The sequence below is a fragment of the Narcine bancroftii genome (genome assembly GCF_036971445.1).
Source record: "Narcine bancroftii isolate sNarBan1 chromosome 5 unlocalized genomic scaffold, sNarBan1.hap1 SUPER_5_unloc_1, whole genome shotgun sequence".
Classification (NCBI taxonomy): Eukaryota; Metazoa; Chordata; class Chondrichthyes; order Torpediniformes; family Narcinidae; genus Narcine; species Narcine bancroftii.
The window spans coordinates 539,631-611,719 of record NW_027211801.1 but is presented as its reverse complement, the minus strand read 5'-3'; the positions used below and the strand labels follow the sequence as shown (position 1 = coordinate 611,719).

The 72,089-nt window shown below is 41.0% G+C and overlaps 1 protein-coding gene across 5 annotated transcripts; it reads right to left on the bottom strand.

The window, feature by feature from the left end:
• Nucleotides 1-17,449: 17,449 nt before the first annotated feature.
• LOC138750106 (glycogen synthase kinase-3 alpha-like) lies at nt 17,450-36,522 on the bottom strand. 5 transcript variants are annotated; one of them, XM_069912242.1, is made up of 6 exons: nt 36,341-36,522; nt 36,129-36,214; nt 34,502-34,567; nt 34,082-34,212; nt 25,992-26,124; nt 17,450-17,661 (listed from the first exon to the last, which is right to left on the bottom strand). In XM_069912242.1, the coding sequence occupies exons 1-5, from the start codon at nt 36,342-36,344 to the stop codon at nt 25,998-26,000; spliced, it is 414 nt and encodes a 137-aa protein (XP_069768343.1). In that variant the 5' UTR covers nt 36,345-36,522; the 3' UTR covers nt 17,450-17,661; nt 25,992-25,997. The 5 variants fall into 5 exon arrangements, with proteins under 5 accessions (XP_069768343.1, XP_069768342.1, XP_069768345.1 ...); XM_069912241.1 differs by lacking the exon at nt 36,129-36,214; XM_069912244.1 differs by lacking the exons at nt 25,992-26,124; nt 36,129-36,214.
• Between the last annotated feature and the right edge of the window lie 35,567 nt (nt 36,523-72,089).

Here is a 72,089-nt window from a genome sequence, read left to right as displayed (position 1 = left end):
GCAGAAGCGGAACCCGCCACCACGGCGGGAATTAACGCAATGGGATTACACTTGCCTCCTTTCTGGATCTATCTACCTCGGGTACGGCTTATTCAGGTTGCAACCCAGTTTCGTCTTCGAGGCATAACAGCAGAGGACATGAAATTCTGGCAAGTCGTATGTGCGTTGGACACTGCTACCGCATCTCGAGTAAGCAAATTTATTGCCAATCCCCCGGCAGAAAACCAGTACACCAGGATCCCCCAGTTTCTACTGGATACACTGGAAATGACAAGACAGGAGCGTGGCATGCAGCCTTTGAATATGGAAGGCCTGGGTGAGAGGAATCCATCGTACCTAAGGATGAAATGCTCATATTTGTGGATGGTCATTGTCATTGCCTGCTTTTTGAAACACTATTCCTATCCAAGTTCCCAGCTCGTGTCACCATACCCATCGGTAACATTGATTTCCACCGACCCCATGACATAGCGCGGGAGGTTGACAGGCTCTATCATACCCCAACACAACTGTCGACTCAAATATGGCCCGTTTTGGCAGCAGATACATCTCTAGTGTCCTTCAAGCCTTCTGTACCTGCAATTCAATCAAAAAAGGAGGAACGTACTGACGGGCGTTATGAATGGAGTTTTTACCATTGCCGTTGGGGATAAAATACCCATGAATGTATTCAGCCATGAACCTATTACAGGAAAAAGGTAGGGAAACAAAAGAGCCGGCTGCCAGTAATGGTCTTGGAAGCTGGTGCTAATTGAATCTTCAAGACGACGCTGGTAAGTGCAGGTTCCTTGCAGACATGGGTGCTGAGGTCAGTTACCCATAAATAACACGTGGTTCTTCAAGCGTCAAATGGGAGTATTATGCCCTGCTTTGGCACGCGACAGATCACAATTGGAATAGGAGGGACCACATACCATTGGAAATGCGTCTTAACTTCTGTTGCTCAGCACATTTTGGATGCAGACTTTTTACGATCCCATGACTTACTGGTGGATGTGAAACGAAGGAAATTGGTTGATTCCGCCACTTTTCAGACATACCCGCTGGCATGCAGCAAAGGGAGAGTTTCCCAGCTCGGGGTACACATGCTGTACAAAGATGTCTTTGCTGCCCTGCTCAAAGAATTGCCCCGCATTCTCACTCCTAATTCAAATGCCTCAATAACAGGCCATGGTGTGTCTCATTACATAGACACTGAGGCCCACCGATTCAAGTCGGGGCTCATCGTCTTCCACCTGATAAACTGCTGCAGGCAATGGCAGAATTTAAGACAATGGAGGGGTTGGGTATCATTTGGAACTCAACAAAACAGGTGGATGGTGACCCTGAGGTGATTACCGTAGGCTCAATGATGTTACTACCCCCGACAGGTACCCAATTCCTCATATACAGAATTTCGCTGCCTTTCCACACAATTGTCGCATTTTTTCCAAAGTTGATGTGGTTAAGCGATGTCATCAAATGCCAGTCCATCAGGATGACATTCCTAAAATAGCAATCATTACTGCCTTGGGCTTTTTGAATTTCTTAGAATAACATTTGGATGGAAAAACACCGCTCAAATCTTCCATCAGCTTATGGAGGCATTAGGGAGGGATTTGGAGTTAATAAACATTTACTTGGATGACATCCTCATTGCCAGTTAAACTGAGTAGCATCACCACCTGTATTTGTGCCGCCTTTTCCAACAGCTGGAGGAATTCGGTCTTATCATCAACCCTGGCAAATGTCAATTTGGCAGATTCCCCATCGACTTCCTAGGACACAAGATCACAGCCGAAGATATATTCCCCTTATCCAGCAAGGTAGACGCTCTCTGTGTTTTTTTCCAAACCTCCCACGGTGAAGGGACTGCAAAAAATTTTGGGCCTGATAAACTTTTATCACTGGTTTATTCCTGCAGCTGTTGACATTCTTCGACCACAGTTTCAGATCCTCTCCACCAAGCTCAGGGAGATTACCTGGACATCAGAGGTGGAGGCTGGATTTAAGACTTCCAAAGAGGCATTGACCAAAGCAATAATGCTCACTCATCCTAACCCTGAGGCTACCTTGGGGTTAGCACAGACGTCTCAAGTACGGCCATGGGTGCGGTTCTTGACCAGTACGTCAATGGACATTATCAACCCCTCGCTTTCTTCAGCCAACATTTAAGGCCAGCGGAAGTGAAATACAGTACGCTTGATTGGAATCTCTTGGAATTTTATCAAGCCACACAGCACTTCCGATATGTTTAGGAAGGTCGACATTTCACTGTGATTACAGATTGAAAGCCATTAATTTTTGCCTTCAGGAAAATAACAGATCCATGGTCGTCAATAAAGTAGCGTCACTTATCGTAAGTTTCAGAATTCACAATGGCCGTGTGCCATGTTTCTGAAAAAGACAATCTCATCACAGATATGCTGTCCAGGCTGACAGTATATCATATTCAGAGTGGAATCAATATTTCTGAATTGACTATTGTACAGGCCATAGTCCCTGATGTTCAGGCATGCAGTACGGCCATTACTAACCTGGACATACAATGGGTGGCACCACAACTGGGGTGGACCAACCCTACATTGTGACATGTCTTTAGGCTACCCTAGACATTGATTCTGGCATCATTGAGGCGACGCCTTTTCAACCAGATACACGGCTTCTCTCATCTGTCCAATTGAACATTAGTCAAGCTTATGTCACATAAATACATATGGCCTGGACTAAAAAAAGACATTGCTCAATGGGCACATACATGCACCTCCTGCCAGGTGGCTAAAATGCAGCGGCCCACCAAGACTCCTCTTCAGTCCTTTCCAGTGGTACGCAGGAGATTTGAACACGTGCACGTGAACCTTGTCCGGTCATTCCCAGTATCTCAAAACATGAGATGCGTTATAACAGAGGTGGACCGTTTCATGTGCGGGCCAGAGGCCATTCAGTTGCCATCCAGTGACACTGAAACATGAGCTAGGGGATTCATCGTCAATTAGATCGCTAGATTTAGTGTCCCAACGCACATAACTTCAGACCGTGGAGCAGAATTCTTTGCGTGCTTTTATGTCACACATCTGAAGCACACGATGGCCTACCATCCTCAGTCCAACGGCCTTGTGGAATGTTTCCACTGGCAACTTAATTCTGCACTCAAGACCCAACTCACTGGTTCCAATTGAGTTGATGAGTTGCCATGGGTTCTCCTGGGAGTGCGCACGACCCCAAAGGAGGATTTGTCTGCATCATCTGCGGAGATGGTTGATGGTACAGTCCTTACAGTTCTATTTCGCAACCAACTCTGACCTGGATGACCTTCAGTCGCTTTGATGTGGTATCACCAGCAGCAAACCTGTTCCTACCAACTGGTATGGATCCCCTAAACAACATGTGCCCCCACCGCTCCTGGACACTGATTTTGTTTTTGCACGCAGACAGGCCCCAGGAGCTCCATTACAATGACCATATGAAAGCCCTTACCGCGTGATTACAGGGGACTGGGTTGTGTTTACTTTGGACATTGGGGGGCATTTGCAGCTGTTTAGTGGAGAAAGACTCAAGCCTGCCCTAATGGATCCTACTTCACCCATTCAATGCCCCCAACCCAGACAGCATGGACGTTCATCTTAGGCACACGCAACTAGTGTTTTAGTTTACGGTGATGATTCTGAGGGGGGAGGAGGGTGGCAGAAGTTGTGGGCGTGTAGTGGGCCGAAGAAGCGTGCAGCACGGTGTGGCGAACCATGACCGGCATGATTCTGCGGGTGTGTGGAAATATAATAACGACAGCTGAATACTCACCTAATGAATCGAGTCTCTTGCCGGAATTCACGGAGCATTCATAAGGCTTAATTTCAACCTGCCTGTTTAAATTAAAATATATCGGTTGATTCAATATCATTTTTACATCAATTATATTTGACTCCACAAAAATTAAATAGACTAATTCCTGCCATATCAGATATATGTGTTTGGTGTATTTCTGAGATTGCATCTTTTTTACATTTAACTTGGCAATGTCCTAAATTTGGACAATTTAGGTTATGGGCAGGTCATATTTGGAATGAATTCCAGGGGTGAAATACATTCGGGATCCATTGTTATTTTGCAGTGGAAATATCAATGCTGGGTTCAATTCCTCCATTGACTCATGGTCTGTGGTGGACGAATTGTGGGGATACTCAAGGTGAGCGTTGATTGTAGAGCGGCCAGGGTGTGAGTGGATCAGGGGAGGAGAAGGAATTTGATGCTTTCGCCCACAAACCTCCGGCGAGGCGGCGCTGGGGCGGTGCAAGGAATGCTTTTGGACTGGTTATATAAAGCTCATCTATTCAGAGGTCATGAATAAAGTAGGCCTGCCATACCAAGTGATTTGTTAAACCTGCATGGTGTGTGAGCAGTTGGATTGCTTTGTGGATACGAATGACCACATCAGAAGGAAGTGGTTGCTTCTGGAAGAATTCAAGAATAACATTAATGAACTTTTATCCACGCTTCACAAACTGGGCAATTTGACTCAAGAGGCTGTTCCAGATATTTGAATAGCTGTCTCAAATTCGGCCAGGGATCGTGGAGAAGACTTGGAGTCGGCTAGTGAGGCAGGTAGTGTGATGCAAGGGACGGAGCTGGAGGAGGGTTGGGCCTTAAACATGACTCACATCACTGTGATTCATTCCTTTTGTGTGGATAGGAGTGGTCGGGGCAGGAAGGATAAGCGGCCAATGTGGACACTGTGATTCGGGGAGCCATTCAAGGGGGGAGGGGGGAATAGAAAGAGAGATGTAGTTGTAATTGTGTATAATGCAATAGGGCAATCTCAAGCAGCACTCTGTGGCAGGGAGAGAGCGTTCGGAAGGCAGCATTGCCTCAATGGTGCCCTGGTTCGGGACATCTGATCTAACGCACTGAGGAATTTTCAGTTGAAGTGCAAAGATCCAATGACTGTGAACCATGGGGTCATCAACGACGGAGGCACAACCAGGGAATGTGAGAAGATGGGATACAAACTGAAAAGAAGGAACAGAAAGATGATAGTATTTTAGAGAGAAGATCACTTCAGGCAGGCGGAGGGGGGAGATGGCAGATTCTGGCCGGTCAGGTCTCTGCTTCAGAAAGAGCCAAAATCTTGGAAACATTCTGTATGGGCCAAAAACAGTGAGGAACCATCGTGAAGTTGAGCCAGTCAATGAGACAGGTCTATTTCGCGATTGTAAAGTTTGGAATTGTCTTTTGGGAAGATTGATGAAATTGTGAAAGTGTTTTCCATACAAATGCATGGGACAAAGTTAGGACTGAAACCACTGTGGACACCGAAAGAAAGACCTTCTACCGGGGATGAGGGATGTTTTGGCCAGGCTGCACTGATAAGGGAGGCGACATGGAACGAACATGGTGGAACAGTGGAGGATTTGCAACGTGCTTCTCATTAAGTGTGTTTTCAGGCAAAATGCAAGGACAGTAAGTGTGAGAACAGGTCGCCATAGATAACCAGTGAAATAAAGGATGGCATCAAACCAAATCACACAAAGTTGCTAAGAGTCGGAAACCAGAAAATGGGACATCTTTAAGAAGCAACAAATATCCCCGAAACATGCCTGAAGGGGAAGGAAGGCAGAAACTCAACTTTAGGCCCCTCCTTGTTCTTCCCTAAAACTACCCAAAAGTAACAGAGTTATGATCACTAGACCAAATTTGTTCTCCAACATTAATGTCCGATACCTGACCTAGCTCGTTCCCTTACAGGAGATCCAGTATTACACCGTCCCGAGTTGGTTCTTCTACTAATTGATTTAGAAAACAATCTTGAACACATTTAACGAACTCTAGCCAATCCAACCCACTTACTGTATGGGTATCCCAATCAATGTGAGGGAAGTTAAAATTTCCCATGATCACTACCTTATCTTTCTTTGGCTTGGCTTCGCGGATGAAGATTTATGGAGGGGTAATGTCTACGTCAGCTGCAGGCTTGTTTGTGGCTGACAAGTCCAATGCGGGACAGGCAGACACAGATGCAGCGGTTGCAGGGGAAAATTGTTTGGTTGGGGTTGGGTGTTGGGTTTTTCCTCCTTTGTCTTTTGTCAGTGAGATGAGTTCTGCGGTCTTCTTCAAAGGAGGTTTCTGCCCGCCAAACTGTGAGGCGCCAAGATGCACGGTTTGAGGTGATATCAGCCCACTGGCGGTGGTCAATGTGGCAGGAACCAAGAGATTTCTTTAGGCAGTGCTTGTACCTCTTCTTTGGTGCACCTCTGTCATGGTGGCCAGTGGAGAGCTTGCCATATAACACGATCTTGGGAAGGCGATGGACCTCCATTCTGGAGATGTGACCTGCCCAGAGCAGTTGGATCTTCAGCAGCGTGGATTCGATGCTGTCGGCCTTTGCCATCTCGAGTACTTCGATGTTAGGGATGAAGTCGCTCCAATGAATGTTGAGGATGGAGCGGAGACAACGCTGGTGGAAGCGTTCTAGGAGCTGTAGGTGATGCCGGTAGAGGACCCATGATTCGGAGCTGAACAGGAGTGTGGGTATGACAATGGTTCTGTATACGCTAATCTTTGTTCCCATGATTACTACCTTATGATTCTCACACATATACCTTATCTCCCTACAAATTTGTTCCTCAAATTTTCTTGACCCCTTTGGTGGTTTGTGATACACCCCTTCTAGCACTCTCATGCATCCTTCACCCCTCAATTCCACCCAAACTGCCTCACTGGACTATCCCTCCATACCATCCTGCCACCTCACGGCAGTAATGTCCTCCTTATCAATCAGAGCAATTCCTCTCACATTTTTATCCCCTGATCTATCACATCTAAAACAAATGTATCCTGGAATATTAAGTTGCCAGTCCGGCCCCTCCTGTAGGTAGGTCTCACTAATTGCCACAATATCATGACCCCAAGTATCTGTCCATGCTCTAAGCTCATCTACCTTGTTCACTATGCTTCTTGCATTAAAATATATGCATTTCAGTGAATGACCCTCACATATATTCTCTTTTCTACCTTTTACCCTAATCTCCATCCTACCTTTGTTATCGTTACTATTCCTATTTAGGTGGCCATGCTCCCTTGACACTGCTCTCACACTCTGTTCCCCACCCCCCTGCCAAACTAGTTTAAACCTTCCCCCACAGCTCTAGCAAATCTGCTTGCCAGCAGTGTTAAGAAAATTACAAAGAAAATTAGTGGGCAGAAAAATCAAAAGAAAAGGTTATAGAAGTCACTAGATATTAAAAGGACAAAAAACATAAGGGCACTGAATGCCTGCAGTATTAGAAACAAGGTTAGTGAACTTGAGGCGCAAATCGGTACCCATGCCTATGATTTGGTAGCCATCACAGAAACATGGTTACAAGGTGACCCTAAATGGGAATTAAACTTTCAAGGGTATCAGGAGTTGCAAAGACATAGATAGGATGGTAAGGGAGGTGGAGTTGCACTCTTAATCAAAGATGAGCTCCAGGCAGTAGTGAGGGATGATATAAGATCTAAAGAGAATAATGTTGAGTCCATTTGGGTAGAGATAAAGAATAACAAAGCGAAAAAATTATAGGTGGGTGTTATCTATCGCCCACCAAATAATAATAGTTTAGTGGCACAGGAAACAAATAGAGAGATAAGTGAGGCATGTAATAATGATAAGGTAGTAATCATGGGGGACTTTAACTTCCACATAGATTGGGAAAATCAAGTTGGTCGTGGAGTCTGGAACAGGACTTCATAGAATGCATCCGCGATAGCTTTCTTGAGCAGCATGTTAAGGAACCAACAAGAGAAAATGCTCTCCTGGATCTAGTGTTGTGCAATGAGATAGGTAGAGTAAATGATGTAATAGTCAGAGACCATCTGGGAAATAGCGATCATAGTATGATTGAATTTCTCATTCAGATGGATGGAGAAATAGTTAGATCTAAAACTAATATATTATGCTTAAACAGGAGTGACTACCATAGGATGAGGGAGGAATTGGGCAGAGTGGACTGGGAGCACAGGCTAATTGATGAAACAGTTGAGGAACAGTGGAAGAGTTTCAAATAAATATTTTGTAATGCTCAACAAAAACATATTCTGGTCACGAAAAAGGGCAGCAAGGGAGGGAAAAATCAACCGTGGTTAACAAAGGAAATAAAGGAGAGTATAAAATTGAAGGCGCAGGTGTACAAAGCTGCAAAGTGTAGTGGGAAACTGGAAGATTGGAAAAACTTTAAGAGACAACAAGGGGTTACAAAGCGGGTAATAAGAAATGGGAAAAAGGATTATGAAATTAAATTGGCACAAAATATAAAAACAGAAAGCAAAAAATTTTATAAATATATAAAACAGAAGAGCATGGGCAGAGTTAACATAGGACCCTGGGAGGATGAGAAAGGAAAACTGGTAGCAAAAAATGAGGAAATGGCTGAGGCATTAAACAAATATTTTGTGTCAGTCTTCACGGTGGAAAACACATCCAGCATTCCCAAGTGCTAAGGATATGAATGTTGGGGAGGGCCTTGATAAAATAGTTGTTACAAAGGAAGTACTGATGGAGAAACTAATGGGACTAAAGCCAGACAAATCACCTGGCCCTGATGATATGCATACAAGGGTTCTGAAGGAAATGGCAAAATTTATAGTTGATGCATTGGTGGTCATATACCAAAATTCCTTGGATTCTGGGCAGGTCCCAGCAGACTGGAAGACAGCAAATGTCATGCCACTTTTTAAGAAGGGATATAGGCAGAAGACTGGAAAATATCGGCCAATTAGCTTGACGTCTGTAGTTGGAAAAATTCTTGAAGCCATCATTAAAGATGAAATTGTCAAACTTTTGGAATGTAAGGGTTCAATCAGGCAGATGCAGCATGGTTTTAGAAAGGGAAGATCTTGTTTGACAAACTTGTTAGGATTCTTTGAGGATAGAGGGGAACAGGTTGATGTTGTACATTTGGATTTCCAGAAAGTGTTTGATAAGGTGCCGCACAAGAGACTTATCAGTAAGTTACAGGAAAGTGGAGTCCGGGGAAATATATTGGCCTGGATTGAAAATTGGTTGTCTGACAGGAGTCAGAGTGTCGGGAAGTATGGGAGTTTTTCAGGTTGGTGGGGGTCAGTCTTTGGCCCACAACTGTTCATCATTGACATTGATGACTTGGAGGAGGGGACAAAATGTGGTGTAGCCAAGTTTGCGGATGACACCAAATGGAGTGGAAGAGCAAATTGTAATGAGGATGTGGAGAGTCTGCAGAGGGATATAGTTAAGCTGGATGAGTGGGCAAAGGTCTGGCAGATAGAGTACAATGTTAGTAAGTGTGAGGTTATCCACTTTAGTAAGAAAAATAAAAGAGCTGAACATTATTTAAAGGGTGAAAAATTACAGCATGCTGTTGTGCAGAGGGACTTGGGAGTGCTTGTGGATGAATCGCAAAAAGTTAGGTTGCAGGTGCAGCAGGTTATTAAGAAGGCAAATGGAATGTTGGCCTTCATCGCTAGAGGAATTAAATTCAGAAGTACGGAGGTAATGTTGCAACTGTATAAGGTACTGGTGAGACCGCACCTGGAGTACTGTGTCCAGTTCTGGTCTCCATATTTGAGGAAGGATATAATGGCTTTGGAGATGGTTCAGAGGAGGTTTACTAGGTTGATCCCTGTGATGAAGGGGTTGACTTATGATGAAAGATTAAATCGTCTAGGATTGTATTCGCTCGAGTTCAGAAGAATGAGAGGAGATCTTATAGAAACATATAGGATTATGAAGGGTATGGATAGGATAGATATACGAAGGTATTTTGAGCTGGGTGGAGAAACTAAAATGAGAGGACACAGTCTCAAGATTCGAGGGAGTAGATTTAGGACAGAGATGAGGAAAAATAGTTTTTCCCAGAGAGTAGTGAATGTTTGGAATTCTCTAACCAGGGAAGTGGTTGAGGCTGCTTCATTAAACCTATTTGAAATTTGGTTAGATAAATTTTTACATGATAGAGGAAGTAGGGGATATGGGGAGAAGGCAGGTAGGTGGAGTTAGGTCATAAATTAGATCAGCCATGATCGTATTGAATGGCGGAGCAGGCTCGATGGGCCATTTTTGGCCTACTCCTGTTTCGACTTCCTTTGTTCCTAAATCCTCCTTTGGGGACATGTCCATTCCCAGTAGACCCATTCCAACTCATTGACCCAATTGACGGGCCTTAAGTGCGGACTTTGGTTGCTGGTGGGATCATTCCACAAGGCCATTGGACTGTGGATAGTATGCCGTGGTTTGACCCTCAGTATCTCTCGCGTGCGGTCCATTAGGTGAATATTCAGCTCTCCATATTATGGATCACCATGCCGGCGATGGTTCGCGATACAATGATTCACGGTAGCTCGGTCCACGACATGGCTGCTACGTCAGCCCCCCCCCCCCCCCCCACACAACCAGAATGGTCATGGGAATCTAAAACACCAGTTGTGTGTGCCTTAGGTGGACACCCACACCGTCTGGGCTGGGGACATTGAATAGGTGAAGTTGGATCCACATATGCAGGCTTGAGTCTATCTACACAAAACAGCTGCGACTGCCCCCCATGTCCAAAGTAAACACAACCTAGTCCCCCTTAATCACGAAGAAAATGGTCCAATTGGGACCGCTGAGACTTAAGTGCAGACTTTAGTTGCTGATGGGATCATTCCACAAGGGGGTTGAATCGTGGATGGTATGCCGTGGTGCTGTGCAGGTGTGTGCCACAAAAGCACACAAACGCAATGCATAATGCAGAGGTGAATTGTACTCCGCGGTCTGAAGTCTTGTGTGTTGGGACACCAAATCTAGCCATCCAATTGACGATGAATGCCTTAGCACATGTTTCAGTGTCACTGGATGGCAACAGGATGGCATCTGACTAGCGTGTGAAAAGGTCCACCACTCTTAGAATGTATCTCATGTTTTGAGATACTGGGAATGACCCGACAAGTTCCACGTGCACGTGTTCAAACCTCCTGCGTACTGCTGGAAAAGACTAAAGAGATATATTGGTGTGCCACTGAATTTTTGCCGTCTGGCAGGAGGTGCAGGTACGTGCCCATTGAGCAATGTCTTTTTTTTAGTCCAGCTTGACTGATATACTGATGGATGGATGAGACAAGCCATGTATCTGGTCAAAAAGGTGTCCACTTAATGATGCCAGAACCAATGGTTTAATGAAGCCCAAGGACATGTCACAAAGTGGGGTTGGCCCACCCCAGTTTTGGTGCCACCCGTTCTATGTCCAGGTTAGTAATGGCCGTACTGTATGCCTAAACATTGGGGTCTATGCCCGGTGCATTGGTTAATTCAGCAATATCGATTCCACCTTGAATATGATATACAGTCAGTCTGAACAGCATATCTATGACGAGATTGTCTTTTCCTGAAACATGATGCACGTCCGTCATGAATTCTGAAACTTACGATAAGTGACGCTGCTGTCTTGCCGACCATGGATCCGTTATTTTGCTGAAGGCAAAAATTAGTGGTTTATGATCTGTAAACACGGTGAAATGTCGAACTTCCTAAACATATTGGAAGTGTCGTGTGTCTAGATACAATGACAACGGCTCCCAAAGAAACAAAGTATATTTCACTTCCGCTGGCCTTAAATGTCGGCTGAAGAAAGAGAGGGGTTGATAATGGCCATTGACGTATTGATCAAGAACCCCACCCACGGCCGTACTCGAGACATCTGTGCTAACCCCAAGGTAGTGTCAGGTTTAGGATGGGCGAGCATTGGTGCTTTGGCAGTCGTAAGTGCACCCTCCACCTCTGATGTCCAGGTAATGTCCTTGTGCTTGGTGGAGAGGATCTGAAACAATAGTCAAAGAATGTCAGTAGCTGCGGGAATAAACCCGTAATAAAAGATTTTCAGGCCCAAAAATTTCTGCAATCCCTGAACCGTGGTAGATTTGGAAAAAGCACGGACTGCGTCTATCTTGCTGGATAAGGGGAATATACTGTCGGTTGTGATCTTGTGTCCTAGGAAGTCAATGGGGGATCTGCAAAATTGACATTTGCCAGGGCTGATGATAAGACCGAATTCCTCCAGCTGTTAGAATAGTCAGTGCAAATGAAGAAAGACACCCTGCTCAGTTTGACTGCCTATGAGGATGTCATCCAAGTTAATGTTTATAAACTTCAAATTCCTGCCTAAAGTGTCCAACAGCCGCTGGAAGGTTTGAGGGGCGTTTTTCAATCCAAACAGTAATCTAAGAAATTCAAAAAGCCCGAAAGGGGTAATGATTGTTGTTTTAACATCACTATTAATTGCCGCAGGGTCTCCATCCAGCTGGGTGTAATGATGTAATGGTGTAATGGTGATGCCCAAGGACTGCTGGAGTGTCAAATGATACCTAACTCCTCCATTGACATAAACTCTGCCTTTGCTTGCAGCTGTTTATCATCTGGAGGATGAAGAGCCCTGGCATAAATCGTTGGCCTGAAGTGTCTATGTATTCAGACACACCATGGGCTGTTTTAGAGTCATTAAAATTAGGAGTGAGTTTAAGGGGGAAATTCGTTGAGCAGGGCAGCACAGGAATCTTTGTACAGCATATGCACCCGAGCTGGAAAACTCTCCCTTTGCTGCATGCCAGCGGGTATGTCTGAAAAGTGGTGGCATGAAGCAATTTCTTCTATTTTACGTTCTACAATAAGTCATGGGATCGTAAAAAGTCCACACCCAAAATGGGCTGAGCAACAGAAGCTAAGACGTAATTCCAATGGAATGTGCTCCCTCATATTCGAGTTGTGATCTGTCGTGTGCCAAAGCTGGGAATGGTAGTTCCATTTGCCGCTTGAAGAGCCAGTGCTGTTCTTTATGCATTCTTTTAAAATAGGTCGGCAGGGTGGGGGGGGTGGGCGGGTGCATGGCGGGATGGCATAGGAAGAGGACGTTCAGTTCCACCTCTCCCCAGTTGAACTAATTAATACCCGAGTTTAAAAGTTTTGAAAGTTACATAAAATAGTTTTTAAGGGTGTCTGAAAGGTGAAGAATGAAAATGACTGCAAATGTGAAGAAAGCTAAGGCTCAACTACAGAAGGAATTACCTCATAAAAGTGTTGAAGAATTGAGGCCTACTCAGCAGGTTGAAACCAAGGAGTCGACAGTATTAATACCCAAGGCTCAGCGTACTCCTGGTCGGTTAAATATAATGCCGGCGCCTAGCTTGCAGTTGCAAGATGGTGCCGTCATTGTTTTGAGCTCAGCTGACTCTGGTACGTACGCCCGTGAAGCCAGGCATGCAGGTGAGTTGGATGAATGATGTTTGTTGCGCAGGTGCGACGCTAATCCAGGACTTATTAGAAAAGGTGTGGGCTGCGGGGAGACCCAGACTGCAGCAGGCTGACGAAGTCGACTCACTTTTGACGGGGATGCAGTTCTGCAATCGCACTGGTCGTCTTTTTACAAGTGCAGATGAAGAGGTAGAAGGAAGTTCTGCCTTGTTGGAATTAAGACAGGAAGAATCTCACCTGAGAGCGATGGTTGAAGAAGGTTGGTCCCAAGGGGAAGTAGGGGAGCCTGGATTTGAATCTGTGTTCACTATTTTAGAAGGGGTTGCTCGTCAGATGGATAATTTGTCGCTGCAGATGCCTACACAGTTAAATCAAGGATTTATGGAAATGAAGGTTAAAATGAATAATATTTGTGAAGAAATGTCATTTGTAAAGAATGATAAGGATATGGTCAAAGTTGATGTCAATAGATATCTGAAAGTGGTGGATAATTTTTTTGCAAATTTAAGAGGCTTTTCATGATTTCATGATCAAGTTGTACGGAAAAGTGAAAAAATGGAAAAAGTGGAAGATTATTTTGTGGGATGGGAGATCTAGAAGAGAGAATTGTTGAAGAAGATTGATTCTTTGGAAAATCAAGGCCTAAGAAATAATATCAAAATAGTAGGTTTTCCGGAAGACATTGAGGGTTCAGACCCAGTGAAATTTTTTGAGAGAATGGATTCCTGATGTGCTGAGAAGTGATTTTTTTCTGGATGGTTTAGAAATGGATCGAGAGCATAGGGTGTTGAGGAAGAAGCCTTTTCCGGGCCAACCACCACGAGCAGTTTTGATAAGGTGTTTGAGATATCAGAAGAGGGAGATGATATTACGGATTGGTGTTCAAAAGGCTCAATAGAATCAAACTCCAATAATAGTTCAGGGCAATAGAGTGTTTTTTTTAATGCTGATTTGAGTCAGGAAATTATTAAGAGACGTAGAGAATTTAATTCAGCTAAATAAGGGCTGTGGAAAAAGGGTTAGAACTAATTCAGTACGTAGTAATTTTATTTTATGGGATGCTTTGAAAACATATTTACGTGGTGAAATTATTAGTTATTTTACAAAAGTTAAAAAATGGTATTCAGTGGGAAGTTTAGCTTTGGAGAAACAAATAACTGAGTTGGAAATATAATTTCAGAAGAAGGTCACAGAAGATAGGGAAGCAGCATTTGCTAAGTTGAAATTGCATTATAATTCTTTACAAACGTATGAGCACCTAATTCAAAGATCTACCCAACGTTATTATGCGTTATTAACGCTGTTAAAAATAATTCAATAGTTACTTCAAACGTCAGGAAATGAATGACCAATTTTATTCATTTTATCAGAAGTAACATCCTTCTGAGGGAATTCAGGATGATGGTTCTATTGAATCCTTTTTATCTCAATTGCATTTATCGGATTTAGTAGAGGAAGAAGTGAAAGAATTGGAATCTCCAATTACACGTTTTGAGATTAAGGAATCAATACAGGAGATGCCAAATGGAAAGTCACCAGGTGATGATGGATTTTCAGTAGAGTTTTACAAGGTGTTTTCTGTAGATTTGACTCCTACATTTATGGATATGCTTCAGCAAATAAGAGATGAACAGTCATTACCAGAATCTTGTTCGAGTGCGATAATTAGAATGATTCCAAAGAAAGATAGAGATGCATTGAATGTAGCTTCGTATCGACCAATTTCTTTATTAAATGTGGATTGTAAAATAATAGCTCAGGTATTGGTAAATAGACTTGCTAAATATTTACCTCAGTTAGTGCATGTTGATCAAGCCATGTTTATTAAGAACAGATGCGCATGCGATAATATTCTTAGATTGATAACGTTGATCGAGACAGCATCCCAACCAACCAATGGTGGTTACGCTTGATGTGGAAAACGCATTTGACTGGGTTGAGTGGAATTTTTTATTTCAGGTGTTGGAGAAGTTAAATTTCGATCCTCATTTTACTGCTTGGGTTAAAGCATTCTATAAAAATCTGATTGCTTGGGTGGTGACGAATGGCCAAACTTTGCCATTTAAATTAACACGATCAACATGTCAAGGTTATCCATTGTCACCAGCCTTGATTGAGTTGGTCATTGAACCATTAGCTCAGGCAATTCAACAGAATGATAATGTCAATGGGATAAAAATTGCAGATGATAAATATAAGATTAATTTATTTGCTGATGTTGTATTGATTTATTTGACACGTCCAGAACAATCTTTGAAGTATTTACAAGAATGTTTAGTTCAATTTGGTGTGTTATCTGGGTACAAGGCAAACTGGGATAAGAATGAAATACTACCAGTATTGGAGTGGAATTATAAAGCATGTAAACACATTATAAAATTAAGATGGTCTGATAAAATCTTTTTAAAGTTATCTTGTACAGTGTCCACTGATTTTATTCATCTACTAGCATCGCCTTTAACTGCATTAATATCTTACTTCATACAAGTCATTTCTTCACATATAGTAGTCATTTTACTTTCCACTTCCATAAATCCTTCAGTCATTTGTGTAGACATCTGTATTGACAAATATTCCATTTGATGAGCAATCCCTTCCAAAATTGTGAACACAGAATCCAGTCCAGGTTCCATCACCTCCCTTCGAGACCTACTTTCTTTGGTGTCAGTCCCCACTTCTTCCTGTAACGTTTATCTTTCTTCCTCCTCTAACATCATAGGTCATCTTCAGTGCAGCTGCGGGTTAGGAAGCCCGTTTACAGCATGCTGAATGCATCAGCCCGCTGCTGTTTGGGCTCCCCCACAGCCCACACCTTGTTCAGTAATTCCTGGACCTGTGACGCTCCGCGCATGCCCAGCAAAGTCACCGACTGCACACATGCGTCTTCCGACGCTACACTGCGCACTCCCGAACTGCCAGGCAGTGTATTAGAAAATCAGAGTCGAAGAAATAATGTAAAATAGTAGGTCTTCCAGAAGATATAGAAGGTTCTGATCCGACAAAGTTTTTAAGACAATGATTCCTGAGGTGATGGGCAAGGAATTTTTTCTGGATGGTCTGGAATTAGATCGAGCACATAGAGCACTAAGGAAGAAACCATTTCCAGGCCAACCACCACAAGCAATTTTGATTCGTTGTTTGAAATATCAGGACAGAGAAATGATGTTGGGAATGGCGGTGTAGAAAGAACGGCAGAATCAGGTTGGAATAATGGTCCAGAACAATAGGGTGTTTTTTTAATGCAGATTTGAGTTCAGAAATTATTAGAAGGCATCGAGAATATAACTCAGCTAAAGAAGTATTGTGGTGAGAGGGATATAAATTTGCCTTTCGTTATCCATCCGTGCTGAAAGTTTTTTATGGGAACGTTCGATCTCAATTCTTTGAAAATGATCATGATGCATTAATTTTTGCCAATTCATTGCCAGATTTATGAGGAAATGGACGATCGTCATCATTTTCACCTAAGAGGAGGGTAAAGAGTCATGGAAATGGGAAGAATGGGAAACATGGAAAAAATGGGAAGAAAACTGAATTGACACAAAGTCGTCTTGATATCGAAGCTCCAGAAAAACCATTGGGACTGGAATCATTGGGTTGATTATTTTTGTTTCAGTACTTTCTGAAAGTCTGACTGGGGGGGGGGCAGTTGTGGATGACACTGAGACCTTTAGTCATCTGCCACTAGTAGGTTTCACCACACCCAGATTTTTAGGGGGCTACTTCTTTTTTAGTAGTTTGTTTGAGGATTGTTTTTTTTTCTTTTTTTGGAATTTTTATATAGGGGAGTTAGAATATTAAGGGAATTAGAAGGGGAGCATAATCTTATAGTACTGGAATATATTATTAGATTAAGAAATGTCTAATTTGAATTTTGCAACTTTTAATGTTCAGTCTTTGAATAATCCAATTAAGCGAAAACGAGTTGATATTGCTTTTTTGCAAGAAACACACTTGAGTAAAAAACAACATTTGAAATTAAAGAGAGAGTGGGTTGGCCATGTATTTTCTTCTTCCTTTAATTCTAAAGTGAAGGGTGCTGCGATTTTAATTTATAAGAAATTACCGTTTGAATTGAAATCCTTTGAATGAAATGCTGGGAGGATTTTAATGGTTAATTGCAAATTTTTGGCAGAATCATGGACTTTGTTAAATATTTATGCACCTAATGTAGATGATGAATGGTTTATGTCGGAGGCTTTTTTATTGCTTAATCCGGCTCGTAATAATCTTTGGTCGGGGGAGATTTTAATTGTGTTTTGGATCCTTTATTGGACAGATCTCTGAAAAGTATAATGAAATCAAAAGTGGCCATTCAAATAGGAGCTCTGATGAAGGATTTGGAATTGGTTGATGTGTGGAGGAGAGTAAATCCTACAGAGAAGGACTTTTCTTTTTATTCTTCTGGACATGATTTCTTTTCGAGAATAGATTTTCTTCTGGTTTCGGCACATCTGCAAGGCAGAATATTAAAGGTTGAGTATAAAAGTCAGATTATATCAGATCATTCTATGTTATATTTTCTCTGTGTAGTTTCAGAATCATCTTATAGATGGAAATTCAATACAATGTTATTGATGAAACTGGACTTTATTACTTTTGTTAAGGAGCAGATTACTTTGTTTTTGGCTGAGAATATCAATTCAGTATGTAGTAATTTTGTATTGTGGGATCCTTTGAAAGCATATTTATGAGGGCAAATTATTAGTTACACTACGAAAATTGAAAAGCAATATATGGTGGAAAGCTCATCAATTGAGAAACAAATTGCTGAATTGGAAAAGGAATTCCAGAAAGATACTATAGAAGATTAAAAAACAGCTGCTTTAATGAAGTTGAAATTACATTTCATACTTTACAGACTTATCAGTCTAAGCAACGTTATTATGAATTGGGTGAGTGAGCTCATAAGGAATTAGCATTGCAATTCAATACAGAGCAGACATCACAAACCATTAATGCTGTGAAAATAACTCAACACTTACCTATAAACCTCAGAAAATTAATGATCAGTTTTATTCATTTTATCAAAAATTATATATTCTGAGGGAAAGCAGGATGCTGGTTCTATCAAATTCTATTTATTTAAATTAAACTTACTGTTTTAGGGGAGGACGAGTTTAAAGAAATGGATGAACCATTTATGGACTTTGAGATTAAAGAGGCTCTACAAGAAATGCCAAATGTAAAGTCGTCATGAGATGATGGATTTTCTGTTAAATTTTATAAAGTATTTGATGAAGATTTATATTGTATATTTGGAGATGTGCTGCAACAAGTAACAGAGGAGCAGTTGTTACCAGAATCTTGTTCAAGTGCTATAATTACTGTGATTCCTAAGAAAGATAGGGATCCATTGAAGGTGTCTTTGTATAGACCTATATCTTTATAAAATATAGATTATAAAACGATAGCGAAGGAGTTAGCGAATAGACTTGCCAAATATTTACCTCAGTTGATACATATAGATCAAACAGGTTTTATTAAAAATAGAAATGCATGTGATAATGTTCTTAGATTGATAACATTAGTCAAAGTGTTTAGACAGCAACCAAACCAGGATTGCACTGGATGTGGAAAAGCTTTTTATAGGGTCGAGTGGAATTTTTTGTTTAAGGTGTTAGAGAAGTTTAATTTTGGTCCTTATTTTATAGGCAGGGTTAAAGCTTTATATAGAAACCCATCTGATAGGGTGGTGACAAATGGTCAAATTTCCTTACCATTTAACATAACGTGTTTGTTTTGAAAAGGTTGTCCAATGTTACCAGCCTTATTTGCATTGGCTATTGAACCATTGGCTCAGACAATATGACAAAATGATAAGATTAAAGGAATGAAAGTTGTGGAGGATGAATATAAGATTCATTTATTTACAGTTGACAGGACCGGAACAGTCTTTGAAATATTTAAAAGATTGTTTGTTAAAATTTGGGGAGTTATAAATTAATTGGTTAAAAGTGAAATATTGTCAGTTGGGAATGGAGATGATTCAGAATATAAATGTATTATGAAATTTAAGTGGTCAGATAGAATCAAATATATGGGAATGGTAGTCAACACATTCTACCAGTCTTTATATAAATTGAATTATGTCCCTTTATTAAAAAGGATTAAAATGGATTTGTTTCAGTCTATACCATGTTTACTTTCAAAGGGTTTTTTCAGGACTTGAATAAGGTATTGTGGGAGTTTTTATGGAAGGAAAATTAGCCCGAGTAGTTTTACATAAACTTACGTGGAAATATTCTTGAAATTGATTGCAGTTATCTCACTTTCAAAATTATTATGATGCAGCTCAGTTGAATTTTTTTTTAGTAGATTTATGGATGTGGATCAACCTCTGAGTTGGCAAAGGTTGAAATAGCTTACATATGTGAAGTTGAGATACATCAGTTTATATTTAAAAGGAATGTGGATTTATTGCGGGAATGTAATGTGCAATTATGCAATGTAATTAAAACATTTGTTTAGGATTTGGTTTAAAAGAAAGAGGGTTTTAGGTCAAAGGGTAAATTACCAATCCAAACACTGTTATTTCATTATCAGCTTATTTATTTTTAAATGTTTAATAATCAAAAGGGTATTAAGAGAGTTCAGGACTGTTTCAAAGAAGACCAGTGTCGTGAATGTCTTGCTGTCCTAACATTGGCTGTGCATTATCTCTACTGTTAAGGACACTTCCCTTGGATATAACTGTATTGTATTGTACCAAGAGTTTCTGCTAATAAAAGCTATGATTATTGTTTGACCACATCGTCTTTGTCTACTTCATTAACTTTCACTTCAATTTTATTAGCAGAAATGGATGCAGCACTCAAGCCAGAGCGGCTGATAATCGACCAGTCTGCCCCAAGGACCAGATAAATTTTCAACCACTGGATTGCTTGTATCAATTAATACATGACTCAAAACAACATGATCAATGAGGCGATAGAGTGGGGCCACCGATACTCTTTGCTGGGTGAAGTCCCTTTTGCCCTAATGCAAGGAGCTACTGCTGCTTAGTATGCAGCACCACAGAATATAGTGCTTTCTTGACACCAGTTGCTGACTAGACGCCAGAAACCCGGGGAAAGTGATGCTGCCTATGCACTGGCCCTCGGCTCACTGGCAAACGAATGTGATGTCAGGGCAGTCAATGTGTAACAATACCACAAAGCCTTGAAGCTGGATGCTTTTGTCAATGGGATTGACTCCAATTACATCCGACAGAGGCTTCTGGATATGGAGCCCTTAACCTACGACCGGGCAGTCAATTTAACTAAAGCATTGAGAAGTGCCATGCGGTCCAGTGAAATGCGAGAAACCGAAAAAGAAACATCCAGAAGTGCTGGAACCCCAAAGGAATGAAAAGGACAAACTCCTGAAAAATGCTGTTTCTGTGATAGGAGCTGGCACTGCAGTCAGAAGTGCCCAGCTTGATTTGCTACCTGCAGCTGTTGTTGAAAACAAAGCCATTTTGCTAAAGCATGTAAGTCGAAAAGTACTCTCACTGATAAGAAGAAGAGAAGCACCAAGAAAATGTGTCCTGGAGCTGCAGGAATAGAAGACAACTGTGAAAAGGGGGAATCTTCAGAGCAGCAGGCTAAATCGACTTCAAGTGATGGCAAGGAGAGACTCCCTGTGGTAGCTCAATTGACTGCAAAGCTTGGGGGATGTCAACTATGAAGGGGGAGGTGAATGGTGAGACACTTGATTGTCTCATAGACTCAGGGAGTACTGACAGCTACATCCACGAGAGAGTTGCCAGAGCCTTCAATTTGTGGAGATATCCAGCAAACCAAAAGATATCGATGGTTTGCAGTGAATTTACAAAAACTGTACGGGACAAGTGTAAAGTTACTTTAAATTTGCAGGGACATTGCCTGGCTGATGGGTGGCTCTTTATTATGCCAGAGCTCTGCGCCCCTGTGTTGCTGGGGCTAGATATTCAATCTCAGTAGTGTTAAATTTTGTTGGGCCACTACCCACACTTACCATCTCCCATGCTAGTAACTGCGGTCTGTCTGCATTAAAGATCAAAGCTTCTTCCCTTTTCAGTGATTTATCCCCTGAGTGCCAGCCAATTGCCACTAAGAGCCGTTTTTACAGCAAAGAGGATTGTGAGTTTATCAAAGCTGAGACCCAGAGACTGCTTAAAGAGGGAGTAATTGAACCTAGTTAGAGTCAGTGGCAGGCCCAAGTGGTAGTCGTGAAAAATCACACTAAGAGACAATTGGAAATTGACTACAGCCAGACAATCCACCATTACACTAACTTAGATGCCTACCCCCTGCCACGCATCAATGAAATGATTAGAGAGATAGCACAATACAAAGTGTACTCCACTATCGACCTCAAAGCAGCTTATCATCAAATCCCCATTAAGAAAAGGGAACAGCCCCATACGGCTTTTGAGGCTGATGGTGGGGTGGTGGGATGGTTATACCGGTTTAAAAGGGTACATTTTAGGGTCACTAATGGTGTGTCCATGTTTCAGAGGGAAATAGAAAAGATTGTTAGGATGTTTTAGTTACAGGGTACATTTCCCTATCTGGATAATGTCACCATCTGTGGGAAAACACAAGTTGAGAACGACAACAATGTAAAGAAATTTTGAGCAACAGCTAAAGAATTCAACCTTACATTTATCGAGGGCAAATGTGTGTTCAATGCTACCGATTCTGGGCTACCCATTCTGGGCTACCCATTCTACCTCGACCCGGTAAGAACCCCCAAACTCAGCAAAAGCCCTTAAAAGGTGTATGGGATTCTTTTCCTACTACTGCAAATGGGTTGGGACTAAGCCATGGAGGCACGCCCTCTGTTTGACACAAAATCATTTCCTCTCTCTCCAATAGCCTTGAAGGCTTTCGAGAGAATTAAATCTGACATTGCCAAAGCTTCACTCTCCTCCATTGACGAGGATGTCCCTTCCAGGTGGAAACTCATGCCTCAGATTGTGCCTTGGCAGGAACCCTTAAAAGGGCAGACCTGTGGCGTTCTTCTCCCGCACTTTACGCGGACCTGAACTTAAACATCCTGCCATTGAAAAAAAAGCCCAGACTATTATTGAAGCTGTTCGCTACTGCAGACACTTTTTAGTCGGCAGAAAATTTACACTTGTTACTGATCAGAAATCTGTCGCCTACATGTTCAGTACTAAACACAAAAGTATGGTCAAGAACGATAAGATGGCAGACTGGCGAATAGAACTCTCGACTTATAATTATGAGATTCAGTACAGACAGGGCAGGTTAAGTGATCCCTCTGACACATTGTCATGATCTGCTGCTGGTGCTCATCTGGAGGGGGTAAAAGAGATCCATAGCAGACTGTGACACCCAGGAGTCCATGAGATTCTTCCACTACATAAAGGCTAACAACCTTCCTTACTCTCTGGAACACGTCAAGAAACTGTCTAAAAGCTGCCCTGTTTGCGCAGAATGCAAACCGCAATACTTCAAAGCTCCGGAGGCCATTCTCATCAAGGCAACCCAACCTTTTGAGAGGATTTCAAAGGACCGTTACCTTCCAACAACAAAAATGTATATTTCCTGAATGTAATTGACCAATATTCCAGGTTTCCTTTTGCAATACCCTGCCCTGACGTCTCGTCAGCTTCTGTCATTAAGTCACTTGACAGAATTTTCAGCATTTTTGGTTTTCCCAATCACATTCATACCAATAGGGGCTCAGCATTCATGAGCGCTGAACTGCGGCGAGCCCTGCTACGAAAGGAGATTGCCACCAGCCATACCATGAGCAACAACCCAAAGGGTAATGGGCAGGTTGAAAGGGTTAGTGCTACTGTCTGGAAGACTGCAATGCTTTAAAAACATGTAGTTACCCTGTAACCTGGTGGCAGGAGGAGCTGCCAGAGGCACTACATTAAATTCAGTCTTTATTGTGTACTGCAACAAATCAAACACCTCATGAACGTATGTTTGCCTTTCCTAGGAAATCAGGAACTGTGATGGAGTGGCCAGCCTGTTAATCTGAGCCTGGAACCGTGCTGCTGAAGAGCCATGTTCAGGTGTGTAAAGCAGCCCCCTTAGTCCAACCAGTTCAGCTACTGCATACTAACCCCAACTACACTCATGTTAAATTCTCAGATGGGAGTACTAGCACTGTACCCTAAGAGATCTGGCCTCACCTGGTTTTCCCCTTCCTCGCACCCCTATCAGAGGGAGCCTGAGAATTTCGACTCACCCCATACCACCCCAGCCTTGACCCCTAGTAAGCTTTCAGATGGCCATGCTGAGGCTCCACTGCCTCACGTTGGCGATTCTGGAGCGGGTCCAGAAGCCAGTCCTACTCATACAACAGACCCAGGACCTATATCGGTTCCCAACGTTGCAAAGGAGCCACCTGTTTTGAGACGAAGCAACAGAATTCATAAATAACCTGATAGGCTGACATATTCATAAAACATCTCATTATATTTCGATTGCTTGCTAGGTACTGGCGTATTTTGGCTGTTAAGGTATCTAAACACCAAACATGGTATCCATGTATCGCTTGCTTCAGTCTTTCCTAGCAGCTGTCATTTTGATTTTAACCCTTCTTCTGCTGGGGGGAGACTGTGGTGAATGTCTGCCAAGCTGCCTGTCTCTCCTCTGGCGAGCCTTGCTGTACTAACATTGGTTGTGCATTATCTCTACTGTTAAGGACACTTCCCTTGGATAAATTTGTATATGCACCCATTGTCTTTCATTATTGTACCATGAGTTTCTGCTCATGAAAGACATGATTATTGTTTGACCACATCGTCTTTGTCTACTTCATCAACTGGCACTTCAGAAATTATACATTCCTCCTTTATAAATGGATCCAGATAGTCTTATTTTTGTGTTAAAATGAAAAACATTCTATTTCCTTCCACAGCCCAAAGGAATCCCAAGGTTTAAATTGTAAATGATAAAACTGGAATTATTGGATATTTCAATAAAAACAGGAAAGGCTGTAAACTCCCAACCTGTCCAACTGTCCAACCTGCTGACTATTTCCAACATTTCTTGTTGTTATTATTTTTAATATTTGTTCTGCGAACAATTGGTTGTCAAAAGCAGAAATTATATTCTCTTTATTGTTTCGGGATTGGGAGAGTTTAGTGCCTTTTGTCGGAAGGAATATATGGGTTGGCACCACATGAGGGCTGAGGGGCCTGTACTGTACTGGAGTGTTTCTGCTGTGGTGATTTAAGACTAAATATTAACCAAGGACCCCCAGAAGAACGTGCCCTTTACTTTGGTTTATGCCTGGGATCTTTCTCATCTAAATGAGATGAAAGATGGGAGTCCTGGTTTTGTGGCTGAATCCAAATCAATCATGTTCTTCGTAAAGATGCACCAAGAGTCCGTGGTTTACCTTTCATCAAATAGACAACAGACTCGCAAATAGCGCCTTTGGAAGACTACACAAAAGAGTCTGGAAAAACAACCAACTGAAAAACCTCACAAAGATAAGCGTATACAGAGCCGTTGTCATACCCACACTCCTGTTCGGCTCCGAATCATGGGTCCTCTACCGACACCACCTACGGCTCCTAGAACGCTTCCACCAGCGTTGTCTCCGCTCCATCCTCAACATCCATTGGAGCGCTCACACCCCTAACGTCGAGGTACTCGAGATGGCAGAGGTCGACAGCATCGAGTCCACGCTGCTGAAGATCCAGCTGCGCTGGATGGGTCACGTCTCCAGAATGGAGGACCATCGCCTTCCCAAGATCGGATTATATGGCGAGCTCTCCACTGGCCACCGTGACAGAGGTGCACCAAAGAAAAGGTACAAGGACTGCCTAAAGAAATCTCTTGGTGCCTGCCACATTGACCACCGCCAGTGGGCTGATAACGCCTCAAACCGTGCATCTTGGCGCCTCACAGTTTGGCGGGCAGCAGCCTCCTTTGAAGAAGACCGCAGAGCCCACCTCACTGACAAAAGGCAAAGGAGGAAAAACCCAACACCCAACCCCAACCAACCAATTTTCCCTTGCAACCGCTGCAATCGTGTCTGCCTGTCCCGCATCGGACTGGTCAGCCACAAACGAGCCTGCAGCTGACGTGGACTTTTTACCCCCTCCATAAATCTTCGTCCGCGAAGCCAAGCCAAAGAAAAAAAATACAAGTCAGAAGCCTCAGCCTTGAGTGTATTGTCTATAGGTGTGAGATCTGATTGTCTCTGGGGATTGACCCTGTGCCTTGTGTTCAGTTGCAATGCCTTCAGCAACCCTCGAACCAATGTTCATTGGGCCAATCCTGTAAGGTGTTTTGCTTTGCTTTTTCCAGATACTTTTGTTCTGCTAACTGCTGTGGTTCACATGATGAAGATAATGCTTTGCCGTGGATTCGAAAATAGTCATTAAGTGTTAACGGTGATTTTTACCTGCAAGACCACATGCTCGTTCTTTGTAAAATACTTTTATTGAGTTAAACATATAAGCATGCATACAGAAATCTGAAAACCACGTAGCAATTCATTCATTTCCGAGTCAGGACACATGAAAAGAAAACAAAGTAAATGAAACTACATTGAAGATGACTTGTTAACCTCCAAAACAATTACACTCCAACTCCAATGATCCAAAATCAGATTCTCTGAAATCCTCATTTATCCAAAATTTAAAGAAAATTCAGGTAAATGAGGATATCCAAAACAAATCAGGAATCCTCATTTATCTGAAATATTTTTCAGAGACAAACTGACCTCACAGGTTGAAAAAAAATTCATTCCACATGAAATTAGAACATCGATTGTTCTCGTTTCAGGTAACTCCCTCCCCTCTCTTTTTCCATTTCTTCTTTACCTTCCTCTATTGACTTTTCTCTTCAACTCTCCCATCAAACTGCGCACCACTGACTCCCTGCAAGTGGTTGGAAGAATCCCTTGTCATGCCGTCATCCAGGAGAGCGGTCTCTCGGCAGCAGCCAGTCACAGCCCTTTCAGATAATCAGAGTTGTATTGTAATAAGAAATAATCTATATAGTAAACCCATTTATTGAAATAAATAGTACAAAAGAAAAAGAGAAAAAGCACAAAACTCTAAAAATTAAATCTAAAAAAGACATCTAATCTAACCCCTCTCTCTGATCAAGGTTACCTTGTAGACAGAGTGGAATGGGGATTTTTGTTTAAGGATTTGCGAAAATTTAAATTTGGGCCACTCTTTATTGGTTGGGTGAAGGCCTTATATAAAAATCCATTGGCAAGAGTGGGGACGAATGGACAAGTATCTTCTTTCTTTATATTATCTAGATCAGCTAGACAGGGGTGTCCTTTGACTTTCTTGGTTGTGTCCAGAACGACAGCTTTTTAAAATGAATGTTTCCTCTATATTCAGTATTTTATTCAATTGATTCCATGTAGGATTTCTAGAAAGTTATTTAAGGATTTAAATGCGCGTGTAAGATCATTTTTATGGAAAGGTAAATTGGCAAGAGTGTCTCCACAAAAATTGACTTGGAGTTTTATAATTCCCACATATTCAGAATTATTATGAAGCGGAACATTTAAAGTTTATTAATAGAATGTTTGAATCACAACAATCTTTAAGTTGAGCTAAAATTCAAAGGGCTCAGATTTATGAACAAAGAATGAAGCAGTTTATTTATCAATAGAATCCTCAACTTTTCCAAATTATAATTTATTAGTTTAAAACATTTGATGGAATTATGGTAAAAGACAAATGTTGCTATTGGTACTGAAGGTAGAATTTCAGCCCTCTTTCTTTTTCAATAAATAATGTATTCCTGAAAATTTGGGGAAAGAAATGTATTATATTGGTCAAAGATTGTTATGATGAGTTGTTATATTTTGTTTCATTTCAAAGATTGTTGGACAAATATGGAATGCCTTCAAATACATTGTTTACTTACTATCATGTCCATGCTTTGTTACTGGATAATTTTGGACACCGTTTGAGATTACCTAGAAGGACTAGAGTTGAATGTTTAATTATTGAAGGGAGGGAAACAAATTAATTACAGAAATGTATGCTTTATTACAAAATAAGATGCCCAGGTCGGGTATTTATAAAGCGAGAAGGAAGAGGGAGGCGGATTTGTCTGTTTCAATTTCTCAGGATGGTTGGATGACAATATGTGAGGACAGTAAGATATAGATACGTTGATTATAATTTTATTCATCAACTTTACTTAACTCCTGAGAAGTTGAAGAGATATGGATTTATCTCTTTGGATATGTCTTTTCAATGTGGGGAAGAGATAGGGTCTGTTTTACATTCACTCTGGTTATGTGAGAAGGTGAAACGCTTTTGGAATGGGACTAGTGTATTTTTGCAGCAGTTGTTTAAATTTAAGCTTTCATTAGACCCGTTAGTATTTTATTCGGTCATATTAAAAAAATGGAGTTTGAAAATACATTTCAAATTGCATTTATTCGGTTGGCATCGTCAGTCGTGAGAAAATGTAAAGCTATAACCTGAAAGGATGAAATTGAATTAAGTATTCAGAGATGGCATATGATTGGAATCCTGTATTCCATTGGAAAATATAATTTACAATTTATTTCATCTGTATACCTTTTTTTGTGAATGTGCAGGGATTATGAAATGTATGGGTCTAAATATGTAATGGTTGATTGGTGACATCGAACATGGCTATGGTGGTTTGTTTTTTTTTTGTTTGGGTTTGTAGAAGATGGAAGGGAACTAAGGGAGGGGGTATATACGGGGGGAAAAATTTGTATGTTAATATTATGTATTTTTTTGTGGATTTAGATTTTAAATAAAATATACAAACAAAGGTGACTTTGTAGATCATGTGCTAATAGTCCTTGTCATTGTCGTTCAATAACAACTGATTTTTTCCTGCTTCTAAAATGTATTTCTGTGAAATCTCCATGCAGCGGCTTCTCTGTGTATTTGTGGCACAACCTGATCCAATGCATTAATTCATAATGTGGTGTCTGTAATGTATCTTAAGGCTGAGATGACCACAAATTGCTTGAGATTGTTGTTTACTTTCAAGCAGATTTTTGAAAGTTGGCTCGGCCAAGGGTTGTTCTCAGATATATGAATGTGCAGTGTTTACAGAGTTTTCGAGGCGGCTTGGGAGGAATTACTACAGCAGCTTGCACACACATATTTTAAAACCCAGAATTTTAGCAGGAATTTTGCATCGTGTTTTTTGAAGAGGAGCGACAAAGTATCGAGATACAGCTTGTCAAGGAGAGCATGTGACTTTTGCAGACAGAGTCAGAACAGCTTTGCTCTCAGAAAGGGAGGGAGTGAGAGAGAAGGAGTCATAGAAATCAGTTCCAGAGGGACAAGCTGCCAAACTTCGGAAGGCTGCCTGGTTAAAGGAGAAGACCAGCAGTCTGAAAGGTGTCTTGAAAGAAAGAAGATCACCTGGAGAACCCTGAAAGGGGCAAGTTTTATCAGCAAGACTAATTGAGAAAGAATCAATTGCAGATGTCCTGGAAAAGGAATCTCTCTCTGAAAACCAGCAAGAACTCTCCTGAGTGGTAACCATTTGCCTGTTAAGCACCAAAGCCTGGTGAACTTTGTTATTGCTAACTTCAGCGCACAGTACAAGAATTGCCTGCAACCAGTGGGATTGGATTGTGATCCAAAGAACTTTTCTCATCTTAAATACACATTATACACACCTGCCCATAGTAATAGAAGGGGGATTAAGTGGGTTAGATAGATGAAGTAAATAGTTAAATTTCAATTCTGTTTTCGTGTTCAAATATAATTATAAACTACTTTTGTGGAAATAACCCTGTGTTGTGGTGCATTTCTCTTGCTGCTAGTTTTGGGGGTCCTCTGGAATCCGTAAAATTTTATGGAGGCTCATCCTTTAGGATTTGAACATTACAGTTTTATGACCAGGAGAACCCTAATTTTGAGTTGCAGGGACAACAATATGAGGCAGTCCAAGCTGAAAAGCAAAGAGAAGAGGCTAAAAAACAGAGGAAATATGAGGAAATTGCAAGGAACAGACAGTTTCAATTAGAGAAGTTCAAAATGGGGATGGAGGAAAGTAAGGGGATTGAGGCTGTATCTCCTGGGGAGAGGTTTTTGGTGAGTAGAGAGGTAAATCTAGTGCCTCCTTTTGATGAGAGAGATATAGATACATATTTTCAGCTTTTTGCAAAGGTCGCTGAGATCAAGATGGCTGAAAGAAAAGTGGCCTCCAATGCTTCAAGATGAATTGAAGGGAAAAGCACAAATTGCATCCTGTAACTTGACTGCAGAGCAAGTGGCAGATTCTTCTTCTTTGGCTTGACTTCACGGACGGAGATTTTTGGAGGGGTAATGTCCACGTCAGCTGCAGGCTCGTTTGTGGCTCACAAGTCCGATGCAGGACAGGCAGACATAGTTGCAGTGGTTGCAGTGGAAAATTGGTTGGTTGGCGTTGAGTGTTGGGTTTTTACTCCTTTGTCTTTTGTCAGTGAGGTGGGCTCTGCGGTTGCTGCCCGCTGAACTGTGAGGCGCCAAGATGCACGGTTTGAGGTGATATCAGCCCACTGGCGGTGGTCAATGTGGCAGGCACCAAGAGATTTCTTTAGGCAGTCCTTGTACCTCTTCTTTGGTGCACCTCTGTCATGGTGGCCAGTGGAGAGCTTGCCATATAACACGATCTTGGGAAGGCGATGGACCTCCATTCTGGAGTCGAGACCTACCCAGCGCAGTTGGATCTTCAGCAGCGTGGATTCGATGCTGTCGGCCTCTGCCATCTCGAGTACTTCGATGTTAGGGATGAAGTCGCTCCAATGAATGTTGAGGATGGAGCGGAGACACCGCTGGTGGAAGCGTTCTAGGAGCCATAGGTGATGCTGGTAGAGGACCCATGATTATCATTATGATTATGATACTGTTAAACAAGCAGTACTGAAAGCTTATGAGTTGGTCACGGAAGCTTATGGACAAAAGTTTAAGAGTTTGGTGAAAACATGGAATCAACTTTATCTGGATTTTGCTCTGAAGAAATCTGTATATTTTGACCGTTGGTGCACCTCAGAAGAAATAAACAATGATTTTGTCAGAGTGGGAGAATTAATATTAATAGAGGAAATGAAAAGGTGTGTCCCAGAGGTGATTAAATTACACCTGGTTGAGAGAGAGGTGGGTACGTGGCAACAGGTGGCTCGATTCACAGGTGAATTTGCTCTGATTCACAAAAATACATTAAAGAATAACAGGCATTTTCAGAGAGCTAATGTGGAACAGATTAATAAACCTGTTCATAAGGTTAGTATGGAGCAGGATAGTCGGCCTGGAATAAAGTCTGGAGAAAATGTTAAGAAAAAAGATGAAGGGAAGGTAGGAAAGGACAGAACTTCTGCATTTGTATGCTATTTTTGTAAGAAAGGTGGTCATATGATTGCGAATTGACTAATCTTGAAAAAGTAAAGAGGAAAACAGTTTACTGACAATAACCACAACAGCAGTGCGAATATAAGACAGCTTTAATAAACTAATATGTGCACTAAGAGGTCTTGACTCTCTGCGACAAACGTGGAAGGCTAGACTGTAGCTCTGAACTGCTTGACCCCTAGTGACCGACTGGTGTAATTACATATCACCACAAACAGGTTTTACCAGAAGCATGTATTCAAACAGTGGAATTTAAGGAGAGCAGAGGTGCCAAATCTGGAAAGGAGGTCATGGATGTTTTCAAGCCTTTTGTGTCAGAGGGCTTTGTCTCAATAAAGGAGGGAGAACCACAGGTTCCAGTTCAAATTATTTGAGATTCTGGGGCAGCTCAGTCATTGTTGTTAGAAAGTGTTTTTTAACGATGGATCAAAGGACAGCCACAGGGGAGACAACTTTGATTAAACATGTTGGAGGTGAGGTAGAGCCAATACCACTTTACAAGGTTGTGCTAAATTCAGAATTAGTCAAAGGACCTGTGGTAGTCGGAGTAATTCCAAATTTACCCATGGATGGTGTCTGGTTTTGGTGGGTTGTGATTTGTCAGAGGAGAAAGTTGGATCAGTTTTAAGATTGACAAATTGGCCTAGTAAGGATGTGGTGAGAGAGGATGGTGAGATATATCCTGCATGTGCAGTAACTAGATCTGTGACGAAGAAAATGATGACAGCTGAAGAAGATCCAGTTAATAGAGATTTGCCCAATACTTCTGAAGTATTTTTGAAAGAGCAGGGTCATTGTGAGAGTAAAAATTTCTCTTTGTCAAGGAAAGAATTAATTCAACAAACAGAAAATAGATGCAGATCTTGTTAGCTTAAGAGAGAAAGCAGTAACTGAACAGGAAAATAAGAAATGGCTTGTGGATATTACTTCAATGGTGGTGTTGATGAGAAAATGAAGACCTCTTGATATTCCTGCTAATGAGGAGTGGAGAGTGATTCGTCAGGTTTTTGTTCCTAGAAATTACCGCAAGAAAATATTAGATCTAGCCCACAGTACAACTTTGGGTGGTTTTAAAAATACATGAATAAAATTTTGAAACAATTTTTCTGGCCTGGTTTGTGGAAGGATGTTGTAAATTGGTGCTGGACATGTCATGTTTGTCAAGTTGTGGGGAAACCTATCCAGGTTCCTCCAGTGGCTCCATTACAACCTATTCCGGTTGTTGGAGAACCTTTTACCAAGGTTATTGTGGATTTTGTAGGTTCTCAGTTGAAATCAGTACTCAATAACAATTATGTTTGTAGCGTTGAGATTTCCAGAGGCTATACCACTGAGAATTATTAAAGGCAAAATGGTGGTAAAGGCTCTGGAAAGATTTTTCACAGTGTTTGGACGACCGAAAGAGATCCAGAGTGATCAAGGACTTTATGTCTGGGTTGTTTCAACAGTTAGTTGATGAGTTGGTAATAAAACAGATCACTTCATCTGTGTATCATCCTGAAACTCAGGGAGCTTTGGAAAGATTTCATTCTACTCTTAAAGATATGATGAGAGTTTACTGTACGGAGAATGGCAAAGACTGGGATGAAGGTATTCATTTATTGTTGTTTGCGGCAAGGGAGGCTGTGCAGGAGTCATTAGGATTCAGCCCTTTTGAAATTGTGTTTGGACCTTTAATCTTGATAGAAGGACAGTGGGTTAATGAGGATGTACAGTTGAATTTGCTAGATTATGTTTCTAAATTTAAGGATTGGTAACAAAAATGTGGACGTTGGCTCAAGAGAATTTAGAAATGGCTCAGGGCAAAATTAAATCAAAACTGAATGATGTTAACAATGTTGTTAACACTCCAGGCAGAAGGAATAAAACTCAGGTTTGTCACATCAATATGTTGAAACCTGATTACGAGACTAAGGGTTGTGGAGAACAATCTGTGTCAGAGGTCTTGGCTGTTGACAGAGTGGAGGAAGTGGTAGATCATAAGATTATGGAAACAGGATCTGGTGAGGGTAACCTTAAAGAAACCATGGCTCCTCTGCAGCTGTCTGACTCAGCCATTTTGGAAAATTTGGAAGACAAGTTAGGCCATCTTAAGTTCCAAGAGCAGATGCAGTTGAAAGAATGACTTTTGAATGACACAAATTTGTTCCCTGATGTTTCAAAAAAGACATCAGTGATTCACCATGATGTAGATGTAGGAGAAGCAAATCCCATCAAACAGCCCCCATCTAGAATAAACAGTCAGAAGAGTAAATCATGGATCAGGAGGGGGAATATATGATGATGGATGACTTTATTAGACCTTCACACTCAGACTGGAGTTGTCCTTATATTCTGGTACCAAATCCAGATGGAACTGTTAGGTCCTGTACAGATTATAGGAAGGTTAATTCAGTAACTAAAACAGATACTTATCCTATTCCCAGAATGAATGACTGTATTGATAAAATTGGCAAAGCTAAATTCCTTACTAAGTTGCATTTGTTGAAAAGTTACTGGTGTGTGCCTTTAACTGAGAGAGGAAAGAATATTTCAGCTTTTGTAACTCCAATGGTTTATACGAATATAATGTGTTACCTTTTGGGAAGAAAAAGGCCCATGCAACATTCCAGAGGATGATTAATTCTGTATCCAAGGGTTAACATATACAGATGCTTATATTGATGACTTGGTCACAAAAAGTGACACATGAGAGGAACATTTAAGTGAATTGGACAAATTGTTTGCAAGATTATCCAAAGCAAACTTAACTGTTAATTTAGCAAAGAGTCAATTAGCAAATGCCACGGTAACATACTTGGGTTATGTCGTTGGCCGTGGCAATGTTGCACCTATTCAAGCTAAGGTGAATGCAATTTCTTAGTTTCTGACTTCCAATGGCAAGAAAGCAGTGAGAAGGATTAGAGGAGTGACAGGATGTTAATGGCAGAGTTAACCCAGCAGGTTTGTGTATTGCCCCTGGCCCCAGCATCTGCAGATTTCCTAGCCAACCCCTCCGCTATCCCTTCCCAGAGCTTCTGCATCCATTGCAGACAAGTACAGGCCCTTTGTCCCACGATCCTGTTGCAACCTTTATGAACATTCTTCACAACAAACTAACCCTTACCCGCACCACCCCCATACCCTTCTGTTCTCTTACATCCACAGGCCTGTCTAAGAGTCTTTTAAATGTCCCTATTGTACCAGCCTCCACCACTTCCCCCGGCCACACCTTCCAAGCCCCCTTCACTCTTTGTGTACAATAACATCTCCCCTCACCTTAACCAGATCCCCTCTGGGATTTGCTACTGTCACTTTCAGAAAAGGTGCTGGTGTCTATCGTATCAAAGCCCCCAGAATATTATTTAGAACAAGTTATTAAGCTGGGGAAGGGGCAAGTTGGAGGAGGGAGGAGAGGAGAGAACTGGTGGGGGAGGGGAGAGAGCCGGGGGAGGGAAAAGTGGAGAGGGTGGGGGTTGAGGGGAGAGATCCGGGGTGTGGGGGAAGGAGTGTTATATGGAGAGGGGTCAGGGACCGCGTTGAGTTGGTGAATGGGCAGACACAGACGGACCTACCTGCCGAAGTCATGGAGCTTTAAGACGGTCACCTCGGGATCCACCACCATATTCTGGGGCTTGATGTCTCGAAGGCAAACCTCCCGAGCATGGATGTAGGGCAGACACTGGAACAGCTGGTACATGTACACCTGTCAACACAGCAGTGCATCATTTCCCACCCAGCCCAGTGCCTCCACATTGGCTGGGCCTAGTTCCAGGGGTGGGGAGAGGGAGGTGTGGGCCATTCCCTGCCACTCCACATCCATCCTCATCACTCCCCCGACCCCTCCCCCACACCTTCCCTTCCCTTCTCATCAATACCCAATGAGACTTCATGCGCACCTCATCCAAATGTTCCCAGCGACCTCCTGCATATCCTCCAACCCTGCCCCACAAGCTTGCCCTAGCGGACAATCTGACGTGCAGACCTACACCCACCTTGATGTAGATCATGGGAATGGGCTGGTTGGCTTTGGTGGTGTGCCAGGCCATGCAGTAAACCATCTAGGGAACATAATCCAGAATCAGATTCAAATAAACCTCGTCTTTCTGTTGGATACAAAATAAAAATGTTGGCAGGATTGACCACCAAAACCCAGCGCCTCTCCCAACAGGAGTGCCCCCCGTCCCTCCTCTCTTTTAACCACCAACACCCAGCACCTCTCCCAACAGGAGTGCCTCCCCCCACACCCTCCTCTCTGAGTGTCTGGTGCCCCCAATGGTGAACAGAACATGCCAAAATCCAATGGCTCAGCTAGTGGAGCATTGACAGGCCATAGTGGACCTGTTGGCTCCCTCATCAACCGGCATCTGGTGAGACTGCACAAAGTCTACATCTCCAACCACCCTCCCTCGTGAGGCAAGGGTTCACCAAAAGAGAAAAGCATTTTGAGTGGAGGAGAAATGTTTTCAGCTGGGTGGTGGGTGGGGCCGAACGTGTGGAGGCTGAGTTGTTGGGATGATTCGGAGCAGCTGTTGATTCGTGAGGGCACCAAAAGGTTCGGGAGAATGGGGTTATGGTGAAAAATCCATTCATGATATGAATGGGGAAAACAGACTCGAGGGGATGAGTGGCCTAATTTGGCTCCCTTGTCTTGTGGTCTTGGCTGCTGTTGTTTGGAGCTGAAATGGCGAGAGTTCATAATTTAATGGGTGTGGAGCTGTACATTCGAGTCAGCAGGGCAGCCAGCATCCAGGGGTAGGCACTGGTCGGAGGGGCAGGTCGGAGTAAACAGAGAAACTACGGCGAGATGGATAGATTCAGGGTATCGGGAAAGGAGGAACAAATGAAATACAGCAAGTAGGGATGGGGGGGTGGGGCACGTGGGATGTATCTCATTACCGGAGGTGTAGAAGAACTCGAGGACTGTGATGATGTTGGTGTGATCCAACTTCCACATGATCTGCAGTTTGTGGTTCTGCAGTTAGGAAGGAACATCTGTAAATATCGGGGATGGTCGGGTCCCAGAGGGGTGACTTGTCCAGGTTGGGGGTAGACATGAGGGAGACTCGTCAGGACGTCAGAGGTGGGAGACTCATTAGAAAGCTGGACGGGGGTGGGGGGAACTCAACAGGAGGCCAAAGGGGGAGATTTAATGGGAGGCAGGGGTGGGGGGCCCGATGGGGGGGTTCAAATAACCATTTCAGTTTTCATGGTTGTTTACCCAGCTTCCACTGAACAATGAATTTGGAGACAAACAATCTCCAATATATCTCAGTTGCATGCAATTGTGTGTGTGTGTGTGTGTGTGTGTGTGTGTGTGTGTGTGTGTGTGTGTGTGTGTGTGTGTGTGTGTGTGTGTGTGTGTGTGTGTGTGTGTGTGGGTGTGAGTGTGTGTGTGTGTCCCTCGATCTCTCCTCTAACCCAGTCACTTCACACACTGCTCTGCCCCGATTCCTCCACCCCTCTCTCATCCCCCACCCAACACCATCACCTCTGGTTACGCCAGTGCCTTCCATTCCCTCCCACCCATCCCCCCAGCTGAACACTACATCCCATAGCTCTGACCAATCTCCCTCAGACTGTAGTGGACCCACCTTCCCTTAATCCCCCCCTCCACTTTACCTCCACTCCATAGACTCCATCCCTGTATCCTCTCCCATGACACTGCTCTCCCCTCCCCAGTCCACTCCAGTTCCTCAGTAAGTGCTCTGCATTCAGGATGGAGAGAGGGGGTTAAATGTGGACTCCATTCTCTCCGCCCACACTGGGTGAAGGATGATACCAGAGGAGTCCATTTCCCAGTAGGAGAGCATGTGACACTCTCTTTATCTCACCCATTGATGCTGGAGGCTTCCAAACACAACCTCATTAATCAGAGGGTCCCTGGGATGAGACCTCCTCCTACTTCCACACGTGCTGGAATCCCCTTCCTGGAGAGGCATCCCCTTCTCGTGCTGCTGTTCCACGGCACGGCTCAGCTATGGCAACACAGCAGCAAGTGCCCTGTGCTCTGACATCATCACCCCCCTGTGACATCATCACCCCCTCTGTGACACCACTAGTGTCAAGGGCAGGCACATCCATCCATTTAAATCCTCCTCAATTTTCTCAAGGAGGAAGTGGTTGGCAGGTGGGGGGAGTAATTCAAATTGTATAAGTTACTCCAGTTATTATCCATTCTAACTCCTAGATATTTGATCCCATTTTGCAGCCACTTTAGTTGACTATTTTCTTGACATTGACTATAATCCCCCTTCCTAAGTGCATGAATTTGCATTTAACCCAGTTGATCTCATACCCAGAGATCTCCCCACACACCTCCAGACTGGAGCGCAGCTCGGGCAGTGCAGGTGCCGTGTCTTTCAGATAGATCAGAACATCGTTGGCAAATAAATTGATTTTGTGCTCTTCCTGGCCTGTTCTGAAACCTTTCATGTCTGGATCCTGGCAAATGGCCTCAGCTAATGGCTCCAAGGCTATTACGAACTCAATCACTCAGCTTGTCTATATCCTCCTGAAGCCCCTTCCCATCCTCATTATATTTTCATGAATGCCACACATTTACAGCAACAACGATCAGGACGGGGGTTCGAATCTAATACAGTCTGTAAGTTGTTTGTACGTTCTCCCCATATCTGTATGGATTTTCCCAGAGACTCCGGTATTATTCCACTGATCAAAATGATCTGGGGGTTGTAGATTAATTGTGTGTAATTGAGTGGCACGGTTTCGTGGACAAAAGTGATCTGTTACCAAGCTGTATGTCCTCTCAGTCAATATAGATTATGAATAGATGGGTCTCAAACATAGATCACTGGATGAATGTTTTATAATGATGTAAAATGCAAGAGGGTATCTAAATTGAAGGTTGGGCTCTGGTAAGATGAGATTTGATATTGGATATTGAGGAAATGGCTGAGGCTTTGAATGACTATGTTGTGTCGGTATTCCAATGGAGGACACATCGACCATGCCAAGGACAGATGTTATGGATGTGATGGGAGCTGAGGACCTGGATGTATTAGCGATCACTATAGAGCCATACTCAGATAAAATGAGGTTCTAAAGGTAGATAAATCCCCTGGTGCTGATGAATTGCTTCACAGGGTATTGAAAGAAATGGAAAAAGTTATAACTGAGGCCGAGATGAGAATTTGCGAAAATTCTCTGGGCTCTGGGCAAATCCCAGTGGATTGGAAGATGGCAAATGTCATGCCACTATTCATGAAAGGATGCAGGCAAAAGCCAGGGAACTATAGGCTGGTTAGTTTCACATCTGTAGAGTGAAAATACAAAGCTACCATTAAATAAGAAATAGTGAGGCATCTGGAGCAAAACACATCTATCAGGCAGATGCACCATGGATTCAGCCTCGATTGCAGAGATATAACCATATAACCATTTACAGCACAGAAACAGGCCTTTTTGGACCAACTAGTCCATGCCGAACATCATCGCCCACTCAGTTCCACTGACCCGCATTTGCCCCATAACCCTCAACACCTCTCCTATCCAAACATTCCTTAAATATTAACATCGATCTCGCGTCTACCAACACAGCTGGAAGTTCATTCCATACCATCACCCCACCCTGTGCATGAAGAAATTTCCCCTTATGTTCCCTTTAATCTTTTCCCCTTTTCCTCTCAATCCAGGTCCTCTTTTTGAATCTCCTCTACTCTCAGTGGGTAACTCCTCTCCACTTTGACTCTATCTGTCCTCCTTATCACTTTGAAAACACTGATGGAATATATGGAAATGTTTTTGGGAATTAAATTGGTAAAATTAGAGTAGGTTACATACGTACACACACTTTAAAACAGATATTTTTTGAAATACTGCAGAATTCATATTCAGTGACGTTTCAGAAACTATGGAGAACGTTATGCACATTTCACAAGTTGGTGCTAATTGAAATGATGTCATGAAATGAATGGACTAGATTCAGGTCGTCTGTGTTGGATATTTTTGCAAGGCTTTTGACCTCTCTGCAATGTGCTCACTCAAAGTTCATTGAGAGGTTTGTTTACCTAAAACAACAGATGGGAGCAGAAGACTAACTAACTCCTATTGATTGCAGGAGAAGTTGCGGGGGGTGGCTTGCAAGTGAGAGAGAGAAAAGGACATGTGGCTGGCACTTGGAATCTGAGAGAGAGAGTGAGAAAGAGAGAGAGAGAGAGAGAGAGACAGAGAGAGAGAGAGAGAGAGAGAGAGAGAGAGAGAGAGAGAGAGAGAGAAAGAGAGAGCTGAAACAAGCCAGGAGAATCTTGTTGAAACTGAAACAGAAGCTCCAGAGTGGTGGATGGCTAGAAGTGCTATCTGTCCTCTTGGAATAAGTGCAACCGAAAGGAACTCTGTAGTAGCCTGAAAGAAAGAGATTATCATGTGGAGAACCCTGATGGGGAAAGTTTCATCAGCAGGAAATTGAGGTGATTAATGGTGGTACCTCAGTTGTGGAAATCCTGGAACAGTACATCTATCTTTGCAAACCTACAAGAACTTTCCTGTGCAGTAAATATTTACCTTTCAAGCACCAAAGCCTGGTGAACTTTATACATGTTAAATTCTGTGCACGGTATAAAAATTGCCTGCAACCATTAAATGTGGAAGAATGAGAGGTGAGATCGAAATGTGAACCAAAGAACTTTTCTTAAATTTACACACGAATTACAATTGGTGAGAAGAGGATGGATCAGTTTCTTTTTGATGAAATTCTACGTTATGAAATAATTACCTATTTTGAAACATTTAATGCAACTATGGTATAAAATAAATGAAGTTCTAGTTATTCAAGGGAAATTTTCAGGTAAAAGTCCTTTGTATCAAAATAAGATTATTCCCTTTACACATAATAATCAATTTTTGAAGTTGGGATCAAAAGTATATTAAATTTGTACAAGATTATTATGAAGCAGGTTATTTTACTTCTTTCCAAAGAATGAAAGAGAAATATAGTATTCCTTCAAACACGCTTTTTTTCTTATTATCAATTTAAACAGTTATTGTTGGATAATTTTGGACATACTTTATGGTTACCTGGTTGATTGAAGTTTGAAATTTTACTTACAGAGTGAGGTTAGAAAGGATTTAGATCTGCGATGTATTCTTTATTACAAAATAAATTGTCTAAATTGGATTTGCATAAATCTGGGTTAAAAGGGAAAAAAGATTTAGGAATAATTATTCAACAAAATGATTGGATGAATTTAGTATGACTAAAATTATAAATGTCAGGTATCTGCTACTTCATTATAATTTCATTCATCAATTATTTTTAACTCTGGAAAAACTAAGAGGATGTAATTTAATTTTTTCAGTTTTGGGTTTCAGATGTCAGAAGGAAGTAGGTTCTTTTTTAAATATTCTACATGGTGATGGTAAAACCTCTTTGGAATAGACTTAAGGAATTTTTAGAAGTAATTTTGAAAGTGAAATTTTCATTAGGTCCTTTAGTATTTTTGTTGGGAAACATTAACAGGTTGGGATTAGAATTAGGATTAAATACATGCAAAATTGCATTTTTGAGATTAGCATTAGCTGTAGTTAGAAAATGTTTAGCAATTACTTGGAAAAATGAGACTGATTTGAGTGTTCAGAGATGGCAGATGGAATTGCCCTCTACAGCCTGACAACAACTTTCCCCTCGCATAGTACCCAGTACTGAACCCAATACTTCAAATAGGGCTTCCCCAATGTTTTACACAATGGTGACATAATCTCCCAACTCTGGGACAACAGTCTGACCACTGAAGGCCAATGTGTCAATGGCCTTATTTAACAACATATTTACCTGTGATGCTACTTCCAAGGTCCAAACTAGATGCACTCCGTGCCCCTCTGCTGTACATCACTCTGGCATTGAAGTACCTGTCTAGATGCCCCTTGAGTGTTGTCCCTGATCCTGCCTCTATCATCTCCTCTGGCAGGTTATTCCAGATACCAACCACACTGTGTGTGGAAATATTTACCACTCTGAACCCAAATAAACCATTGGCCTGTCATCTTGAACCTGGGTTATTTAGTTTTAGACACCACCCCCCACCATAAAAAAGAGATTTGCTCTCTCCCTTATCGAACACTACAGCACAGAATAGACCCGTCGACCCTCATTGTGTGGCTGACCGATATATACCAACCATCAAAAAACGAAATCCTCACAACTTCATATCCCTCAATTTTTCTTTCATCCATGTGCCTGTCTAGGAGTATCAGAAATGCCCCTTATGTTCCAGCCTCCACCCCCAACCGTAGGAATGCATTCCAGGAACCCACAACTCTCAGTGTAAAAATAATGACTCCTTGTCTCCCTTAAACTTTTCTCCCTTCACTTAGCACAGATGTCCCCTGGTGTTTGCTATTTCTGCCCTGGGAAAAAAAAAGGCTCTGGCTATACACCTTAACTATGCCTCTCAGAACATTAGACCACAGAACATTAAAGAATATCAAGAGGATTTTTGGCCCTTCTAGTCTGTGCTGAGCTATTATTCTGCCTAGACCCATTGACCTGCACTCAGTCCATAGCCCTCTGTACCCGTCCCATCCATGTTCCTATCCAAATTCTTCTTCAATGTTAAAATTGAGCCCATATTCACCAGTTGAGCTGACAGCTCGTTCCACATGTCCACCACTCACTTTGTGAAGGAGTTCCCCCTCATGTTGCCCCTAAACCTATCCCTTTGCACCCTTAAACCATGTCCTCTGGTTTGTATGTTGCTTATCCTCAGTTGGAAAAGCTGACCTACATTTTCTCTGTCTGTACCTCTCATAATTTTAAATACCTCAATCAAATCTCCCCCTCTCCCCCATTATCCTATGCTCCAGTGAATAAAGTCCTAACCTGTTTAACCTTTCCCTGTAACTCCATTCCTGAGGTCCAGTCAACATCCTACTAAATCATCTCTGCACTCTTTCAATCCTGTAGTTCATGACGAAAACTCCACAAAATACTCCAGATTTGTCCTCACTAATGTTTTGCACTAATTTACCATAACACCCCAACTCCTGTACTCAATATTTTGACTTCTGAAGGCCATAGTGCCATACGTTAATGTCGGTGGAATATTTTATTCAGAGTTGGTGTCAGTGCTGGGACCTCATCACCTAATGATGCCTCCCTTCTGCTCTCCCACACAGGTAGCTAATCTCGAAAACCCTCGTTTCAACTGCTCTCTCCCTCCCAGGATGGGACCGAATCAGGCTCGGCCACCCTGTCTTGCCTGGTGAGTGGCTTTAAGCCAGGCTTTGCGTTGCTGTGGTGGAGTGTGGATGAGGTCGAGACAGAGACTGGGGTGATGACAGCTGTTGAATCCCCGGACACCGACCAGTCACGCAAGCAGAGCAGTTACATGCCTGACTCTGCCGCTGCCTGGAACAAAGGATTCAACTATACCTGCATCATGAGCCACAGCTCACTGAGCTCACCTCTGCGCGTCCATCTCGCCGTTCTTCTGCACGTAATGAGGCCACGTCAGTCAGCGGAACATGCGCATTCTCAGATAGTGTCTTGAATTTCAAAGCTCAATGAAGGGCTCAAGCCCAAAATGTTGATTATGTATCTTTACCTTTGCTATATAAAGGAGTCTGGAAAAACAACCAACTGAAAAACCTCACAAAGATAAGCGTATACAGAGCCATTGTCATACACACACTCCTGTTCGGCTCCGAATCATGGGTCCTCTACCGGCATCACCTACGGCTCCTAGAACGCTTCCACCAGCGTTGTCTCCGCTCCATCCTCAACATTCATTGGAGTGCTTTCATCCCTAACGTCAAAGTACTTGAGATGGCAGAGGTCGACAGCATCGAGTCCACGCTGCTGAAGATCCAGCTGCGCTGGGTGGGTCACGTCTCCAGAATGGAGGACCATCGCCTTCCCAAGATCGTGTTATATGGCGAGCTCTCCACTGGCCACCATGACAGAGGTGCACCAAAGATGATGTACAAGGACTGCCTAAAGAAATCTCTTGGTGCCTGCCACATTGACCACCGCCAGTGGGCTGTTATCGCCTCAAACCGTGCATCTTGGCGCCTCACAGTTTGGTGGGCAGCAACCTCCTTTGAAGAAGACCGCAGAGCCCACCTCACTGACAAAAGGCAAAGGAGGAAAAACCCAACACCCAACCCCAACCAACCAATTTTCCCCTGCAGCCGCTGCAACCGTGTCTGCCTGTCCCGCATCGGACATGTCAGCCACAAACGAGCCTGCAGCTGACGTGGACTTTTTACCCCCTCCATAAATCTTCATCCGCGAAGCCAAGCCAAAGAAGATAAAGGACACTGTTTTACTTGCTGAGTTTCTCCAGTGTTGTGTATTTACTCCCACCAGAGTGTCTGGTTCTCTGCCCATGTTTTATAGCCTCTCTGGCATCTGTGTCTGACTTATGCGGCGTAATCGTGCAGAAATGTTCATTTTTATGGTCCAACACAATGCTTGATCATCTCCAAAGTCAGATTTACCTGCGTTTGTGACATGGTATTCTCTGTAGAATTGTCCTTACAGCCGCACGTTTCAACTCCTGTTGTGCGTAGAATGTGGAGAGGTGACCCTCTAGACAGCGAACTTGGTGCCATCAGATTCTGTGCAAAGCAGCTCTCAATGAAGTGGAGAAGAGGCGAATTTGTGATGGTCGTCATTGTTCAGCTCCTCGCCGTACATTCAAGGGATGGGCAGCGAGTAAGGTTGCGCTTGGGAGCCAAGCTCTGGAGAATTCTCAGGGTTCACCGCAGAGACTCAGTGATTGCTCTCTCCCTCTAGGCCCAGCGCTGCTACGGCCTCCTTACTTTCCCTCCTCCAATTCGAAGGGACAAGGCACCGAATGGGACATCGGTTCGCTGAGCACCTTCGCTCCATCCGCACCAGTGACAGGGATCTCCCAGTGGCCACCCACTTCAAGTCCACACCCCTCTCCCACACCGATATGTTTGTCCGTGCTATCATGCCCTGCCCAAGCAAGACCAACTGTAAATGGGAGGAACAACACCTAATATTCCACCGGGGCCCTCTCTGATATTTTTGGAATATTTTATTTATTCTGCATATATAATGTCAAAAATTAAGAATGTTATAGCATTAGTATAAAATAAAACATCAACAAACAGATGATGAAACTATTGATAAAAACTAAAATACTAAAATCTTAAAACTAAAAAAACTACAAAATACAAAAAAAACCCTATTGACCCACCTGCCCCCAAAATAATCTAACTCCAAAACTAAAATAAAGAATATTTCATTATAAAACACTTACAAGTCATTCATTTGGATTCTGTCAGTTGTCACTCAAAGACGTCAAACACATTATAAATTTGTTATATTTTTAGGGAAAACTTCACTGATCAAGAAAGAATTTAATAAATCATAATTTCATTATCATTATTTTAGCATATGGACCCCAAATTTGCAAAAATAAAGAACATTTATCCCTTAATTTATCCGTAAGTTTTCCTAATGGAATACAGCTTTGAATCTCAGCGCGCCATCTCTCTAATGTTAATGAAACATCAGATTTCCATGTTACAGTGACACATTTCCTTGCTTTTACTAAAACTAACTTAACGAGCTTTAGTTGACAATCTGACAACAATAATTTAGGAGTAACACTTTCAAAATGTCCTAACCAAAGTCATTCATGATTAAAGGAAAATTTACTCCCATTATCCTTTGTAAAAATTGACTGATAGAAACCCAAAATGGGTTGACCTTTGATCAAGAACATGTAGAGTGAAAAAAAGTTCCAATTTCATTTCCACATCTAAAACATTGATCCGATAAATCCGATCTCCATCTAGAAAATTTCTGTGGTGTAATATACAATTTCTTTAAACTATATTAATTAGTTAAAAAAACAAATAATATATGACATATGCAGCAATTAAACATGTACATAAATGTTGTTTTATATATAGAAAAAACAGAAAAAAAAGCAGAAACCCCGCCTTCAGCCAACTCTCCAAAGGAGAGCTAGAAAAAAAGAAAAAAGAAAGAATATTAAAGAAAAAGTTAAAGATACATATTAAAATCTAATCAATATAAATTGAAATGTAAATATTCTGAATATAACAGCCACTTATTAATAAAAAAATTATAATTATCATGTGAAACATACATAATATTTTCCATCATTAAACAATATTTCATCTCATTATGCCATCTATTAATATCAATCATATTTGTATCTTTCCATGTACTTGCAATATATTTTTTTGCTATGGATAAAGCTAAATATACAAAAGCAAGCTGGAACTTACCTAATCCCAAACCTTTCAGAGTTTGCAAACTACCCAATAAAAATACTGTTGGATCTAAAACTATTTAAATCTTATACAGGTATTCTAAAACCGACTGAATTTTCTTCCAAAAAGATTGTATATGTATACATAACCAAACAGAATGAAAAAATGTTCCAACCATATCACCATATCTAAAACACAAATGTGATTCATGAAAACCATTTTTTTTTTAAATTTTCAGGTGTCAAAAATAATTGATGTAAAAAATTATAATTCATCATTGCATAACATGCATTTATCAATCTAGTTACACTCTCATAACAGATATCTAACCAATCATCTTCAGAAAACAATAAAACCAATATCTGCTTCCCATTTAATTTTAGAACTAGCCCAACCCTTTTTATCCATACCATCCTGTAATATTTGATACATAGATGAAATATAACCCTTCTCTGGTACCTTCATAAGAAAAGTCTCCAATTTAGTCATTTTAGGTAAAATCATATCTCTACCAAACATACATTTTACCAAAGATCAAATTAGATAATAAAGAAATAAAGAGTTCTTATCAATACCAAAACCTTCCCTCATCTGACTAAAAGATAAAATCTTACCCTCTTTAGAAGAATCTCCCAAATTTTTCACACCTTTATATCTCCAATGCAATGTATTTGATTATGTATTGAAAAAGAAATAAGTTGATTATTATACAGTGGAGTCAAAGCCAATAATATACCCCTAGAGCCTGTCATTTTATATTTTCTTTATCCAAAACTTCATTAAATATTTTAGTATAGGCACATTATATTGTTGAAACAAATTTATATTCCATCGAAACAAAAATTGATGTATTTCAAATTCAGAAATAATTGCCATCTCAATTTTAGCCCAACTAGGAGGCAGTACCAAATCCATCAATGAACTAATACATTTAAGTTGGCCTGCTTCATAATAATTTTGAAAATGTGGTAAATGTAGTCTCCTTAACTCATATTTGTAAGTTAATTTATTCAAAGCTACTCTCGAAAATTTACCCTTCCATAAAAACTCCCTAACCATTTTATTTAAATCTCAAAAAAAAAATTATCATGTAAATACGGAATAGATTGAAACAAATATTGTATACGCGGAAAGATATTCATCCTAATTGTATGTATCCTACCCATTAGATTAGTGGGTAAATCTTTCCATTTAATCAAATTGTTTTTAATTTTTTTCATTAACGGAGCATAATTTAATTTATATAAAGGTTGATAATTAACATTCAAAATTCTACCCAGATATTTAATTTGATCAGTCCACTTCAAATTAATAATAGTCTTATAAACTGAATAATCTCCTTCATTTACTGGTAATATTTCACTTTTTTCCCAATTAACTTTTTATCCAGAAAGACATCCATATTGTATTAAACATTCCTTCAAGTGCAAAAGTGACTGAGCTGGGTTTGTTAAACACACAAATACATCATCAGCAAATCAATTAATTTTATACTCCTCGTCTAAAACTTTCATACCTTGTATCTGTGTATTTTGTCTTATCAACTGTGCTAAAGGTTCAATCACTAACGCAAACAAAGCTTGTGATAAAGGACAACCTTGACGAGTTGATCGAGTTAACTTAAAGGAATCCGAAATCAAACCATTCATCAATACTCTAGCTACCGGTTTACTATATAGAGCCCTAATTCAACCAATAAAAGAAGGACCAAACTTAAATTTCTCCAAAACTTTAAACAAAAAATTCTATTCAACTCTATCAAATGCTTTTTCTGCATCTAAGGATATCACCATCGGGTGATCTAAAGATTGTTGAAATCTATTAATCAAACTAATCATGTGCAAAATGTTATCTGAAGCATATCTATTCTTTTTAAAACCTGTTTGATCCATATGAATCAACTTAGGTAAAAATTTAGCCAATCTATTCGCTAATATTTTAGCTATTATTTTATAATCTACATTTAACAATGAAATTGGTCTATATGAAGATACTTTCAAAGGATCTCTATCTTTTTTTTAGGAATTACTGTAATTAAAGCACTAGAACAAGACTCGAGTAATTCATAATGTTCTCCAACTTGACAAAATACATCCCCAAACACTGCAGATGAATCAACATAAGAAATTTTATAAAATTCAAATGGAAATCCATCATCACCAGATGATTTACCATTTGGCATTTCCAGCATAGCCATTTTAATTTCTGAAACAGTAAATGGTTCTTCTAATTCCTATATATCTGCATCGTCTAATATCGGTAAATGCAACTGTGATTTAAAAAAAAGATCAATTGATCCAGTTTCTTATTTTCCTTCATATATATACAACTTTTTTTTATAAAATGAATAAAATTCATCATTAATCTCACGAGGTAATAAGAGAATTCCATCCAACAGCATTAATAGTTCTCGAAATCAGTTCTTTCTTTCATTGCCACGCCAATATCTTATGTGTTTTCTCTCCCCATTCGTAATACCATTGTTTAGTCCTTTTAATCACACATTTAAATTGATAAGATTGCAAAGTATTATATTCCAATTTCATTCTAGATAATTCTATTTTATGATCTTCTGTAACATCTTTCTGAAATTCCGTTTTTAACTCATCAATCTGTTTCTCTAATGAAAGACTCTGATTTAATCGATTCTTTTTTATTTTAGAAGTATAACTAATTATTTGTCCTCTCAAATAGGCTTTCATAGCATCCCATAATACAAACTTACTTTGAACAGAATTAGAATTTTCTTTCAGAAAAATATTAATTTATTTTTTTCAAAAATATCAATAAATTCCATATTTTTAACAACATTGTATTACATCTTCAACAATAAGCCATTTGAATTTTCTCAGAAGTTGCCTTTGTAAAATATAACAAGGAGTGATCTGAAACCACCCGACTTTTATATTCCACTTGTTGTCATTTCCCTTGTAAATGTGCTGATACTAAGAAAAGAAGTCAGTCCTTAAAAGCGATTCATGAATAAAAGGAAAAATCTTTCTCTGTTAGATTAAGACGTCTCCAAATATCTAGCAAATTAAGATCTTTCATCAACGCTTGGACCTGAACTGCCATCTTGGATTTTTTAACTTTCTTCAGAGATTTATCTAATAAAGGTCCCAAAACACAATTAAAATCATAACCAACTAAAATATTATCATTAGCCTGACCCAAACATAAAAATGCATCTGAAATAAATATTTCATCATCTGCATTTGGGGAATAAATATTAAGTAACGTTCAAAATTCACTAAAAATCTGACAATTCAATTTAAGAATACATCCTGCCTTTTCCTCCATTGATTGCAATTCAAAAGATAAATCTTTATGTGTCAAAATTGCTACACCTTTAGCTCCAGATAAATGAAGAAGACTATACATGTCCAACCCAGTCCCTTTTTAATTTCATGTTTCCTTCACATTCAAATGTGTTTCTTGTTAAAAAGCAATATCAATTTTCATTTTCTTAATATACGCCAAGACTCGCTATGCTTAATCGGACATTTTAATCCTCAAACATTAAAAGTAGCAAACATCGACTTTGACATATCTACTATTGTTACTAAATACCAATAATATCTTTATATAAAAACTCAAAACAACATATATAGGTCCTCCAATAGAAAAAACAATCACAAATTAAAAACTAACTAAAATGAAAATAAAAAAATAAAATGAATACTAAAGTAACGTGCAAATCTCTCCCTCCCCAGCCAAACAGTCAATAACATCAAAATATCATAATAACAAAAAAAATAGAATAAGAGAATTCTTCTTTTCATCCAGAAGATTCCAATCTCGAAGATCCCATTTCAGAAGGAGGTAGACTCTTTCCATTCCCGTTTTTTTTCCATTTCTGCCATTGCTTCTGTCTCCAGAACAACCAGATGGGCTATGTCTTTGTCCTCTTATATCTGGCAATGAATCAGCAAAAACCATTGCTTCACGATCATTTTCAAAAAACCAAAATTGATAGTCTCCATAAAACACCTTCAACACTGCAGGGTAGCGAAAAGTAGACATAAACTTTACGCCATAAAACTTCTTTACCTGCATTGAATCGATATTAATGTTGAATGACCTCTTGACTCAAATCAGGATAAAAAAAAAGACTCTACTATTCTGAATCAATAATGGGGTTTGTCGTTGTCTCGCATTCTGTACTGCATGTCGAAGTATTGCTTCTCTGTTCAAATAACTCAAACATCGAATTATTACTGGTCTCGGTGGTTGACCAGCTGAAGGTGTTCTTCTCAAAGCTCTATGGGCTCTTTCCAGTACCAATCCCCCAAAGAAAAATTCTTGTCCTAATATTTGTGGGATCAGTCTTTAAAGAAACGAAGAGGATCTTGTTTTCACATTACTCGTTCTGCTTTGATTCTCCAAGTAATCTATTTTTTTTATTTATATCTCCTTCTCACATTCTCCTTGTTCTATGACTAATTTTTCCTCCTTCAACACTTTTTCTGTGTTAGAAGTCACTTGTTGTTTACAGTCCAAAAAAGCAGTCTGAATTTTTAAAAATTCTTCATAAGATGCATCCACATGTGTCTTAACCATATTTAATTCTGAACTTATACCAGCATTCATTTGAACCATTTCATTCATTTGAAATGTCAACAAATCCATTCCAGGTTTTATAATAGCTTGAACAATAGCATTCAATTGCATACACTGTGATTCAGTAAAGCTTAGCTCTGCTCTCTCTGACATAGTGGCAGAACAAGGTAACTGCATCTCCTGCTGCAACTCAACAGAAGGCATTTTAAAAGTTTTACTGCAGGTCTGGACTCCCAGTGACGGCACACCTACTTCCTCAGGGTGTCGCCGTTGGTCTCCCCCACATCTCATTGTTTTTTCATCAAATCACGAAGAAAATCGATTTCTTCAGATTGAAATGCTCCCTGATGCATTTCCAACAATGGAGTCGTCCTCCTGCGTGATCCCTCTGTTGAAATCGAAAGGATTTCCAAATTGGGGTCCACTTCTTGGGAACACGCACCTTCTTCTGGAGAATGGGTAATTCCAGTGCCATCTTTCACTTGGTGAATAATAGACATTTTTTTTTCAGCTCCCACATGTCGTCTTTGAGGTTTTGACAATGAAGAGATTGAGCCTGGGGCTGTATCAAATCGTCTAGGCCCCAGACCTTCAGCACTTCAAAAATGTAACTTCTTCTGCTCTTGAGGTTTAATCTTTTTACCATTAGTGGTCATAATAATTCTTTAATACTTTAAACTAAAATTTAAAAAGTTTAAACTTGAAATCAAAAAGTTAAAAAACAGGTACTTAAAAGTCTGGCCAGAGAAGTCAAGATTACATGTCTAGACTCTACGCCATCTTGCCTTGCCCCCTGGAGTAATATACAACTGATGTAAAAAATTATAATGAAGTAATCTGTAGTGTACATTAATAACATTTGTCATAACTGCTTTACACAATATCTGCCAAACTTGTTGATCTATGATCAAGTCCAAATCCCGTTCCCTTCTTTTTTTGAATGAAACAAACCTACTTTAGGTGTCTGTTCTTGTAATAACATATATGTAATTTAAATAAACTCTTTAATCATTCCATCAAACATTATTTGTTCCAAATTTGAAAGATCTTTTAAAATCATATCCCATCCTAATTTCTTTCTCATATAAACACTCAACTGAAAATAAAAAAAATAATGAATGATAATATAGACCATATTTAATCATTAATTGGTCAAAAGACATCAATCGATATCAGACTTCTAGCAAATAGCTACACATTTCCTTGAAACAACTAAAGCATGTCGTAAAAATTCAATTTAATAAATGTTTAAACTTAATTTTAAACTAACCATTCTAATATTTCCTAATAAAAATAACTGTGTCTAACAGAAGTTCAACCTTTAACACTTTCTCTGGAAATGCTTTAATTTGTATCCAAAATGACGTAACATTAATACACGGCCAAGTCGAATGAACAATAGAACCCATCCCTTTCTGACGTCTAAAACATAATTCTTAAGAAATTCAATTAAATATATTTAATATTTGAGGTATTAAATATAATTGATGTAAAAAGTTATATTGTACTTATCTGTATCTAACATTCACCAAAGAAAAGGTACAAGGACTGCCTAAAGAAATCTCTTGGTGCCTGCCACATTGACCACTGCCAGTGGGCTGATATCGCCTCAAACCGTGCATCTTGGCGCCTCACAGATTGGCGGGCAGCAACCTCCTTTGAAGAAGACTGCAGAGTCCAACTCACTGACAAAAGGCAAAGGAGGAAAAACCCAACACCCAACCCCAACCAACCAATTTTCCCCTGCAACCGCTGCAACAGTGTCTGCCTGTCCCACATCGGACTTGTCAGCCACAAACGAGCCTGCAGCTGACGTGGACATTTACCCCCTCCATAAATCTTCGTCCGCAAAGCAAAGCCAAAGAAGAAGAGAAAGAATCTTTACATAACATTCTCCAATCATCTTGATCTATTGTTTTACCTCAATGAGTTTCGCACTTTAATCTTGATTTATGAATATCTGATTTGAACATTTTCCTTTGCAGTTATTTATACATTATTGAAATAAATTTATAAATATCCCCTTTAATAAGTAAAATTTCTAACTCAGACTGTCTAGTTAATCTTAGACTTTGACATAATTTATCAATTAAAAGCGCTTTTACTTGATGATAATAAAAAAGTATTATTTAGAATATTATATTTTTCTTTCTTTTGTTTAAAACAAATAAAATAACCAGCTACAAAACAATCTTTTATCATTTTAATCCCCATTTGATTCCATGTCTTTAAAAATTGAGTATGACAAGTAAAAGGAAAAAGTGTATTTTGATATCAAGGTATTTTACATGAAATCTTACCTTTCCCACCTATCTCATAATCTAGTGGATTCCATAATTAACTTAAATGTTTCGGTCTTGGTGCGTCCTTATTTCTAATTAATCATCTGGTGTTCCATTTATAAATAAATTTTTGATAGATTTTTCATCCATTTGAGTGAATTCTATATTGGCCAATGTTAAAGTTTTATCTCAATCAAACATTCCATTAATAAATTTCAAATGAGCAGCTTTTTAATAATTTTGAAAATGTGGAAGCTGTAAACCTCCTATTTCAAATTCCCAAGTTAATTTCTCTAAGGATTCTCTTACCATTTTCCTTTCCACAAAAATGTCCTAATTATTAAAGTTAGATCCTTAAAATTTTTGAGGTATATTGAAAGGAATGGATTGAAAGAAGTATTGATTTTAGGTAAAATATTAATCTTGATGCAATTCACTCAACCTATGAAAGTTATAGGTAAATTATTCCATTTATTCAAATCCTCTTTAATTTTATTGAATAGTGGTAAATACTTTGATTGATGAAGGCCAATTTGCCAAAAAAAACCTCTTTACAACCCTATTTACCTGTGACGTCACTTTCAGGGAATTATGCATCTGTATTCCAAATGAGCAGACCGTATTTTTTAAATGGAGAGAAAAATGAAAATACTCAGATTCAAATGGTCCTGGAAATTCTCGTGCAGGATAGTCTGAAGGTAAACTTCTAGGTTGAGACGGTGGTGACGAACGCAAATGCTATGCTGGCAGTCACTTCAAGAGGAATGGAATACAAGAGCAGGGATGTGACTTTGAGGCTTTATAAGGCATTGGTGAGATGTCACGGAGGATTGTGGGTGGTTTTGGGCTCCTCATTGAAGAAAGGATGTGCTGACATTAGAGAGGGTTCAGAGGAGGTTCACAAGGATGATTCCAGGAATGAAAATGTTATCACATGAGGAGTTTTTGTTGAACTTGGCCTGCATTCGTTAGAGTTCAGGAAAATGAAGTTAATTTTATGGAAACATTTCAAACATTGAAAGTGTGGACAGAGTAGCCGTGGAAAGGTTGTTTCCCACAAGGTGAGAATTTTGGACAAGATGACACAACTTCAGGATTGAAGGACAACCTATTTGAACAGAAATGCGGAGGAATTTCTTCAGCCAGAGGCTGATGTATCTGTGGAATTTGTTACCACAGATGGGTGTGGAGGACAGGCCCTTGCGTGTATCTAAGACAGTGATTAATAGGTTCTTGATGAGCCAGGACATGGTTGTAAGGGTTTGTGTGTGTTGCACAGGTAAAGAACCAGACCAAAGTTGAGTACAAAGCATACAGTTCTTTTGGGGATGCAATCAGTGCAACAGGATGAAAATACCAAACAAACATATACACACTTACATAATACACAAGGGTAAATGTTCACTTCTGATAATGAGGGAGAAACTGACAGAAACTGGGAAAATTACTTAAGTACATAGATTTAACAGTCAGGGTCAAGGTGATACTACGTGACGCCACCCATTGACTGGTTCAGAAATGGCTACCTAACCTCGGGATTCACCCTAACCCAGTGCGAAAGGTACTACTGACATGTCACAAGGAGTCCAAAGAGGCAGAACAAAGGGGCACATGGCCCTTTATAGTTCTGCAGGCAGTATTGAGAGTGGGGGTGCAATCACTCGGGACAGGCTGGACCTCATTGGCTGCTGTGGCCAATGGCTCAAAGCCAAGTGCAGGGACTCAGCATGAATTAATCGAGGTGATTCAGCTGGGCCAGTTGGGTGAAGTTGAGGGCTGAGTCCGAGCAGATTTGTTTTAGCTTTTTTTCAAGTTTCATATATTTATGAAGAGTGTTAGGTCTGCTTTGTTCATGAATGAGTGAGTCAAACACCAGACTGAGTCGAAATCAAGGTTCTTTGTTCTTTATTGCCGGATTGTAACACTTTCAACTAACAGTGTTAGTTGGAGAAGGCGCATTCTGCCGTTATCAGCAAGTGGTGTTTTTTTTATACCTCAGGATACGTACTTAGTAAATTATCATTCCATTACATTGTCCAATGAATAAACTGTTGCTATCCTTCTCTGTTAGTCTGCTGCACATCATTCTTGTTAGTGCAAAGCTTATCTTGAGTGTACAAGGTCACATCTGCATTCTGTTACTCCTTAGTACTGGGTGACTCCTTCTCCGGTCCCATCTCATGATGTTTTTACCTTACAATCCCTCCTTTGTCCTCTTTAGAGGACAATCTTGCCCTGACTACGCTACCACCACGTTACATTAGTTCGCCTACTATTGCCAAGCTCTATACGGGTTCTGTTCACGGGGTTGTTCGGCTGGTGGGCAAGGGCTCCCCCCAACCCTCTTTAGCGTATACCCCCATCCGTTTACCCGATCCCATTGCCCGTTTACAAGTTTTCTCCCCGTTTGCCCCCAAGCAAATAACTAGCTATCCCTTCTAAGCATTAGTAATTAGTTAAGATAAAAGTTAACATTCGTGCTACAGTCTATTTTATAACATCTCCTCCCTGTTGCATTCTTCATCCGACTCCAGATCGATCTCAGCATTTTTTTGACGCCTCCTTTGAAGTGAGATAGTCCCGCTCCGTAGCTTGTAGAGCTTGATATTTCGGAGGCAGATCATCGCGGTTGGCAAAGGCTCTCTCAATGGTCCTCGTGACCAGCATTCGAATGCATGGAATACAACAACAGCCACAAGTGATAAAAATGGATACAGAAATGAACAATCCTAGGAAAAGTTGTCCCAACATTGTGCCCCATTTCCCAAACACTCCAGGTAACCAGGACAAAACAGGGTTAGAGACTCCAGATTGGGCTTTTAATTCCTTCGCCAATGCCTTAAGTTTTGTCAGCCCCTTAGTGAGTGACCCATCTGCCCTGTGTTATTAGAGATAGAAGTGCAGCATAGATCAAACTGGAAGGTGCTATCCTTGTCTTTATCTATCTTCAGAATAACTTTGGCCCCGCATGGATCCAAACTACTCTGTTGGCTTGTTTAGCAACCCATCCACAGGAATGCCCATAGGGCCCTCAGCATTGTCCACATTTGTGGACTCAGATCAGAAAGATATTTGTCTGAGTCCCCATGAACAATATTTTCTCCTTTTATGGGTCGGTCTCTTTCTACTTTCTCATTCACTACCCGGTCCCATGATTCAATATTCAGTCTGATAAATTTCTCTCCCTCCGAGGTGGAATATCCCAGGATTTCTGTCTGCCTGTATTCACACCCCATCGCTTCCTTCACCATCGGACCCAACTGTCGGGCATGGTGATCTTTGGCAATTCCCAAGGTTACATGTGGCACACTTTCAGCTCCTAAGCAGAACCACTCCATTTGTTCTTCTGTCATGACAACCATAGCAGCTATTCCCTCCTTACCCACAAAGATAAATGGACAATGTATCATTTCTGTCTTCCCTTCTTTTAGTTGGAGGGTTACCAAGGCGTCCAAACTATAGGGTGTAGGGAATGTTTCTCTAAGTGCTTCCCAAAATCTATTTCGAAGTGGGTCAAATTCTATTTCATCCCCCAATTTACTGCTTCTAAGGATTCTCTCTATTTGCTTCAGGGCCCCTTCTGCCTTCATTTTTATCATGATAGTTCTGACATCTGCGAGTGCTAATTGTTCTTGACAGGTTTCTCGCTCAAAACAAGAGATCCATGGACCAGCCCCATTACTCAATGGAGGAAGTTTTTTCATTAGACTCTCTAAGTCCATTCATGACCAGGGTACATATTTTTGATTTCCCTGCCCCGTGATCAGCAATGGGCATTGATATCTCAATTTTGGGGATTTCTGTTCCTTTTTTACTCTTGGAATACATCTATTTATTCCCCCCTGTTCAGACACCTCTTCGTCACTACTGTCACTGTCCCCGTCAGGTTCTGATGTCTCAGAGTATATCGTTCACGCTCGTCTCTAAGATAATTTTTTCAGTTAGAGTCTAGTGGTTTCACGTCTTTCTCTTTCGTCCTAACTATGTCCAGGCGGGCATGTCTACTCTTCTCCTTCCCGAGTTCTCTTGTGCTACTTCCCTCCCATGGTGGGTCGTATCTCGTTTCCTCATCTGTACTACACTTCTCGTCCTTTATTCCTATTACTGTTCCTCCAGCTTGGAGTTCTGCTGACAGAGTTGGAGTTATCTTTTCCATTTCTCTCAATACACCTACCATTAATTCTTTTTGTTCCTTGCTGGTCTGCCCCAGCACATTCACATCTTTGTTTAAGTTTTCAACGTTATCCTGAACCTTTTTCATGTTCCTTTTCTGCGTCTCTAAGTCTTTTTCTATTTTCTTGGATCCCGCGGGGGTCTCGACATCTATTACTCCCCCTTCTATTTTTAGTAAAGGGGCCTGTACCTTGTCTGACTTGTCCCTATTCCCGATTTTCCCGTCATGTCCCAGTGTTTCAATATCTGGATATAAGGGACGTGACTCCTGGGTCCCGTCTGGGGTGTCAGGGGTACCTTGTGACTCCACATATGCATAGGGCGGGGGTCTACAAGCTATTTCTACAGGGGCCATAATAGGTGGGTTATCAGGGAGACCAAATTCTTCGAATATATCTAGGACATTGCGGTACTGCATCTCCTTGTCTCTCATCTTTTTTTGTGCAGACTCTCGATTAAAGATTTTCCTTTCTATGTCCCGTTTGGGTGATGTCCCGTGATGGGTGAGAATTTATTGTCAGAGTACATACATGACATCACACATCCAGAGACTATGAGAGAGAGAGAGAGAGAGAGAGAGAGAGAGAGAGAGAGAGAGAGAGAGAGAGAGAGAGAGAGAGCATAGCGAGAGAAAGAGATAGAGAGGCAGATACACAGAGCACGAGAGATAGAGAGAGAAAATGCCTTGCACTGGCCCCACTGGGAGAAAAGTCTTCAGATTAACACTTTCGTTTCATGGTTACACCTTTAAAAGGTTCTCATCCTGTGATCACTGGTCTGGATCAGATTGGGTCTCCCACCACTGGGAACCATCACTCCTTCCTTCCCTCCCACCTCGAGTGAGCCGCACGTCAGCCCACAATGTCTGCCCTGATCCCACAATGGTGGGGGTGCGGGAAAGAGGGAGGGAGAGAGGATAAAACAGGATCCCATTTGATGCGGAGCTGGAATTGTGGGCACAAAATTAAAACCAAATTGTATTTCTCTGCCCTGCCCCACCTGGGGATTTCAGGGCAGCACCGCCACAGATTGGGATTGGGAGGGGGAGTGGGTGAGAGAGGAGGGGGGGGGAGAAGAGAGAGAGGGGGAGAGAAGAGAGAGGGGGGAGGGTGAAAGGAGGGAGGGAGAGAGCAAACCCGGACACTTCGTGGCTGGAAACTGGAAACAGGCACTTTTCCTTTCCCTTCTGTGTTTTGTTTCTTCCAGCTTATCTAAGACCCTACGCTTTAGAATTTTGTTTCCCTTACCTGTCAGGAACATCTCAGCGCTCCCGGGTAACTACCCCATCTTCCTCCAGCGATCTACACATTTTCGGAGAATCTTTTGATTCTCCAATGCCTCTTTATTGGCATTTCGCTTCTTTAATTCCTGATTAATTTCCCTAATAACTTGGTCAAAGGTCTTAGCAGACAACTGTGCAGCCATTGCTGCGGGGTCGCTTCCTAATGCCTCTTTTAATTTAGGTTCTTGTCCGTTTAGGGGATCTATGTTAACGAAAATCGCTTTTAAAAATGTCTCTTTGCAGGCCGGATGAAAAATTTTTTTTAGTAAAACAGTCTCCAAGTCTGGTCCTCCGGTGGACCTCAGACTGTCCTGTATACTCTGATTGCTCATCTTCCACTCTCTGTTTTCCCAAAGAGGTCTGAAAGTTAAATTACAACTAGGAAACCAAATTTTTTTGGGCTATATTTTTGTCCAGTTTCCCTGTACCAATCTATGAATTTACGTAACTTTATCTCCTTGGTGATGCTGGGAATACCCTCATTTAACTTATCAAAAATACTTCGAATAAACCGGGTGTCTCTTAAGATTCTGTCAACTTTTTCATTGATGTCTCCTACCTGATCCGGACACAGCTTTTGCAGCCTTTTGTCGTCGTCCTTGTTCACCAGGCAGGCGTCCCTGAGTACTCTTTTTGTCGTCTCAAGGTCTCTAATGTCCGCTGTGGTATTCCACCACGGCGAATTGGGGAAATAAATTCTTAAGTTTTCAAGTGTACAGACATTATCATACCTACCGGACATTTAGAAGTCAGTCTTTTTATACAATTGAGACCAATAAGCCTGAACCTTCGTTTTCTTTCAAAGCCCAACCTTCACGTGGGAGATTTCTCCTCTTAATAACCAGTTTAGGGCAGAAAACTCAGGTCCCCAATTGTTCATAGACCACCTTCTCACTCTATTGGACTTTGCAACGACACAATAAAGACTTTTTAAACTCTAGTAGTTTGTCGGCGAAGCACTTATCAAATGTCACTCAACCACCTTAAGGACTTTTCTTCTCTCTTTAACCACTTACGTGATACAATCCCGGCAGGTGACGACCTTCAATTATGCTAGTCTAATTTGTCTGATCTCCAGTTCTTACTGACAATCATAAAGATTTTAAAAGAGAGAATTTTGTTAAAACAGGCTTCTCTGGACCTTTTTATCAGCCGGCTGAGATGATTGTCAAGAAAAACAGAAACCGTCGTCCAGTGTCCACTCACCCATCACGTCGGGGTCACCAAATTGTTAGGTCTGCTTTGTTCATGAATGAGTGAGTCAGACACCAGACTGAGTCGAAATCAAGGTTCTTTGTTCTTTATTGCCGGATTGTAACACTTGCAACTAACAGTGTTAGTTGGAGAAGTTGCATTCTGCCGTTATCAGCAAGTGGTGTTTTTTATACCTCAGGATATGCACTTAGTAAATTATCATACCATGACATTGTCCAATGAATAAACTGTTGCTATCCTTCTCTGTTAGTCTGCTACACATCATTCTTGTTAGTGCAAAGCTTATCTTGAGTGTACAAGTTCACATCTGCATTCTGTTACTCCTTAGTACTGGGTGACTCCTTCTCCGGTCCCATCTCATGATGTTTTTACCTTACACTATCCCAGGAGGACTTAATACATTGTGAGTAATTAAGTGATGTCCCAGAAATGGAGAAGCAACAATTTAAATTAAAAAAAAAAAAAAATTGTTGCTTCTCCATTTCTGGGACAATACAATAAATGGTAAAAACAACATTACGGCACTTTTTCACAGCGTAGTGTAACTTTCAGGTCAGAAGGAAGAGGGACTGCATGCCAGGTGGAGGGTAGATTATCAATGTTGTTATTCTGTGGTTCAGTAGCTGGTTTAATTCGTTGGATGTGGCTCCAGCCTTTCTCTTTCGTCCGCACGGCAGTGTCTGTAATCAAAAGTACACAATAGGGGCCATCCCAGACAGGTTTCTGTTGGTGATGTTGGCATGCTTTTACATATAACCAATCACCAGATTTAATAAAATGAATAACAATCTGACTTTTCTTTGTGTTAGTGTAAAAATTGTAAAATGAAACACAAACCATATTTCCATGGGTTTAGAATATATTAGACCTTATTAAAATGCAGTTGGAGCTGCTTGTCTGTATGAGGCAACCAACCTGCAATTTGTTAGAGTGAGTACATAACAGACATTGCAGCACAAGAGCCCCTGCGAGAGAACTTGAAACATATTCAACCTTTAGTTCTGCCTTAAGTACACAATTAGCCATAATGATTCGGCGAGTGATATTAACTGTATTCTAAATGAATTTAGTTTAAAATAGCCGAGTGGGAATAAGACATGTCTTTGTCACTGCCGACGGCAATGAATTTGACGATTATTTAACATTGCTATTGTAATTGTAAACATTAAATACCTTGTGCCACAGCTCACAGGAGCTGGCCTTATTTAAAACAGTCTGTAAAACAGGCACCAAAAAAATTTAAAAGATGTTCTTATGAAGATTGCACACACAATCATTTAAGTACAGGCTAGTTTCTATTATATTCCACAAAAGTTCTGCTGCATGAATCCTGGAGCTTGTGGAGTCATTATTGAATCAAGAAATATTGGTGCCATGCCAATGTCATTCTAACATGCCAATTTCTCCAGTCCTTAAGTCAAGATGTACTGAATAGCATCTGGTACAAGATCTGTGAGTTATTAATGATATTATTATTCTTATGCACCCAATTGTTCTGAACTATGCCACCAATTTAAATCATATTCCACCTATGGCAGTACTCACACAGCACCATAGACCAGTTCGCAGGTTTATTTATCCATTAAGCTAAATCCCGTCGCGCAGGGTTTACCTCCGTGATTATTTACAATGTAACTTCCGCACTACCGGATTTAAATATAAACCTGATGAATGGGGTGGGGGGGAGAGTTATCATGAATTAAATTACAGCGGCAATACAGAGAAATTGTGCTGAGGCATTAATTTCACTCCGGAGGCAAATGCACCAGAGAAATGAATGATTAAACTTATGGGAATCCCCAGAGGTATCTTTATTCTCCAGAGGTGGGTGATCTTTAAACTCACGGACCTTGACTGCTGAATGTGTAGAAGAAATGTACTAAATCTATTGATAGGGCTCCATACCTCTAACTGCAAGAGAGGAGCCTGGAGCCTCAGTTTCAAGTGAACAACATACAATTCATTAGAGCCACAACGTGCTTAAAGGGACATGCACACTCCCCCTTCAACTGGCTGATCCAGCCACTTTACACATCAGATCCTTTCTTCATCTCACATACACTTAAAGTTAAGATGCATAGAACTCACCCTATTTGCGCAAACATTTCTCCCTGCAAATGTTATAACATCACTCAACTCTCAGGTACTCCCTGTGCAAAATCACATTTGAATACAATTTATTTCATAAATTGGAATTAACTGGTAGTTAAATTTGCTCATTCTACAGTATTGATAAACGATCATTTATGACATATAAATTTTAGCATGAATTTTAATCAATATTGGTCAGTGACTGAAGTGGGAAGTCGTGATTTATGAAATTATCTCTATCTCTACTCTCCCACTCCCAGCGCTTCTCCCAACGTCCAGGAGCTGGCACACAGTCCCTGCCTTTTTCATGTTACTCATCTACTATTCCTTTAACTGCTTGCATTAAAATTTTCGCCTTTCCTTTCTGCTTATCCTCAGACCTCTGGACAAATGCTTTTTGTGTGATCTGTAGAAGCTGGGTAATTCCTTGCTCATGCCAATTTTCTGTCTTTTGTAATTTTCTTCTAATGTCTGTGGCTGAGTTGGTAACAAAACCTGTTAGTACCAATTGTTCCCCTGCTGGGGATTCTATGTCGAGACCCCCATATTGTATATATATTTGGTCCCAAAAATTGATCCCTGGGGATCTTCTATCAGGGAGGTCAGTTCTTTCTTAAAGTTACGCACTTCAGTACTGGTCAGGGGCACATTTACGAAACCGAGACCCTCTCCCACGGGAACTTCCCGCAGTGGTTCATCCAGTTGGTTTCTGGCTTATTAGGTCTGGGTTCCTGCTCCCTGGGAAATGAATCAAAGGGTTCTGCCCTTTCTTCCTGAAGAGTCTCACACTGTTCTGAATTAAATTTACCTCTCTCTCCTGTCGACAGAGGTGGTAATCGAGTGTTTTGTGAGCGAGTCATCATACCACTCCTATTCTCTTCTCTTTTCTCTAGCTGTGGGGGAGGAGGGGAAGGTGCAGAAGAGTAGGGCATAGGAGGGGGAGGAAAGATAGGAGCTGGCATAGGAGGAACATAAGGTGGAGGGAGGGAATGTAAGCATATCCCACCCTTGTGGTTCAGGGACAAAAGGTTCCTCCTCTCTCTTGTCCTTGTACTCTTTTTCTTTGAAAACCAATTGATCACACGATCCCCTGAGCCAGCAGGCTGCATATTCCCTGCTCTCTAGGTTATCTCTCTGCTTTTGATAGAGCCAGATGTTCAAAGCTTGACACATCCAGTCATCCTCGGATCCGAGCTTTGGCCAGTACACGGAGCTCCCTTTAATCGGGTATTTAACCCATTCTCTACATCAATACCTGACCATGGTCAGTTTGTCCTTTCCACAGGTCCTTCCCGTGCCCCACTCAGATAACATCAACCCAGGCAGGCTGTACGTAGTTATCTGATTCTCACATCCTTTACCAGGACTCTCTTCCTTGCTACCCATACTTCCCATACTGATAGGCAAGTAAAATTCCTCTTACCGAGTTCCAGTAGCAATGCTCTAGCGCACTTCCTTCCGTCATTTGTTCTCAATGCCTCTTCTCGGATATCACTCGCTTCTTCCACTGACCAGCCACCCGTCGTCCGTGAGTCCAGCTGAATCAGCTGGGGTGCACCTACTCTCGTCGTCAGGCACTCTGTCAGTGGAGGGAGTGTGATCCCGGACGATCCCCCATTTGTTAGAAACAGAATTACCTTTAAAGAAATTGCTCGAGACAAAAATTGAGAACAAAGAACATTTATTTTACAACAATGCAAAGTTGGGTGCTTCCCCCTTACCCTGGGAATACACACATACACTGGGGCTCACCCAACTTTTATACAGTTTATCTCAGTATAGGAATAACCCCCCCTTACATTCTTCTGCCTCCTGCTGGAGAGGTTAGGCAGTAGGCAATCCTGCCTACGTACTGTTTCTGTGCACTGGAAGACTAGAGGGTATCCTGTCGGTGTCTTCTCATGTCATTATCCCCATTGTCTTTATTCACAAGCTTGCCCTTGTCCCCATTCACACCTTTCCAACTCTCAGAGCTACCAGTCCCTTCATATGCAGAGTTCGCTAATCCTGTCTAGGGTTTACTAATTAAATATGTATAACTTGATAAATCTGTGTATGGCTTACTAATTATATATGTAGAACTGGCTAATACTGTCTAAGGTTTTCTAATTATTTATGCAAGCCTTGCTAATTCTATCTGGGGCTTGGAGACCCTTATCTCGTTCAGACTAACTCTACTTCTATCATCAATTGCCTGTCCTTATCTCCTTCAGTTAGTGAACTTGCTGATTCTCTAGGAGATTCTTATCTTACTCACACATTGTCAGCTTCCTGCCTTCTAATATCCATGTCTCATGTTGTTTGTACTGGCTTCATTCATTTACTTATGTATCAATTTTATTTTCTTCATGTTCATATTGCAATATCAGTTTTTCTCATCTCTCACATTATGAACAGGTTTATTAATCTGTTCCACATTAGCTCTCTGAAAATGCCTGTTATTCTTTAATGTATTTTTGTGAATCAGAGCAAATTCGCCTGCGAATCTAGCCACCTGTTGCCACATTCCCACCTCTCTCTCACCCATGTGTAATTTAATCACCTCTGGGACACACCTTTTCATTTCCTCTATTAATATTAATTCTCCCACTCTGACAAAATCATTGTTTATTCCTTTTGAGGTGCACTAACGGTCAAAACATACAGATTTCTTCAGAGCAAAATCCAGATAAAGTTGATTCCATGTTTTCACCAAACTCCTGTTAGAAACAGAAGTACCTTTAAAGAAATTGCTCGAGACAAATATTGAGAACAAAGAACATTTATTACAACAACAATGCAAAGTTGGGTGCTTCCCCTTACCCTGGGAATACACACATACACTGGGGCTCACCCAACTTTTATACAGTAAATTTCAGTATCAGAATACCCTCGCCCTTACATTCTACTGCCCCCTGGATGAGTTTGGCAGAGGCAATCCTTCCTGCCTATGTGCAGTTTCAGTATACTTGGAGGACCAGGGGGTATCCTGTCGGTGTCTTCTTATGCCATTATTCCCATTGTCCTTATTCACAACCTAGCCCTTGTCCCCATTCACACCTTCACAACTCTCAGGACTACAGTCCCTTCATATGCAGGGTTCGTTAATCTTGTCAAGGGTTTACTAGTTAAATATGCATACTTGAAAAATCTGTGTATGGCTTACTAATTATATATGTATACTGTCTAAGGTCTAATTATTATGCAAGCCTTGCTAATTCTATCTGGGGCTTGGCAACCCTTATCTCGTTCAGACTAACTCTACTTCTATTCTCAATTGTCTGTCCTTCTCTCCTTCATTCAGTGAACTTGCTGCTCTAGGAGATTCTTATCGTACTCAGACAGTGTCAGCTTCCTGCCTTCTAATATCCATGTCTCATGTTCTTTGTACTGGCTTCATTCATTTACTTATGTATCAATTTTATTATCTTCATTTCTTCATGTTCATATTGCAATGTCAGTTTTTCTCATCTCTCACACTCCTAAACTTTTGTCCATTAGCTTCTGGAACCAACTCATAAGCTTTCAGTACTGCTTGTTTAACAGTATCATAATCATAATGATAATCATGGGTTCTCTACCAGCATCACCTACGGCTCCTAGAACGCTTCCACCAGCGGTGTCTCCGCTCCATCCTCAACATTCATTGGAGCGACTTCATCCCTAACGTCAAAGTACTCGAGATGGCAGAGACCGACAGCATCGAATCCACACTGCTGAAGATCCAACTGCGCTGGGTAGGTCACATCTCCAGAATGGAGGTCCATCGCCTTCCCAAGAGGCTAACTCTTCTCTTTGCTTTTCAGCTTGGACTGCCTCATATTGTTGTCTCTGCAACTCAAAATTAGGGTTCACCCAGTCATAAAACTGCAATGTTCAAATCCTAAAGGATGAGCCCCCATAAAATGTAACGGATTCCAGAGGACACCAAAAACCACCAGCAATAGGGTTATTTCAACAAAAGTAGTTTAGAATTATATTTGAACACGAAAACAGAATTGAATTTAACTTATTACTTCATCTACATAACCCACTTAATCCCCCTTCTATTACTATGGGCAGGTGTGTGTAATGTGTATTTAAGATGAGAAAAGTTCTTTGGATCACAATCCAATCCCACTGGTTGCAGGCAATTCTTGTACTGCGTGCAGAAGTTAGCAATAACAAAGTTCACCAGGCTTTGGTGCTTAACAGGCAAATGGTTACCACTCAGGGGAGTTCTTGCTGGTTTTTAGAGAGAGATTCCTTTTCGAGGACATCTGCAATTGATTCTTTCTCAATCAGTCTTGCTGACAAAACTTGCCCCCTTCAGGGTTCTCCAGGTGATCTTCTTTCTTTCAAGACACTTTTCAGACCGTCAATCTTCTCCTTTAACCAGGCAGCCTTCCAAAGTTTGGCAGCTTGTCCCTCTGGAACTGATTTCTATGACTCCTTCTCTCTCACTCCCTCCCTTTCTGAGAGCAAAGCTGTTCTGACTCACCCTGCAAAAGTCACATGCTCTCCTGGGCAAGCTGTATCTCAATACTTTGTCGCTCCTCTTCAAAAAACACAATGCAAAATTCCTGCTAAAATTCTGGGTTTTAAAATGTGTGTGTGCAAGCTGCTGCAGTAATTCCTCCCAAGCCGCCTCGGAAACTCTGTAAACACTGCACATTCATATATCTGAGAACAACCCTTGGCCGAGCCAACTTTCAAAAATCTGCATGAAAGTAAACAATCACAAGCAATCTGTGGTCATCTCAGCCTTAAGATACGTTAAAGACACCACATTATGAATTAGTGCATTTGATCAGGTTGTCCCACAAATGCACAGAGAAGCCGCTGCATGGAGATTTCACAGAAATACATTTTAGAAGCAGAAACAATCAGTTGTTATTGCACGACACTGAGAAGAACTATTAGCACGTGGTCTATAAAGTAACCTTTTTTTGTATACTTTATTTAAAATCCAAATCCACAAAAAATACATTATATTAACATACAAAATTTTCCCCCATATATACCCCCTCCCTTAGCTCCCTTCCATCTCCTACAATCCCAAACAAAAAAATGAAACAAACCACCATAGCCTTGTTCGATGTCACCAATCAACCATTACATATTTAGACCCATACATTTCATAAAGGGTACCTGCACATTCACAAAAAAGGTTTACAGATGATTTAAATTGTAAGTTATCTTTTCCAATGGAATACAGGATTCCAATCCATGTGCCATCTCTGAATACTTAATTCAATTACATCCTTCCAGGTTATAGCTTTACATTTTATCACGACTGCCGATGCCAACCGAATAAATGCAATTTGAAATGTATTTTCAAACTCCATTTTTAAAATATGACCCAATAAAATACTAATGGGTCTAATGAAAGCTTAAATTTAAACAACTGCTGCAAAAATTCACTAGTCCCATTCCAAAAGCATTTCACCTTCTCACATAACCATACTGAATGTAAAACAGACCCTATCTCTTCCCCACATTGAAAAGACATATCCAAAGAGATAAATCCATATCTCTTCAACTTCTCAGGAGTTAAGTAAAGTTGATGAATAAAATTATAATCAACGTATCTATATCTTACTGTCCTCACATATTGTCATCCAACCATCCTGAGAAATTGAAACATACAAATCCGCCTCCCTCTTCCTTCTCGCTTTATAAATACCCGACCTGGGCATCTTATTTTGTAATAAAGCATACATTTCTCTAATTAATTCCTTTTCCCCCCATTCAATAATTAAACGTTCAACTCTAGTCCTTCTAGGTAATCTCAAACGGTGTCCAAAATTATCCAGTAACAAAGCATGGACATGATAGTAAGTAAACAATGTATTTGAAGGAATTCCATATTTGTCCAACAATCTTTGAAATGAAACAAAATATAACAACTCATCATAACAATCTCAGACCAATATAATACCTTTCTTTTCCCAAATTTTCAGGAATACATTATTTATTGAAAAAGAAAGAGTGCTTATTATAATTTACCCACAATTCTAACTTCAGTACCAATAGCAAGATTTATCCTTTACCATAATTCCATCAAATGTCTTAAAACCAGTAAATTATAATTTGGAAAAGTTGAGGATTCTATTGATAAATAAACTGATTCATTCTGTGTTCATGAATCTGAGCCCTTTGAATTTTAGCCCAACTTCAAGATTGTTGGGATTCAACCATTTTATTAATAAACTTTAATTGTTCCGCTTCATAATAATTCTGAATATGTGGGAATTATAAAACTCCAAGTCAATTTTTGTGGAGACACTCTTACCAATTTACCTTTCCATAAAAATGATCTTACCCGCACATTTAAATCCTTAAGTAACTTTCTAGAAATCCTACATGGAATCGATTGAATAAAATACTGAATACAGTGGAAACATTCATTTTAAAATGATGTCGTTCTGGACACAACCAAGAAAGTCAAAGGACACCCCTGTCTAGCTGATCTAGATAAGATAAACGAACAAGATACTTGTCCATTCGTCCCCACTCTAGCCAATGGATTTTTATATAAGGCCTTCACCCAACCAATAAAGAGTGGCCCAAATTTAAATTTTCGCAAAACCTTAAACAAAAATCCCCATTCCACTCTGTCTACAATGTAACCTTGATCAGAGAGAGGGGTTAGATTTGCTGTCTGTTTTAGATTTAATTTTCAGAGTTTTGTGCTTTTTCTTTTTTTTCTTATTGTTTTGTACAATTTATTTCAATAAATGGGTTTACTATATAGATTATTTCTTATTACAATACAACTCTGATTATCTGAAAGGGCTGTGACCGGCTGCTGCCGAGAGGCCGCTCTCCTGGATGACGGCAGGACAAGGGATTCTTCCAACCACTTGCAGGGAGTCAGTGATGCGCAGTTTGATGGGAGAGTTGAAGAGAAAAGTCAATAGAGGAAGGTAAAGATGAAATGGAAAAAGAGAGGGGAGGGAGTTACCTGAAACGAGAACAATCAATGTTATAATTTCATGTGGAATGAATTTTTTTTCAACCTGTGAGGTCAGTTTGGCTCCAATAAATATTTCAGATAAATGAGGATTCCTGATTTGTTTCAGTTATCCTCATTTATCTGAATTTTTTAAAAATTTTGGATAAATGAGGATTTCAGAGAATCTGATTTTGGATCATTGGAGTTGGAGTGTAATTGTTCTGGAGGTTAACAAGTCATCTTCAATGTAGTTTCATTTGCTTTGTTTTCTTTTCATGTGTCCATACTCGTAAATGAATGAATTGCTACGTGGTTTTCAGATTTCTGTATGCATGCTTATTTGTTTAACTCAATAAAAGTATTTTACAAAGAACGAGCATGTGGTCTTGCAGGTAAAAATCACAGTTAACACTTCAGGACTATTTTCAAATCCACGGCAAAGCATTATCTTCATCATGTGAACCACGGCAGTTAACAGAACAAAAGTATCTGGAAAAAGCAAAGCAAAACACCTTACAGGTTTGGCCCAATGAACATTGGCTCGAGGGTTGCTGAAGGCATTGCAGCTGAACACAAGGCACAGGGTCAATCCCCAGAGACATTCAGATCTCACACCTATAGACAATACACTCAAGGCTGAGGCTTCTGACTTGAATTCAATGAAAGGCAAACCACGGATTCCTGGTGCATCTTTACGAAGAACACTATTGATTTGGATTCAGCCACAAAACCAGGACTCCTATCTTTCATCTCATGTAGATGAGAAAGATCCGAGGGCACAAACCAAAGTAAAGGGCACATTCTTCTGAGGATCCTTGGTTAATATTTACTCTTAAATCACCACAGCAGAAACATAGAACATAGAACACTGCAGCACAGTACAGGTCCTTCAGCCCTCGATGTTGTGCCAACCCATATATTCCTTCCGACAAAAGGCACTAAACTCTCCCTACCCTGAAACAATAAAGAGAATTTAATTCCTGCTTTTGACAACCAATTGTTCGCAGAACAAATATTAAAAATCATAACAACAGAAAATGTTGGAAATAGTCAGCAGGTTGGACACATACTGACTTGCTGGGAGTTTACAGACTTTCCTGTTTTTATTGAAATATCCAGTAATTCCAGTTTTATCATTTACAGTTTAAACCTCAGGGTTCCTTTGGGCTGTGAAAGAAAATAGAATGTTTTTCATTTTAACTTACAAAAATAAGACTATCTGGTTCCATTTATAAAGTAGGAATGTATAATTTCTTAAGTGCCAGTTGATGAAGTAGACAAAGACGATGTGGCCAAACAATAATCATGGCTTTTATGAGCAGAAACTCATGGTACAATAATGAAAGACAATAGATGGATATACAGTAAAATCCAAGAGGAGTGTCTTTAACAGTAGAGATAATGCACAGCCAATGTTAGTACAGCAAGGCTCGCCAGAGGGGAGACAGGCAGCTTGGCAGACATTCACCACAGTCTCCCCCCAGCAGAAGAAAGGTTAAAATCAAAAGGACATCTGCTAGGAAAGATTGAAGCAAGCGATACATGGATACCATGTTTGGCATTTAGATACCCTAACAGCCAGAATACGCCAGCATCTTGCAAGCAATCGAAATATAATGAGATGTTTTATGAATATGTCAGCCTATCAGGTTGTTTATGAATTCTGTTGCTTCGTCTCAAAACAGGTGGCTCCTTTGCAACCTTTGGAACTGGGACAGGTCCTGGGTCTATCGTGTGGGAAGGACTGGCTTCTGGACCTGCTCCAGAATCGACAACGTGAGGCAGTGGAGCCTCAGCATGGCCATCTGAAAGCTTACTAGGGGTCACAGGCTGGGGTGGGGGGTGGGGGGTGAGTCCAAGTTCTCAGGCTCCCTCTGAGTAGGGGTACGAGGAAGGGGAAAACCAGGTGAGGCCAGATCTCTTAGGGGTACAGTGCTAGTACTCCCATCTGGGAATTTAACATAAGTGTAGTTGGGGTTAGTATGCAGTAGCTGAACTGGTTGGACTAGGGGGTCTGTTTTACGCGCCCGAACATGGCTCTCCAGCAGCACGGTTCCAGGCTCAGATTAACAGGCTGGCCAGTCCATCACAGTTCCTGATTTCCTAGGAAAGGCAAACATGCGTTCATGAGGTGTTTGATTTGTTGCATTACACAATAAAGACCGAATTGAATGTTGTGCCTCAGGCAGCTCCTCCTGCCACCAGGTTACAGGGTAACTACGTGTGTTTAAAGCAAGATTAACAGTCTTCCAGACTGTAGCACTAGCCCTTTCAACCTCCCCATTACCCTGTGGGTTGTTGATCATGGTACGGCTGGTGGCAATCCCCTTTCATAGCTGGGCTCGCCGCAGTTCAGCGCTCATGAATGCTGAGCCCCTATTGGTATGAATGTGATTGGGAAAACCAAAAATGCTGAAAATTCTGTCAAGTGACTTAATGACAGATGCCGACGAGACGTCAGGGCAGGGTATTGCAAAGGGAAACCTGGAATATTGGTCAATTACATTCAGGAAATATACATTTTTGTTGTTGGAAGGTAACGGTCCTTTAAAATCTAAGCTAATCCTCTCAAAATGTTGGGTTGCCTTGATGAGAGTGGCCTCCGGAACTTTGAAGTACTACGGTTTGCATTCTGCGCAAACAGGACAGCTTTTAGTCAATAGACAATAGACAATAGACAATAGACAATAGACAATAGGAGCTGGAATAGGCCCTTCAGCCCATCGAGCCAGCACCGCCATTTTACAGATCATGGCTGATCACTACCATCAGTACCCCTTTCCAGCCTTATCCCCGTAACCCTTAACTCCTTTGCCCACTCGAGTCTTATCTAACTCTCTTTTGAATATAATCAGCGAATCTGCCTCTACCACCCTCTGTCTTGTTCCAGAGAGTAAGGGAGGTTGTTAGCCTTTATGTAGTAGAAGAATCTCGTGACTCCTGGGTGGCACAGTCTGCTATGGATCTCTTTTACCCCCTCCAGCTGAGCACCAGCAACAGATCGTGACAATGCGTCAGAGGGATCATTTAACCTGCGCGGTCTGTACTGGATCTCATACTTATAAGTTGAGAGTTCTATTCACCAGCGTGCCATCATATCGTTCTTGACTATACTTTTGTGTTTAGTACTGAACATGTAGACTACAGATTTCTGATCAGTAACAAGAGTAAATTTTCTGCCAGCTAGAAAGTGTCTGCAGTAGTGATCAGCTTCAATCATAGCCTGGGCTTCTTTTTCAATGGCAGGATGTTTAAGTTCAGGTCCACGTAAAATGCGGGAGAAGAATGCCACAGTTCTGCCCATTTAAGGGTTCCTGCCAAGGCACAATCTGAGGCGTTAGTTTCCACCTGGAAGGGACATCCTCGTCAATGGACGAGAGTGCAGCTTTGGCAATATCAGATTTAATTCACTCGAAAGCCTTCAAGGCCATTGGAGAGAGAGGAAATGATTTTGTGTCAGTGGGTGTGCCTTCATGGCTTAATCCCAACCCATTTGCAGTAGTAGGAAAAGAATCCCATACATCTTTTAAGGGCTTTTGCTGAGTTTGGGGGTGGTAACCTCTTAAGAGGGCCATTCTTACCGGGCCGGGGCAGATTACGCCCTTGCGGACAATGTAGCCCTGAATGGATAGCTCTGTCGCGTTGAACACACATTTACCTTCGTTAAATGTAAGGTTGAGTTCTTTAGCTGTTGCTCAAAATTTCTTTACATTGTTGTCGTTCTCAACTTGTGTTTTCCCACAGATCGTGACATTATCCAGATAGGGAAACGTACCCTGTAACTCATACGTCCTAACAATATTTTCTATTTCCCTCTGAAACATGGAAACACCATTAGTGAACCTAAAATGTACCCTTTTAAACTGGTATAACCACCCCACCCCCCACCGCCCCCCCAACCATCAGCCTCAAAAGCCATATAGGGCTGTTCCCTTTTCTTAATGGGGATTTGGTGATAAGCTGCCTTGAGGTCGATAGTGGAGTACATTTTGTATTGTGCTATCTGACTAATCATTTCATTGATGCATGGCAGGAGATAGGCATCCAAATTAGTGTAACAGTTGATTGTCTGGCTGTAGTCAATAGCCAATCATCTCTAAGTGTGATTTTTCACGACTACCACTTGGGCCTGCCACTGACTCTTACTCGGTTCAATTACTCCCTCTTTTAAGTTGTCTCTGGGTCTCAGCTTTGATAAACTCACAATCCTCTTTGCTGTAAAAATGGCTCTTAGTGGCAATCGGCAGGCACTCAGGAGATAAATCACTGAAAAGGGAAGAAGCTTTGATCTTTAAAGCAGACAGACCGCAGTTACTAGCACGTGGGATGGTAAGTGTGGGTAGTGGCCCACCAAAATTTAACACTACACTGTTCATCTGAAATTGAATATCTAACCCCAGCAACACAGGGCCACAAGAGCTCTGGCATAATAAAGAGCCACCCATCAGCCAGGCAATGTCCCTGCAAATTTAAAGTAACTTTACACTTGTCCCGTACAGTTTTTGTAAGTTCACTGCAAACCATCGATATCTTTTGGTTTGCTGGATATCTCCACAAATTTAAGGAACTGGCAACTCTCTCATAGATGTAGCTGTCAGTACTCCCTGAGTCTATTAGACAACCAAGTGTCTCACCATTCATCTCCCCCTTCATAGTTGACTTCCAGTCCATAACATTCCCCAAGCTTTGGAGTCAATTGAGCTACCACAGGGGGTCTTTCCTTGCCGTCACTTGAAATCGATTTAGTCTGCTGCTCTGAAGATTCCCCCTTTTCACAATTGTCTTCTATTCCTGCAGCTTCAAGACACATTTTCTTGATGCTTCTCTTCTTC

Coding starts and splice junctions, on each gene's coding strand:
- LOC138750106 (XM_069912241.1), bottom strand. CDS start 36,448: ATGCCTCTCCAGGAAGGGGATTCCAGCACGTGTGGAAGTAGGAGGAGG. Junction 34,568..36,340: donor GAAGCCTCCAGCATCAATGG/GTGAGATAAAGA, acceptor TATGTTCCCTAG/ATGGTTTACTGCATGGCCTG. Junction 26,125..34,081: donor AAGCTCCATGACTTCGGCAG/GTAGGTCCGTCT, acceptor ATTATCTGAAAG/GGCTGTGACTGGCTGCTGCC.